Source organism: Tamandua tetradactyla, chromosome 14, assembly GCF_023851605.1.
Source record: "Tamandua tetradactyla isolate mTamTet1 chromosome 14, mTamTet1.pri, whole genome shotgun sequence".
Classification (NCBI taxonomy): domain Eukaryota; kingdom Metazoa; phylum Chordata; class Mammalia; order Pilosa; family Myrmecophagidae; genus Tamandua; species Tamandua tetradactyla.
In genome coordinates this window covers 53,694,479-53,765,106 of record NC_135340.1, presented here as the reverse complement: position 1 = coordinate 53,765,106, position 70,628 = coordinate 53,694,479, and the positions used below count along the sequence as shown (strand labels likewise).

General features: G+C 49.0%; 2 protein-coding genes across 6 annotated transcripts; both read right to left on the bottom strand.

Annotated features, from left to right (window-relative positions):
• Positions 1-36,212: 36,212 nt before the first annotated feature.
• On the bottom strand, positions 36,213-38,294 carry CHST14 (carbohydrate sulfotransferase 14). The gene has a single exon (XM_077126634.1). It carries the CDS (start codon positions 38,117-38,119, stop codon positions 36,989-36,991), a length of 1,131 nt encoding a protein of 376 aa, XP_076982749.1. The 5' UTR covers positions 38,120-38,294; the 3' UTR covers positions 36,213-36,988.
• Positions 38,295-42,320: 4,026 nt separating this feature from the next.
• Positions 42,321-68,199, bottom strand: BAHD1 (bromo adjacent homology domain containing 1). 5 transcript variants are annotated; one of them, XM_077127453.1, is made up of 8 exons: positions 68,062-68,199; positions 66,845-66,981; positions 49,598-51,039; positions 47,427-47,809; positions 46,379-46,538; positions 45,850-45,926; positions 45,008-45,108; positions 42,321-44,580 (listed from the first exon to the last, which is right to left on the bottom strand). In XM_077127453.1, the coding sequence occupies exons 3-8, from the start codon at positions 51,024-51,026 to the stop codon at positions 44,391-44,393; spliced, it is 2,340 nt and encodes a 779-aa protein (XP_076983568.1). In that variant the 5' UTR covers positions 51,027-51,039; positions 66,845-66,981; positions 68,062-68,199; the 3' UTR covers positions 42,321-44,390. The 5 variants fall into 5 exon arrangements, with proteins under 5 accessions (XP_076983568.1, XP_076983569.1, XP_076983567.1 ...); XM_077127454.1 differs by lacking the exon at positions 68,062-68,199 and having other exon boundaries at positions 66,845-67,051; XM_077127452.1 differs by lacking the exons at positions 66,845-66,981; positions 68,062-68,199 and adding an exon at positions 65,523-65,630.
• Between the last annotated feature and the right edge of the window lie 2,429 nt (positions 68,200-70,628).

Below are 70,628 nucleotides of genomic sequence, written 5' to 3'. Positions count from 1 at the left end.
CTGCCTCTAACTGAGTGATTTGACTCTCCTTACATCTCAACCCCTGACAGTGAATGGAGGTAGATGCTGGTCATCTTTCCACTATGCTTTTCATCCCCTTGTATGGAACTCCTTCCATCTTGCGAGCACAATTTTATAGCCATTGCCTTTGGTGCAACAGTATACTGTTCCTATAAGACATAAATGATTACAGTTTTTTAGTCTTCTTATTTAATGCAATGCATTTTAAGTGTTATATAATGTGTTTGGAGGCAATGATGATGGGTAGCCTTGGGTGAAGTCTGGAAATACATCTAGATTTTTATTTATTTATTACATTTTTTATTGTGAAAAATAACATATATACAAAAAAAGCAATAAATTTCAAAGCACACTGTAACAATTAGTTATAGAACAGATTTCGGGTCATAGTTCCATAATTTTAGGTTTTTCATTCTAGCTGTTCCAAGACACTGGAGATTAAAAGAAATATCAATATAATGATTTAGCAGTCATACTAATTTGTTAAATCCTAACTTCTCTGTTATAACTGTACTTTCTCCTAAGCTCTTGCTCTCAATTTTTAGGGGTATTTGGGCTATGCCTATTCTAACTTTTTCATGTTGGAAAGGATTGTCAATATATGGGTTGGGGGATGGAAATATTTGGTGTTCTGGAGAGTCGGACCCTAGGTTTCAGGACTTCTCTGGCGTATGAACTGACCTGGAGGTTGTAGGTTTCTGGAAAGTAGTCATAGTGCATGGAAACTTTGTGGAATCTCAGATAGAGCCCTAGGTGTTCTTTAGGGTTGGCAGGAATGGTTTTGGTTGAGGTTTGGCAAACCATGGTAAATAGCAATATCTAGCTGAAGCTTGCATAAAAGTAGCTCCGGAATAGCCTCTCTACTCTATTTGAGTTCTCTCAGCCACTGATACCTTTCTTTGTTACAGTTCTTTTCCCCTTTTTTGGCTAGGAAGGCATTGATCCCACGGTGCCAGGGCCAGGCTCATCTCTGGGAGTCACATCCCATATTTCCAGGGAGACTTTCACCCCTAAATGTCATGTCCCATGTAGGGAGTAGGGTAATGATTTTACTTGCAGAGTTTGACTTAGAGAGAGAGAGAGAGAGAGAGAGAGAGAGAGAGAGAGAGGGAGAGAGAGAGAGAGAGAGAGAGGCCACATCTGAGCAAGGAAAGAGTCCTCTGGAAGTAACTCTTAGGCATAACTATAGGTAGGCTTAGCTTCTCTGCTACATAAATATGCTTCACAAGAGTGAACCTCAAGATTGAGGGCTTGGCCTATTGACTTGGAAGTCCATAATGTTTGAAACAGTGTCAGGGGTTTCTCTGGTGGTAAAGTTTAATAGTTCCATATTTTTCCTCCCATCCCTCAGAGGACTTTGCCAATACTTTTTAATTATCTGGTCAACGTACTCTGGGATGTATTCAGTCATTACATTAAGCTACACAGAACTATAAACCCTCATTTGCATTCTGGGCTCCATGTGTTTGGGTTGTTTAAATGATCTACATCTAGATATTTTTTATTCATCTTTATGGAAATCATTTCTATTTCTAAGTTGTAGCAGAGACGGAGAACTGTCTACCAGACTTCATACTCTTCTTCCATGGTAGAGTGAATTGCTAGAAAGCGGCTGCCCATCCAAGAACTATATTTTCAGCCTTCCTTATGTCTAGGCTGGGCCGTATGATCAATTCTCATTGATGGAGTGTGGACAGAGGTTATGTGTACCACTTTCAGATCAGGTTCAAGAAATCTGGGTACCTCCCCCAAGTTCTTTTTTTGCTGATTGGTTACAGAGGATGAGAAGGCCCCAGAAGACAGCAGAGCCGTATGATGGAAGGAATCACCTGGACCTGAAACATCAGATAGAGGAAAGGTACACACTGACTAAGAATATTTGCACTGGGATGCTATGTGAGGGAGAAATAAACTTCTATTGCATATGCCTCTGAAATGTTGGAGTTTATTTGTTATAGTAGCTAATGTTCCTCAAACTAACACAAAAATCCTCTCATTATAAGTTGCATTTCCCTGGCATATAGTTTTAGTATGGAATTTTACATCAACCCTCTATTTCGGCTATGAGTTTGGTCCCTCTGTCTTTAAGATTATAATTTAGTTGAGTGTTCCGTCTTTGGCCATGTCTTATTTAGCATTTAGTAACCTGAATGAACAATAGAAGGTCTAAAATGAAATTTGTAGACCAGCATAAAGCTGAAACAGATACTTGGTGCTCAGTAGAGAATCAGGATCCAGTTATCTAGCTTGGAATGATGGGTCAAGCAACAAGATGTAATTTAGGCATGCATGAAAATAAATATGCTTTCATAGGCAGTGGTTTGAAACAATTTTAATGATTCAGACATTATCATGAATAGGGATATGCGACATTTGGAAAGCAATGGAAGAAGAAAGGGATTATTTCCATCACATGAAATGAAGAGATGATTCTTGTGTTCTGAGGAATTACATGAATAAAGAACCTGGATCAGAATGTTTTAAATTGCCATTTATATACTTTGAATAGGCTTGAATTCCCAGAGGGAAGCAATAGAGACTTCCCTCCACTTGGAAGATCCTGTTTATTTGAAAAACAGCAAAAACAAAACAAATAAAAACCCATACACACCGGAAAGAATGGATTCAAAAGATTAAACCCTACCTACAGCTCTTTTATTCATTAAAACTCACATTTATAGAAAAACGGGGACTCATTCTATGTCAGCCTCTGCATAGGTGCTGACCTCAGTGGTGAAATGGACTATAATTCTAAGTGAAATTACTATAACAATAATAAATCATATTTATAGTGCTCTAGAGCAGTCCTGTCCAGGAGAAATATGAGTCACATAAGTAATTTTTAATTTCTAGTAGCCACATTAAAAAAGTAAAAAGAAACAGGCAAAGTTAATTTTAATAATATGGTCTATTTAGCTCATTATATCCAAAATATTATCATTTCAACATATATTCAATATAAAAATTACTAACAAGCTATTTTATATTCTTTTTTTCATACTAAGCCTTCAAAATCCATATTTCACTCTTACAGCACATCTCCTCTCAGACTAAGCGCCTTCCACGTGCTCAGTAGTCCCGCGTGGCTGGTAGCTCCTCTGTCATCCACATCATTTCATTTAATCCTCACGGAAACCCTCTGCCATAGGTATTATTTGCATTTTACAAATAGTAAAATTTTTACAGAAGTGAAGTCATTACCCCAGGACACACAGCAATGGGAGAGCTGGCGCTCAAACCCAGCTCTCCTGCTCAGCAGCAGACGCATCCCAGGGCTCAGTGGTTTGATGTGGACTAAAACAGACCTGGGTCCAAATCCTGGATCTGACATTCACTACCTGCATTACCCCAGGCACACAGTGCTTTTTTTTTTTTTAAACTCTGACACTTGGTTTCATTATCTGAAAAACAATAATAATACTAACCTTCATAAGCGATTGTGGGATTAAATGAGATAATGCACGCAGGGTGCCCACTCAGCACAGCGCCTGCACATGGCAAGTGCTCCGTGAAAGTGAATGGTTCTTACTTTGATGAGAAGCCCAGGAATCTTCCCATCTTTCCACACTGTTCCACGCTTCCTCCAACATTTGACTTGGGTTTTTTTTCTGTTTTTTTCTTAAGAACTTGAATGTGCCTTTTATTAGCTATTTTCCCCTTTAAGTTCATAGCATCTTTTTAGTGCTAGAACAGCTAGAATCCCCCCTTACAAAACAAAAACAAAAACAAACAACCACAAAAACCATACATACAACACAACAAGTCATTGAGTCACTGAAGCATTTTTGAGAAAGGGGACTGGATGAGTTCCAGGGAGTCCAAGTACCCCCTAAAAATATGTGCAAATCATTATACATGCATTTTTTTAATGGGGAGAGAAAAAGTCTATAACTTTTATTAGATTCTCAAAGGGTGTCCTTGATCCATTCAAAATTAAATAAAGCCTTTCCAAGACCCCATAATTGGCTGCTTTTCAGGCCTTCTCTAAACAAAGATTTGAAATGGAAACTCTGAAATGACAATGAATTACAGTGTGGAAGATGGCTTTTGCCTGGTATTGATGCTGAGTCCACAGCTTCCTGCATAGTGAGAGGAAAGCCTGTGTGTGTGTGTGTGAAGATCATGGCCGTCTAAAACCCTGCTATCACTGGACTTTTGAGGCTATGCAAGTTTGCTGCCGTGCAGGTGAAAGCACCCCTGAGATAGCTGGGGTGATAGGGCAAGAAGTGTAAGCACAGGTGTTAATGCATGCTTCATTAATCCAGGTTGAGTACAGACCACAGAGGGCAGAGTCCCTCCTGCATTCAGTGTAATTCTATGCTCTGATTTGGGAAGCCTGTGAAAAGCAGTATCTCAGAGGGAGATAAATGTAGAGGTGGTGGTATTGTTTGTTTGTTTTAAGCAGTTTTATTGAGATATATTCACACACCATACAATCCATCCAAGGTGTACAATCAATGGCTTTTAGTATAATTCCAGAATTGTGCAGTCATCACCGTGATCAACTTTAGAACTTTTTCATTACTCCAAAAAGAAAACCCCCATACCCCTAAGTAGTCACCTCTCAATCCCTCTATCCATCCCCAGCCCTATATAACCAACAATCTAATTCTGTCTCTATAGATTTATTTATATTTAAAGAATACTAAAATATTGCCATTAATTATAGTCCATAGTTTGCATTAGGTGTATTTTCCCCCACATACCACCCTTTTATTAGTACCTTGTAATAGTGACGTACATTTGTTATAGTTCATGAAAGAATATCCTTATATTTGTACTATTCATTGGGTTCATTCTTGATGCGTTACTTTTACCAAAAAGCACTGAATTGGGTGACAGCTCTGACACCAAGTCCAGCCTCATGCCTCTGCATCACAGCAGGTTTGCTGTCATTTGTGTATTTGTGTACGTGTGTTTGTGTGTGTGTGAAACATGATTGTCATCTTCCAACAGTATAGGCATGGTGACTTGAAAAACCACAAAGCAAACCCAGAAATGTTTCTTCAAACAGAAATGTTTGAAGGCAAACCATGCAATCCCATTCTGAGACCTGTCCAAAGAGCCACCACATGACAGCAGGGATTATGGGAATCCCTGTCTCTCGGTTCTGGGACTGTCCATGCCCTTCTACAAGTCCTCTCCAATCTTCAAAGCAGAAGGGGAGGAAGTAGAATATCCCCAAGCAGGAGCTGGAGTGTCCTCGCAGCATCCTCCCTGCCTGGCACAGCTATCCTCACTTATCTCAGTGTCCTAACTTGACATCTTCCCCCAGAGTCAGACTTGACTGCCCGCATGCCAGTAACAGTGTTTTTTTTTTTATTACCCTGAAAGAAATGCTTTAATAAAATATGGGGTTGGAGTATCAAACTCAACAGAAGAAATATTGTTGCTCACACATGCAATGCCCGCTGGTTAATGGCTGCCCCCCAAAATGTTTTACTTTCCACCATAAAGATATGGGCTTATTGAAGAAGACAGGCTATCAAAAGATTGAAACGTAATGAAACGAATCATCGTTCATTCATTCATTCTACAAATATTTTCTGGGCCTTTATGGTGGACCAGGTGTTGTGCAGAGTGCTGGGGACACAGTGGTGGGCAAAAAGACAGAATCGCTGCCTTCAAAGACCTTACCTTCTAGAGGGGGATATAGATATGAATCAAATTTGGAATTACAAACTGCAGTAAGAGCTACAGAGGAGAGGAACCCAGTGACCAGGGAGCAAACCACAGGGAGATCTGATCTGGCTGTCTTGAGTCAAGGAGGCCTGGACCTCTTGATGGGGTGTGGGGGTTGGGGGTCTCTCAGCAGGCAGAGGGGCAAGGGCATCAAAGATTATGCTGAGGCCACCTCAAGCGCTAGGATCACAGAGCTGGCTATCAAGAAACTATTATATATGAAAGATGAAGGCCCATTGTGTGTCCTGGGGAAATAGCAGAGAGAATTTTGGGATTCAAGGTTGGGCTCTGGGGACTCCCAGGTCAACTCTCATAACTAAGAAAGGTAGAAAAATGTGACTCAAATTTCTGAGAGAAGCTAACTGGGTGGGTAGGAGCTCCTCGTAAGGTAGGAGAGGATCGGGTTACCCAGACACCCATTCTGGAGACCTAGATGGTATCCTGCTCACAAGGTCAGGATGTCCAGGGATTGACCCAGCCTTGAGAGCTGAGCCTGGTGACAAAGGAGTAACCATCTTTTCCTACACGTTGACCAGGATAGTGGCTGCTGCTGGATGTCACCAGGACTGTGATAGTGGCACAGTAAGAAAATGGCAGCTCCAGAGAGTGGTAGAAGTCAAAGAGGCAGGGCAGTGCGGGCAGCTACAGCTGATGGCAAGCTAGTGGAATCAACACAGTGGAGCTCATGTCCTGAGGTCCTGGGATCTTATCTAGTGGCTTCAGTGTGTTATGAGCTTGTCATTAGAAGCCACGACATTTTTTATCCCCTTCACTGACCTCCAGGTTATGAAAACATGATGATAAAACCTAGAACAAGTCCAAAACTGAGGGGTATGTGTGTGCACCTTGGCTCATGGTCCATTGAAAGAAGTGAAAGTATCTCCAGGGACATTTTCAGCAGCCCTGAAAAGTACAAGCATAGTAACTGCCTGGTACATTCAGGATTTAAATAAGATCCAGGTCATCAAAACCAGTATTTACTCTAGATTCTGACTTTTTGGGGGCCCACTACTTCCTCCCTTTGGTAGATCCACCCAAGACTAAAACATATACCAAAAGAGGTGAGAGTAGGGAAACTATACACTTATGGTCATTTAAGAAAAATATAAATACAAACTCATTAAAATACTTTAATAAAGTAAAATTTAAAAGTCACTTTTATGGTTAGATAATTCAATATTTTCAGTATCTTCAATTACTAAGACGCTATGACTAAGCTGGGGGAATAAAAGCAGCAGGCAGGGTTAGACACAGTCTGGGCCCCAAGAAGCTCAGTGGCTAGTGGAGGAGATAGCCACTGATTGAATCATAATCATTGCACTGATAGATATATAAGCACAAACAGACATGAGGGCCCTAAAGATGAGGTACATCTCACTGTGACAGCTTATGACAGGTCATCTGATCTACTGTAGGAAGTTAGGGGAGCTCCCCTGAGGAAAACAATTGAGAAGATCTGAAGGCTGCGTAGGAGTTAGCCAGGCAAAGTGGGGTGGAGGTGGGGAAGGAGAGCATTTCAGACCGAGGGAACAGTGCATTAAGAGGCCCTGTGACAGGCAAGGAGCAGGGGGCAGTTGAGGAACTGAAAGTTCTGTGAGTCTGGAGGAAGAGCGTTCTAGAGGAGACCGGTGAGGTGGACAGGACTGGACCATGCAGAGCCCTGTAGCTCTGCAGCAGATGTGGGTCTTGATCCTAAGAGTCGAGGGAAGCTTCAGAAGGATATGAGCCGAGTTACATTAGAATGGGCGCACTGGGTTTAGGGAGATAGGAAGGCGGCTACTGCCAAAGCTCAGGAACAAGATGTGAGCCATCACCTCACTTATGGCCCTAGGGAAATGGAGTAGAGAGGGTGAGAAGTGGACAGAAAGGAGAGGCAATTTTGGAGGTAAATAGACAGGATTGGTGACTGACTGGAATCCGGACTTAAGGGGGAAATAGATGTTGAACAAGACTCCCAAGTGTGTGGCCTGTGAACTGGCTGAATGGTGGTCATGTACATCGTGACAGGGATGGGCCTGGAAAGCAAGACTACTTGTTTGTTTTATTCTACCCTTCCCTTCCCTCCCCTCACCTTTCTTTCCCTCCCTTTTGTTTCCCCCTTTCCTTCCCTTCCTCTCCTCTTTTTTTTTTTTTTTCCCTTTGGGAAAGACCATGAGTTTTGAGCTTATTGAGATGGCATTACCTTTGAGATATCCAAATGGATATTAGCAGCTGGGTATATGAACCTATAACTTAGAAAGAGGGGCCTGAGTTAGAGCAATATATTTGAGATCATTGACATATGTGGTATTTGAATGAGGTGGCTGGGGAGAAAGCATAGAGTAAGAAGAGAAAGGGGCCCAGGAAAGGCCTTGATGAACCTAGCGTTTAATGCCTGAATGCAGGAGGTGAGCCCTCAGAGGGGCCAGCTGGTGAGATGGAACACCAGGAGAGGGGCTTGTCTGGAAGATGGTCCACAGGGTCAAATGCTACTGGGAAGTCAAGAACAAAACCTAAAGATATCCACTGGATCTGGTGAGTTGGAGGGCACTGGGGACCTTGGGGAGAGATGTTTCTATGAAGTAATAGTGCTCAGAGTTGAGGAATGAACAAGAGGTTAAGAAATGGAGTATAAACAGCTCTTTCTGGAAACTAGATTATTCTGTTAGAGCATGCAATTGTGATGCTGACACCTCTGCATTAGGATTCACTAGAGTGACAGAATAAGTACCATATCTCAGTGGAAAGAAAGCCATTCTTTGTCAGTGGGAAACCCATATATGTAAAGAATCGGTACCCCATCCCCAACCTTTGTGTTGTTACATATGTTATAGTAGCAACAAGACAAGTTTCTTCCTTTTGGGTGTGCACCTGTAAGCCTCCATTACAGCACCATCTGTACGTGTGCAGAGTCTGGTAGACAATTACTGGTATTGGTGCATTTTAGCCCAATGATGCACCACAACAGGAAGTGACAGGAGAAGAGCCTGATGGCAGTGATGGATGCGTGCATCAGAATGCAGCGGCACCAAGTCTCTCTACCCGGGCCCGGGGACACCACGTTGGAGAAACACAGGGCCACCTTAAAGCCAGAGGAAGGGTCTGCTATAGAGACACCGGCGGGGGCATTCAGGCAACGGGCAAATGAGAACCGTGAGGTGAACCGGGCGGTTTGGGGACTGAACCATACACTAAAACCCTGATACCCAATGTCAGAGGCAGGCGATTATTTGTCATTTTGGATCTGAATACTCCCAACATCTTGACCCATTTGAAGATATTGACAACATTCGCTTGATACTGAGAAGGAACCGGCCCATTCTTCTGACCTGTGCCCCCCAAATCTCCTAAGCTTGATTTCTGATATCCCGAGGCTCCATTTTAGGGGCTGACACCCCTCCTTCTGTTTGATCCTTTTTACCTGGAAAGAGGAAGATCCTGAAAAGTCGAACTACACCTCAGGAGAATAGACAGTGTTTCAAACTTTCAAACTGCTGCCCACGAAGGCGAGCCTTTCCAGGGCAGATCACGCGACAGGGACGCGCGGTGCAGGAGAGCGCAGTGCTCACCCACGCCCGCGGCCTCGGGCGCTCTCGGGGCGGCGTTGCTCCTGGGCCTTGCGCGTGTTAAAGGGAAGGGCTTCCCGGGCCAGTTATTTGACAGCGACAGTTATCTCTGTGCAGACATCTGGTTTTTCTCCCCATGCCTGAGCTCCTTGGTGGGTTTGGCTTAAAGAAAGACGCCAGAACTGCGGAAATACTTCGTTCCCGCCACGGATCCAGTTTAATAAATATCGACGTCTCCTGGAGGAGGAGGAGGAGGAGGAGGAGGCAGGACGCCGGTGAGAACCCGGGCCCCGAGACCTGGCGGTTTCCAGGCGGAACCACTGATTAGGAGGGGAAGGCAGCAGCTTCCTGCCCCGGGTGAATTTTGAGAGCTGTTAGGAGGGACCGTCTGGGAGAGAGGTGGGAATAATTACAAATCACAATCACAAAACTCCCCCGTGGCGGGGTGCAAGTCAGGAATCCCTCTAACAGGGCTTAGAAATAAAATGCAAATACCTATTGCCTGGTGAGAGGTAATTCCGAGATTTAAATTCACCGTCAGGTGTAAATGATGCTTTTTGAACCAGGTTGGGCCCGAAAGAGAGTAGGGAAGACCCTCCTGGGGGCGCTAGGGGAGCCTCTACAAGGAGGACGGAACCCACACGGTGGCTTTAGCTCAGAACTGAGCCCGAGAGCGCGAGGGGGAGGGGGGGTGTTGAGGTGTGGAGGGGGAGGGGAGAGGCTGGGTGAGAGATGAGAGTGCGTTCTGCTGAGTGTTGGGAGCCAGGCAGGGTGGCCGGCTTGCCTGGCTGGGGTGTGGCAGCGTGGGCACGTAGGATGGCTCCCCCGCTTTGGCTGCCCTCTCTGTAAGTTTCACACGCTTGCTTTCACAAAGCTGCCTCTAACATCTTTTCATCAATCTCCACAACTGCCCTCTCAACACAGGACCTTAAAATAAGTCCTTGCAACACACTCTTTCCCGAACCTATGCTCTCAAAAATCTATCCTAGCACCACCTCCACTTTCTGAAGGATTGCAAGTGGTAGATGGTTAGGGTCAAACCAGATTTAGGGGAAGGACCCCACTGAGCTTTTCTATTCCTAGTCTAATAATCATGGTTTTAGCATTACATACATCTTTTAAAATAGCAGTTGCGATCTTAAGAGCCTGTGTATGCTCACACTTACCAGTATTACTCTATGACTTTTATTTTTTTAAAAAAAGCATTTTAATGCTTTTGGCTTTTAAAAAAATACCTATTTTGAGTTTATTGGTTTTATGAGTGGCAATAAAACCTAGTGTTTAAGGAAGGAGATTGTGGTGCTAGATGGCCAGGGTTTGAATCTCAGCTCATCCATTTGCTAGGAGTATGACATTAGGCATGATACTAAACCCCTCTGTGCCTCGCTTTCCTCATCTATAAAATTAGGCATGACAATAGTACTTGCCTCTCTGGCTTGTTGTGATGATGAGGTGAGACCATGCATGACAAACTCTAAGGACAGCTCCCAGCATCCAGTAGCACTCGATGAGTGTTAGCTACTTCCCTTGGTGTTTTAGGGTTTTGCTCCCCATACTCTCCCAGGACCTTAACCCATAGTTCAAGGTGTTCCTCTGTTCTCTAGACTTCCTGCAGTTTGACAGCTGGTTTCAGACTACAGGTGGTGATGTGTCCTCTCATGAGAAGGAACATAAAATCTGCTTATCGCAGTTTATGTGGTGTTACCAGCTGCTGTTGCTACATGCCCAGATCAGTAATTCATGAGGGTTTGCAAAATGGTGATATTTATTCATTAGGGTATTTTATTAAAAAGTGCTTCCCCCTTATCTGCTATTCAGTTACGCAGAGGTAAAAGTTCATTTAGAGAGGCAAAATAAAGCTTTATTCTTTCTTTTATTTACTAGTTTTCAAGATAATGAATATTTTCTGAAGGTGGCTATTTTTAAAATAGTATGAACTCATAGATTTGACTATCTGGTAGTTTTTAATCAGGTAAAATTCTGATCCTTTTTAAAGTTAAAAGTGTCTCATCGTTGGTTGGCGGAAGCCTTGTTAAATTGGCTCCTGAGTCTTTTTTTTTTTTTTTTTTTTTGTATTGTCCTGTAAGTTTGAAATTATTTCAAAATGAAATGTGCCTTTTTTAAGAGATAGTTTAAATTGGTCTATTAGAATTCAAGTGAGGTTTCCTTTGTGGAAAGATTTTTAACTACTGGATTTCTTTAGCAGTTATAGTGCAATTCAAGTTTACCATTTCTTATTGAGTCAGCCTTGCCAAGACATTTTTTTTCAAGAATTTGTCCATTTCATCTAGTTGTTTAAATTAATCAGCATAAAATTTTTCATAGTAGTATCTTTTTTTTTTTACAAGCAATTTTTTTTTAATTAATTAACGGAAAAAAAGAAAAAAAAAGAAACTAACCCAACATTTAGAAATCATACTTTGACACAGCCCAAGTTGTCTGGTGAGCCCCTTAGTGTCCAGTAAAACAAGATGTCCAGGCACATCTTGTACAGTTCCTGGCCCAGACCTGGAGTCAGTCGTTTTCCCAAGAAACTCTGGTTTCTTTTAGTGGGAAATGGTATTTCAAGACTGCAGTCTGGTTGCTGAAGATACTCATTGCAACTGGGTTTGTCACTGTCTCTGGGCCTCTTCAGTTGACATAGCTGTAGGATGGAGAGCTAGATTAGATGGACAGATAGATATGGATGGATAGGTAGATAGATGGTGTAAAATGTTTCATGAATGCCTACCGATTCTTCTAATTCAAATTCAGGACCACAGGGTTTATTTTTTAAGTTTTTTTTTTAATTGTGAAATATAACATATATACAAAGAAAAGAAAGAACAAACAATAATTTTCAAAGTACATTTTAACAAGTAGTTACTGAGCAGATTTCAAAGTTTGTTATGGATTATCATTTCATTATTTCAGATTTTTTCCTTCTAGATGCTCCAAAACACTGGAGGCTAAAAGAAATATCACTCTAGTGATTCAGCAGTCATATTCATTTGTTAAATCCTGTTTTCTCTGTTATGATTCCTCCTTCTCCTTTGATCCTTCTCCCAGTCTATAGGGATCTTTGGGCAATGCCCGTTCTAACTTCTTCATGTTGATAAGAGGCGTTGTCCATAAGGGATAGGGGAATGTAATTAGTTGATAATCTTGGAGAGGCTGGTCCCTCTGGGTTTGAGGATTTATCTGGCCCAGAAACTGTCTGGAAGTTACAGTTTCAGGAAAATAAACTGAGCGCATGAAACTTTTATAGAGTCTCAGTGAGAGCCCTAGGTGTTCTCAAGAGTTAACAGTAACAATGTTGGTTGGGTTTGGCAAACCATAGGAATTAGCAATGTCTAGGTGAAGTTTGCATAAGAGTAACCTCCAGAAAAGCCTCTTGATTCTATTTCCACTCTCTTAACCACTGATGCCTTATTATGTTACACTTCTTTTCCCACTTTTGGTCAAGAAGGCGTGGTCGAGCCCATGGTATCAGGACCAGACTCAAGTATTCACTTGAACTTTTCTGTTTTACACGTGGTCTTTGCTTTCTTCCACCTCAAGAAGTCTGGTTCTTAAGGATATAGGGCATGATGAAATTAGAATATCAAATTATTAATCATCTATTTATCTCATGTCATATACTTAATAGTCTCAGAATAACAGCAGTACTACCACCATCAGTGTAACTGCTGAGAGCAGTTTACTGTTTTGTTTTCTTTTTCGCATATGCTTTCCCCATTGTCCATCCGCTTTCTATAGTTATGCTATAGTTACGTTGCTTGAGCATTTGGCCTTTGCGCTCTGTATTTTCTCTCTTTTCATTCCCGCTTGGTCTTAGTTCTACGAGTAAGTGTATATTTGTTGTTCACTACAAGTCCTTAGGTTGATGTTTCTCTAGTCATTTTTATTTTCTTGCGAACTTTTAAGACTCTATATCAAAGCAGGGGACAGAGAGACTTTATGATGCCCCTAAAATCACCAAGCAGTGATTCATTCTACCGGTTAGTTCACATGGCCAGACTTTATCATGGTGATGGTAAAAACTTTATACAATGGCTGTGATTATATATATAATGGCTGTGATTAATAGAACATTACCTATGTTGCTTCATCTAACTCTCTAAACAAACATCATTCTACAGATCCAGAACTGAGACTGAGAGAAGTGAAGCAATTTGCCCAATGTCGTACAGATGGTAATGAAGTAAGGATTTGAATACGTAATACATGTCTGCCTGACTCTCAACCCCGCGCTCTTAACCACTGTGTTACATGCCCTGGCAGGAACATAGGCATAGAAGGATAGAAGATGAAATTTTCTACCCTGTGGTATGCTGTTCAACCAAGTGATGTTCGTGGATGTTCCAAATCTCATCCAAACGTTTCTCCTCTGGTACACAGTTCAGCAGGGTTATATTTATAGGTGTTTCAAGCATCACAATTTCTTTATGAATACCTTGAAAAATATATAGAAATTAGAAGTAGATAGAAACTTTTAGTATATGTGTGATGTTTACTTGCAGGAGAGAGGTAAAAGAGCAAAGCTGGTTTAGAAGCTGGTTTGAGCCTCTTAGAAACTTATCTAGAGTAGACTCAGAGAAACCTCAGTTCTGTGATAAAGAGATTATGTTGTCAAATAAGTTTAGAAGAACAGTTCCTGTTCCCTTCCTTCTACCTTGCATTCTAGATTCACAAGACCTGGTAACATACCGGAATAAAACCTTGCAGTATTCTTTTAAATTCTGTTTAAAGTCTGAATTTCCCCACCATATTTGACCACTAAACCTTTTCACAAGGCTGTCACCACCTGAGTGCAACTTGTGGTCCTCTGGGAAATGCCAGCACAGGCCTGGCCCAAAGTCAGCACTCACTGATGACCATGGACCGCTCAGGTGCTTTCCTACCCAATGATGCTAGCTGACAGCACACTCTGAATGGTAAAAGATCTTTAGACCTCTGAGTAAACCAGAAGCTTGGGAAGGAGACTTCTGGGAATGGGGACAAAGTCATTAGCTGCTCCAAGCAAAGAGAGGGATGGGAGCAGGAACGGTCATAAGATGGACAAATTTACTTTGCTGGTCCTGGGAAACATTATTGTAAGCATTATGTTTACAATTCAGGTGGTGGTCTCCAGGAGGAAAGAGCTGCTTTGAATTATGGAAAGTTTTGACTTGTGTTATAATCAGTAACAGTCTCATGAACAACAATTACGTTAACAATTATTACAGACAAGTTTGTTGCCCTGATATGTTTAAGAACACAAGCTGCTGAGCAAAATTTGTGTCAACGTGTTGTGAAGCTGCTCCCCCACAAGCTCGGTCACCACCAACATGCATACTGACAACTTCACTACCAAACTCCCACACTTGACATGAGGATGGCAGAGATGATTAAAAATGACACCTATCCTGGCAGAGATGATGTGCCATCTAAGACCCAAGCTGAATAGTAGGACAGGTTCTGGAAAACACAGACTTCCATTTTAGGTCAAACCACTATTATAGGAAAATCAGTTCATGGAATGCTGTTCTCTATGTCATAAAGCCTTCAAAGGTACAGATTAAGAAAGCAATGTTTTCTCCAAAGTGTCAGTAAGTAGTAACTGAAAAATCCAACAGCAAAAATATAAAGCAACAATAAGGTCAAATTCATATTCATGCAATGCCTTTGGACTGTAAACTTATGTATGGTTCCCCCTTGCATATGACAGACCAACTGCCCATGGCCACCACTCTCAACATTTTCACAACCAGTGACCAGGAGCTCAATCTGCAGGAACAATCTGCAGGAATCTTCCAGGAACAAGGCTATCTGAGCAGAGACCAGACAAAAGTGCTCAGAGCAGACACATGCGGTTCCACAGGGGCGTTCCCAGCACCCTGAATACCATCCAGGGACCAAGTTAAGAACACTTGGTCTAGAAACTGTATTTGATGCTGCTCTGGATGATGGTCTTCAAGCAATATCTTATTTTTCAAATTCCTTCTAGAAAAAGAATGTGCAACTGAACTATTTGGGTCCTTCAAGAGCTGCAATTACTGAAGAGAAACCACTCCAGACTCAAGGAGTTGGGCATGATGATGGCACTAGGAGATATATTTCCAGAGACCCAGAGGCACAGGGGATAATGGTAGAGAAGAAAGCGCACAGCAGTGGGGTGGGGAAAAAAGCAGTGCTGGGAGGAGGCTACCCCCAAGAGAAGGCACAGCATGGGGCAAAAGCACAGTCCACGGCTGACCTTCACTCCTTGGGTAGGCTTTTGGGTAGCATGGAAACATAGAGTGAGGTTACCAGGACAACTGCAAAACAGCTCACAGATGTGGAAGAGGAATGTGAGCAGCTGGGTCTCTCAGAAAAAAAAAAGGGTTGGGGACAGGGGTTAAGGTGGGGGGTGAGGAGAACAGAGGAGGAGTCTCAAGTTCCGGGACATTGCTATATTCAGTGAGCTTGGGTTCAGCGAGGGCTGGGCACCATTTTGAAACACCAACATTGGTAAATTGCTTGCTATTTGATCCTCAAGGAGGTCAAAGTTAATATCACTTTTTAAAAATAGTTTTCATTTTGAAATACTTTCAAACTTACAGGAGAGTTACAAAAATAATACAAGCCCCCTAAACTGCAACATACCCCTATCTGCCCCCCCCACATACCCAAATCCAGCAATTTCAACATTTTGCCACATTTACCATATCTATCTTTCTTTTTTCTTCCTCCCTTCCTTCCTTTCTATTTATATTTCTATCTATCATCTATCTACCAATCCATTATCTGAACACTTGAGTGTAGGCTAGATACATCACAGTCCTTGAACATTTAATACTGCCATGTACAGTATCAAATCCTAAGAACAAGGACTATTCACTTATGCAACCCTCTTAGGTGCAGTTATCAAGTTCAAAAAATTTAACAGTGACGTAAAGCTTACAGTCTATATTCTAATTTTTCCCTATGTCCTAATAATGTCCTTTTGAGCCTTTTCTCCTTCCTTGCAGGATCCCACGTATTGAATTTAATTGCCGTTGTCTCTTTTGTTGCTCCTTTTATTTTTCAGCTGTAGAGTATATCCCAATAAAAACATTTCTATCTCAACCACTCCCAAGTGGATTCAATGGGATTAATCACATTTCACAACATTGCAAAACTTCCCCATGTCCTCGAGCAGAAACCCTACACTCATTGTATAGTAACTCCTGATTCCTCCATCCTCTGCCCCTAGCAAAGTGTGCTCTAGTTTCTGTCTCTATGTGCGTGCATGTTCTCCAGTACTTCCTTTTTAGTTACCATGGGACTTGAATTTCACATCCTAAATTTATAACTATCGCGTTTGCTTTGATATCAACTTAAACTTCAATAGTTCCTAGACCCCTCCATCCTCCTACTTTATGTTGTTCTTGTCACAAATTACATGTTTATAAGTTATGAGTCCTAAATTCACTGATCTATCATTATATTTATGCATTTTCCTTTTAGATCCTGTAGGACGCAAAATGTGGAGTTACAAACCAAAAATGTATACTACTAGATTTATATTTATCCATGTTACTTTCACGAGAGATCTTTATTTCTTCATGTGGCTTCTATCTATTTTCTATGGTCTTAGCCTTTCAACCTGTAGAACTCCCTTTAGCACTTCTTCCAGTCTAGTGGTGATCAACTCCCTCAGCTTTTGTTTATCTGGGAATGTCTCAATCTTTCCCTCATTTTTGAAAGACAGTATTAGTGGATATAGAATTCTTAGTTGTTAGTTGTTTGCTTTCAGCACTTTAAATGTCATCCCACTGCCTTTTTGCCTCCATGGTTTCTGGTGGGAAATTGGTACTTAATCTTATTGAGGCCCCTTGTATGTGACACATTTCTTCTCTCTTGTGGCCTTCGGAATTCTCTCTTTATTTTTGGCATTTGACAGTTTGATTGAAATTTGCTACAGTTTGGGTCTGTTTGGGTTTATCCTCTTTGGAGTTTGTTGAACAACTTCAATGTGTATATTCATGTCTTTTGTTAAATTTGGGAAGTTTGCAGCCACTATTTTTTTGAATGTTCTCTCTTTCTTCTCCTTCTGGGCCTTCCACAGTACATATATTGGTATCCTTGATGCTATCCTGAAGTTTCTTCAGGCTCTATTGACTTTTTTTCATTCTTCCTTCTGCTTCTCAGATTGGATGGCTTCAATTGTCTTATCTTCAATTTCACTGATTCTTTCTTCTGCCAGCTCCAGTCTGCTGTTGAGCTCCTCTCGGGAATTTTAAATTTATGTTACTGTGGTTTTCACAATTTTCACCTATTGATATTCTCTTTGTGTTCATCTGTCATTTTCCTGATTTCCTTTGATTCTTTGACCATGTTTTCCTTTAGCTCTTCGAGCATATATAGGACTGTTTTTGTGTGTGTTGTTGGTTTCTAATGCTTTAATCTTCTCCTTTGCCTGGGCCGTTGCTTCCTGTTTTTTTGTATATCTTGTGACCTTTTGTTGAATCCTGTACATTTTGATGTTTTAATGTGTTATCACTGGAATTTAGACCTTGAGGCATTTCTTCTTTAAGCTTGTAACCAGCTAGTGTTATGACAGAGCTTTCCTTGAAGGACAGGAGTTAAGGGACAAAAAAAAAGGAGAAGGAAAAGAAAATACCTTTCCTGGCTTTGCGGATTGACTTGTGCTAAGCTTTCCTTCAGGTGTTATCCATATAATCAGTTTAGAGAATAGCTCCGGGTCCAAGCATAGGGGCCTCCCTGATCCCTCCTGTACATACATCTTATCTTGGGCATGAACATGTGACCCTGGTATTTCCCTCATTTACACATTTCCAAGTGTCCCTTCTTCCCTAGGTAACAATTTCTCATAGTCTGGGCCCTGCAATGTATGTCCAACGGCCAGCAATCCCTTGCTCCTTGCTCCAGGCAGTATGACTTGACTATTCACCCAAAGTTCTGTAGGAAAGTTACATGAACCACCTTCTACATGCAGGACAAGTTCTGGGACAGGAAGTCCCTCAGGCCACCACCAGAGAGATTGGGCCAGACATACTGCTCTCTTGGTATGTGCATGAGTTACTCTGCTCCCTCCTGAACCTGGACCAGGGATCTGCCCTGGGAGCAGGGGTGGGCTTAGTGCAGAGCATGCAAGGGATGGGGACAGCCAGGGGGCCTCAAGTTCACACCACTTTTAAGGAGTCTTTTTCTTGATTCAGTGCTCACCCTGCACCTACAATCCTTTAACTGTTTTCTGGAGCTTTGAGAAAGATATCTCTGCCAGTCCCTGCTGGTTATAAAAACTTCTGTCGGGTTATGGGGCCCTGAAGGGTCGAGGGTCTCCCTCTCCCATACTGAGCCCCCAGTCACCACTTCTTTACTCTTCCTTTTCTTCTTTTTTGGCATGGGCAGGCTCCGGGAATCGAACCCTGAGTTTCTGGCATGGCAGGTAAGAACTCTTGTCACTGAGCCACCGTTGCCCACCTACTTCTTTACTCTTTGATACAGACTTTAAGGTTGAATTCTCTGACATTTTGTAGATTTTCTAATTTTCATGAGAACAATTACAGGTCCTGCTATGGATTAAAAACAAACAAAAAAAGTTACAGAACTATAGAAAAAGTGACTTACAAAACTTCCCAGAGGTAGATGAGGAAAGAATGAATATTTCATGTACACGACATGCAGCTAAGCCTGGGCCCAAGACTTCATACAGTATGCCCCTCTCCCCACCTCGTGATGAGCTATGATGTCACAGGGAAGCTGTCTCTGGAGAAACTGAAAAGGAGTTGTGCAAATTTCACCGTAATAAAACCACTGATACACTCCAGTCCTTTCGTGGCAGGAAAGTGACTTGAGACAAAACAGGGAATCACACACTTGGTATCTCCAGGAAGTACTAAGTAATTTGCTCTTCAAATTACTTATCTTATAAAAGTATCTTAGAAGCTTTTGACGTGGAGCCACTCCTAAATGAGACCCTAACTTATTCTTCAAAAAAAATTAAGGGGTATGGGTGGAGCTAAGGAAAAACATGTAGAGTTGTCAGTAAATCTCAGAGCCCGGCATTTCTCACATTTAAGTAATGTCCCCCTGTCAAAGGAAAAGAAAAATTCCTAGATCCCTAGTATGCAGTAGTGACTCAGGTAAGTAAAAACATAAAGCTAAGATGCATATGCTAATACTTATTGTAGCATTATGAAAACCAAACACACTTACAAAGTCAAACAAAATTACAACTAAAAACAATTCAAATTCACATCATTAATTCTATATGACAAATGATAACCGTTTTTGTTGCAACTGAATTCCTGCCCACGTGACAGGGCGCCGAATGCTAGAGGCAGGTTCTTTTGAGTTTAGCACATTTCATTTTAACAAGTGCTCAGTTTCTCCATCTCTCTCTCTCTCTTTTTTTTATCATTACCATTTGCATATTAGGTCTGTCTCTGTTCTTTTCTAATCAGAATGGGACAGCTCGGGTGGAGCTGCTTGGCACTGCCCCTGCTGCCAATGCAAACTCAGCAGCTGAACGGCGTGGCAGGACTTGATTATAAGGTAGTCGGTCAGACCATCAGGGATATTATATAGTAATTTGTTAAGATTACCATCAAAACTGAAAATTCAAAATTAGAGGACAAGAAGAATCCCCAAAATTCTTCTTCGTATCCTGGTTTGACAAAAACTTCCGCGGCCTAAACTTGGAACACAATGTTTATTGTGCCACAAACCCCTTTGGCAATCTGATGACACTGATGGGCTCCTTCTCAGAAGAATGTTTTGCATAAAAACATATATATAGGAAACCAAAATGTACTGAGATTTAGTATTCAAAATATTAAAAAAAACCAAAAATGTCATATGTGCTTCTTTATTAATGCATGAAAGAGCTAGCATCAGATCTAATAACTACCATAATTTCTAAGCACTGATGAGTATAATTGCTACTTTGTGATATCTTCAGCAACTGCAAAGTGACATAAAAATATCTGTGATTTCTATAGGTGGCAAATTCACAGATTTTACTAATATTTCATAAAACTTCATAAATTTCCGAAGGGATCAGTGAGAACGAAGATGTGACTTTCCCCGAAGTTTAACCAATCCCTGAATTCTATCCACAAACCTCCCAAACGGTCCCAAGGACCCCAGGTAAAAACCATTGGCTTAAACCTAACCCAAATGATTAAAGTTAGATGCACTTATTCGAGATCAGCTGTAGGCTTGGATGGTGAAGGAGCTACTTCTCTCTCCCTGTACAGACGTGCACGGTCAGGACGGAAATTCTCAGCAGATATCTGAACTTGGGGTGCCATACCATGAGGAGCTCAGTTCTCTTCCCGTGATGAAGTTCTCACCTGCATCTTCCCCTTTGACCCTTTTCTCTTGAAAGGTTCATTTGCAGACTCCTGTTCTTCCCTGCAGGGTGAGATGACGTGTCCTCCAGCAGCTTTGGCCACTCTTACCTGGGAGGAGACCCAGCTTGCCCAGTGCACTTGTGTGGCTCCCAGGCAGGAGGAAAGGCCCTAACTAGACTACACAGCTCATGGGGGGAGGGGAGGGGAACTCCCCAGAGTGTGAAGACCCTCCTTGGTTGTTAGGTGTCTGATCATAAGGAAGTGGGGCCAAGAGACCCCCAGAGCAAGAAAGACCCAGCCAGTCACGTGGTTGCCCCCTCCCACCACCCTGCGGCTGGGAAGGGCTGGACTGTCCCAGGGTTGCTAGGCAACGGGAAAGCATTCAGCAATGACGGTACCCAGAGGATTGTCACACCCTTGGTAGTGTGTGGTGTGTGGCGTGTGCAATGTGACACTTCACTTCCCCTGGAGGTCTGGAAGGGGGTGGAAAAAGTCCAATTTCTACAGCAGCTTAAGGGAGCTCCTGGGGGTTCCAGCAGGGCTGACACTGGGTGTTCACTGCAGACATAGGGTGTTGGAGGGCTCCCTCATCCTTCTCCCCACACTAGGCCTGTCAAAACCTGCTCTCTGTTCATGGTCAAGGTGTTCAAATGGGCTGATAAGTGAATCCATCAAAAGAAGAACCCAACTGATAAGACTTCATAACTGTACAGACTTGAGAAGGCCACCCCCCACCCCAGCCCCCTGCAGGGTGAGAGACCACCCTTCTTGCATGCAATTCCTGGTCAGCCTAGGATAGGGCTGTGTGACAGCCCTCCAGGAGCCTCAGTCTCCATTTCCCTAAAATGAAATAGAAAAACCCATTAGAGCATCATTATGAGGATTAAATCTGCACATCACCCTGAATCTAATCGTGAGGAAACCGTCAGACAAACCAAGCTGCAGGACATTCTGCAAAACAACTGATTGGGGCGCTTCAAAATGTCAATGGCATTCCCTGGCAACGTGGAATAGAAATCCCGGGATGAGCTGGGACCTGGTATCAAAGGATTTGAGAAAACCTTCTTGACCAAAGGGGGAAGAGAGAAATGAGACAAAATTAAGTGTCTGTGGCTGAGAGATTTCAAACAGAGTCGAGAGGTTATCCTGGAGGTTATTCTTATGCACTATGTAGATATCCCCTTTTTAGTTTATGGTGTATTGGAGTGGCGGGAGAGAAGTGCCTGAAATTGTAGAGCTATTTTCCAGTAGCCTTGATTTTTTAAGATGATTGTATGAATATTACAACATTTACAATGTCACTGTGTGATTGTGAAAATCTTGTGTCTGATGCTCCCTTTATCTAGGATTTGTACAGATGAGTAAAAAATATAGATTAAAAAATAAAATAAAAATAAATAAATAATAGGGAGAACATAGATTAAAATATATTGGGTAGACGGGAATACTAGTAGTCAATGAGAGGAAGGGGCAAGGGGTATGGTATGTATGAGTTTTTTCTTTTTTCTTTCTTTTTCTGGAGTGATGCAAATGTTCTAAAAAATGATCATGGTGATGAATATACTACTATGTGACAATATTGTGAGCCACTGATTGTACCCCATATATGGAATGGTTGTATGTTAAGAATGTCTCTATGTTGTTTATCAATAAATTTATTTTTTTAAATGCCAATGGCATGAAAGATAAAACAAAAACTAAAGCAAAAGACAAAAAGATGAGGGACTGTTCTAGATTAAAGGAGACTCAGAAGGCACGACAGCTAAATGTAGTACATGATCCTGGTTGAAAAAAAAAAAAAACAGCCATAAAGTACATTGTTGGGACAAATGGGGAAGTTTGAATGCGGTCTGTACCTGATACTCTCTTACTAATTTGAAGTGTCTTAGGGTGGATTATGGTATCGGGTTACATCCCAGAAACTCTTTACCTGAGCAGACACGCGCTGAGTGCTTTGGACATGAGGCATATGTTATCTGTAACCTACTCTCAAGTGGTTTAGCAAAAAATAAAAGTAAAAAAAATTAAGCGGTGAATCTCGGTCTATATGTGTTCATTTGTACTATTTTTATAACTTTTTCTGTAGCTTTGAAAAATTTCAAAGTAAAAAAGTAGGCGAAAAAGAGTACAAAAATCTCTTAGCACAGGGCCTGGCACAAAGCAGCAGCCGATAAATGGGGCCTCCTTTCTACGATGATTTGTACTGTCGCATTATGTGGGGGTGATTTCTTAAACCAAGCCAAGGCTGCCGCAGAAGAGTGAATGGCAGGCTTCTGGCACGGAATAGTGGCAGGATCTCGGGGTGTTGGAGACTGGCTGGAAGCTCCTCCACTCTACCTGGCCCCTTGAGGGGTGATGGGCCCAGCCAGTGGCTCTGGAGAGGGTGCCTTGGACCCAGCTGGCCTCGTTCACAGCCTGCCCGTCAGAAGTCTTCACGTGGAAGTTCAGCTTTTACAGCTGGAGATGACAGTTTGAACTCCAGGCCTGGTGGAGGGAGACCTGGAGAGCAGACGGCACCTTCACGAGAAGGAGACAGAGGGGCCCACCCTCTGGGTGTCCCCTGCCTGTGCCCAACTGCACACAGCAGCCCAGTTCATCCCTTCCAGGCAATATTAGTTTCCATTTATTCAACAATCAGGCCCTTTCTGTGACCTTATTTTGAAGCCTCACAACAATTCTTCAGGATAGATGGTATTTTGCCCGTTTTCCTCCTGGGGAAAGAGGTTCAGAAAGGTTTAGGGTCTTGTCCAGTGTTGACCCAGCTAGTAAGTGGCTGAGCAAGAGAATAGCAGTCTGAACCCAGGTCTTCCTGATGCAGAGCCCTCCTCCCACGCTGATCCTTCTGTCCTTCTGATGGGTGGTGTTGTTTGTTTGTTTGTTGTTGTTTTTTAACATTTTTTATTGTGAAATATATACATATACAAAAAAGCAACAAATTTCAAAGTACCTTTTAACATTTAGTTATAGAACAGATTTCAGAGTTTGGTATGGGTTACAGTTCTAACAATTTTAGGTTTTTCCTTCTAGCTGCTCCAAGACGCAGGAGACTAAAAAGAAATACCAACATAATGATTCAGCAGTCACACTCATTTGTTAAATCCGGTCTTCACTGTTATAACTCCTCATTCTCTCAATCTTTAGGAATATTTGGGTTATGCCCATTCTAACTTTTTTCGTGTTGAAAAGGGGTGTCGATAGTATGGGTTGGGGGATAGAACTAGTTGATGTTCTTGGAGAGAGTGGCACCTCTGGGTTTCAGGACTTCTCTGGCCTAGGAACCGTCTGAAGGTTTTAGGTTTCTGAAAGTAAACTTAGTGCATGCAACTTTTGTAGAAACTCAGATAGAGCCCTGGGTATTCTTTAGGGTTAACAGGAATGATGCTGGGTGGGGTTTGGAAAACCATGGCAATTAGCAATATCTAGCTGAAGCTTGCATAAGAATAGCCTCCAGAATAGTTTCTCCACTCTATTGAGCTCTTTTAGCCACCGATACCTTATTTTGTTATATTTCTTTTCCCTCTTTTGGTCAGGGAGGCATTGTCAATCCCATGGTGCCAGGGCCAGGCTTATCCCTGGTAGTCATGTCCAACATTGCCTGGGAGAGTCACGCCCCTGGATGTCATGCCCCATGTATAGGGGCGGGGAAAGTATGATTTTCCTTGCAGAACTGGGCTCAGAGAGAGAAAGAGAGCGAGCACATCTGAGCGACAAAAGAGGCCCTCTGGAAGTAACTCATAGGCATAACCATAGTCAGGCTTAGCTTCTCTTGCAAAAATAAGCTTCATAAAAGCAGGTTGCAAAATGAAGGGGTTGGCCTATTGACTTGGGAGTCCTTAATGTTTGAGAAAGTATCCAGGGTTTCCCAGATGGGGCAGTTTAATAGTTCCATATTTTTTATCCAGTCCCTCAAGAGACTTTGACAATACTTTTTTTTTTTTTTTAACTTTTTTTATTGTATAGTGTAACATGCATACAAAGCAAAAAACTACAAAAGCAATAGTTTTCTAAGCACTCTTCAATAAGTAGTTATAGGACAGATCCCAGAGTTTGTCATGGGCTACCATACGATCCCCTCATATTTTTCCTTCAGGCTGCTCCAGAATACAGGAGGCTAGAGGGCTTAAATATTTTTTGCCTTCATAGTACAATTTTTTCTTTCTTTTTTTTTAATGAAAAATAGCATATATACAAAAAAGCTATACATTTCAAAGCACAGCACCACAATTGTTGTGGAACATATTTCAGAGTGAGTATAACATAGGTTACAATTTCACAATTTTAGGTTTTTACTTCTAGCTGCTCTAAAGTTGTGGAACATATTTCAGAGTGTAACATAGGGTACAATTTCACAATTTTAGGTTTTTACCTCTAGCTGCTCTAAAATACTGGAGACTAAAAGAGTTATCAATTTAATGATTCAGCATTCATATTCATTTCTAAATCCTATTTTCTCTGTATAACTCCACCATCGCCTTTGATCTTTCCATCCCTCTCTTTGTAGCTGCTTGGGATATAGTGATTCTAAATTTTTCATATTGGAAGAGTCTGTCACTAATATGGGGTAAGGGAGATGGAACTATCTGATGTTCTGGAGAGGCTGGGCTAGGTTTCAGGACTTATCTGGACCAGGGACCCATCTGGAGGTTGTGGGTTTCTGGAACGTTACTCTGGTGCCTGGAATCCTTGTGGAATCTAATATATTGCCCTAGGTGTTCTTTAGGATTGGCTGGAATGGTCCTGGTTGGTGTTGGTAGGTTATGATAGGTCGCAAGGTCTAACTGGAAGCTTGTGTAACAGCAACCTCCAGAGTGGCGTTTCGACTCTATTTGAACTCTCTCTGCCACTGATACTTTATTAAACACATTTCTTTCCTCCCTTTTGGTCAGGATGGAATTGTTGATCCCATGGTGCCAGGTCTGGATTCATCCCTGGGAATCATCTCCCACATTGCCAGGGAGACTTTCACCCCTGGATGTCATGTCCCATGTAGTGGGGAGGGCAATGATTTCACTTGCAGAGTTGGACTTACAGAGAATGAGGCAACATCTGAGCAACTACAGAGGTCCTCCAGAAGTAACACTTAGGCATGCCTATAGGTAGTCTCAGCTTCTCTGCTACCTATATAAGTTTCACAAGAGTAAGCCTCTGGATCGAGGGCATGGCCTATTGATTTCAATGTCCCTAAAGTTTGACACAGTATCATGGGATTCCCTGATGGTAAGGTTTAATAGTTCCATATTTTTCTCTCATCCCTTAGGGGACATTGACAATACTTTTTGACTATCTGCTTAATATACTCTAGGATGTTTCCAGGCATAACAATAACCTATACAGGATTAAAGGACCTCTTTCTTATTCTGGCTCCCTGTATTTCAATTGTTCAAATGAGCTATACAGATGGGTTGAATTAGATTATGCACTACAGAAAATTTCAGTTCCTGAGCAAATAAACCTTTCTTCTATAGGTCTCAAAGAGTATGTGTGGTTCTAAAATATAGACACTGCCTTCCTTACCCCTATGTTGTGAATTACTTTAACCCCAACCTGTTTGGCTGTTCTTATCTCTAAATACCAGGTTATATATATATAACAGCCTCTCAAAATCCAGAAATAATAATCACCACTCCGGATTTAATGTGTCTGCTCTAAAAGCTTACAATCTAGGCCCCTGTTTTCTTATAAGCATTTTCTAAGGTGACCAAGCCATTCTTGTTCTTTTGTTTCTGACTTATTTTGTCTCATCAAATGTCCCACAAGTTCATTCACATCATTGCATGACTCATGACATTGTTCCTTTTTGTAGCAGCACAACCTTTGTTCATAAGTATACACCGTCGTTCACCAATCTACTTCTCCATCAGTGCATGCTTCAGCCACCTGCATTCATTGGGCATCACGTAGAGGGCCCAAAGTCCACAGTCCATCAGCATTCTCTATTTTAGATAATTTCATTTTTCCCAAGAGAAAGAAAACCAATAAACACACCCTCGCCAAATAGGAAATTGAAACCTCCTCTTAACTCTTGTCCCTCACCCCTTTATTTACCTCTGCTGTAGCTGTGGTAGTGCTGATGGTTTCCTTTTGAACATAGCTCATAGTATGCAATAGCAGTTTTCCCCCTGTACCCTGGACTTAAACAAGTCACATCTTTGAAGTAATCCTTGCAAGAACTAATTCATATTTCTAGTGTTAATCAGTGGGACATGTAGGTCTATACATGTCTTTTCAATCTTGTTCGTCTTCAATGTGGTAATATTACTTACAGACTCACAAGAGAATCATCTTCACTCCTATCTATTCCCTTACACTGAGGTTCAATCTCATTAGCTAGCAGTTTACCTATCTCTAGCTTCTATGTATCTCTAAGTCCCCTATATTCTGTATTACAAGCCTCTGATTATACCTTTATGCTGGTCATAAAAGTGGAATCATACAGTATCTATCCTTTCATGTCTGGCTAACTTCACTTAGCATTATGTCCTCAAGGCTCATCCATCTTGTCATATGCTTCAGGACATCATTTTGTCTTACTGTTGCATAATAATCCATCCATTTTGTTGATGCACTCATCTGTTGATGAGCATTTGATTTGTTTCCATCTTTTGGCGATTGTGAATAATGCTGCTATGAACATCGGTGTGCAAATGTCTGTTTGTGTCGTTGCTTTCAGCTCTTCTGGGTATATACTGAGTAGTGCTATTGCTGGGTCATAGGGCAACTCAATATTTAGTTTCTTGAGGAACCGCCAAACAGTCTTCTATAATGGCTGCACCATTATACATTCCCACCAGCAGTGCATAAGTGTCCCAGTTTCTCCACATCCTTTCCCACATTTATAGTTTACTGTTTGTTCACTAGCAGCCATTCTTATAGGTGTGAGGTGGTATCTCATTGTAGTCTTGAGCTGCATTTCCCTTATAGCCAAAGAAAATGATCACCTTTTCATGTGCTTTTGAGCCATCTGTATTTGCTGTTTTGCTTTTCAGAAAAATGCCTATTCAGATCTTTAGCCCATTTCATAATTGGGTTGTTTGTTCTTTTGCTGTTGAGTTGTGTGAGTTCTTTGTACATACAGGAAATCAAACCTTTGTCTGATATGTGATTTCCAAATGTTTTCTCCCATTAAGTTGGCTGCATCTTCACCTTTTTGACAAAGTCTTTTGAAGTGCAGAAGCATTTGATTTTGAGGAGTTCCCATTTATCTATTATTTCTTTTGTTGCTTGTGCTTTGGGTGTAAAGTTTAGGAAGCTACCTCCTATTACTAAGTCTTGAAGATGTTTCCCTACATTTCTTCTAGAAGCTTTATGGTGTTAGTTCTTTTATTTAGGTGTTTGATCCACTTTGGGTTAATTTTTGTGTAGGGTGTAAGATAGAGGTCCTCTTTCATTCTCCTGGCTATTGATATCCAATCCTTCCATGCCCAATTATTGAAAAAACTATTTTGTCCCAGTTCAGAGGATTTGGGGCCTTGTCAAAAATCAGTTGACCATAGATTTGGTGGTCTATTTCTGCACTCTCGATTTGATTCCATTAGTCAATGCTTCTATCTTTGTGTCAGTACCATGTGTTTTGACCACTGTGGCCTTATAATAGGTTTTTAAAGTAAGGAAGTGTGAATCCTCCCACTTCGTTCTTCTTTTGTAAGATACTTGTAGCTATTCGGGGTCTCTTTCCCTTCCAGATGACTTTGGTAGTTAGCGTTCCCAAATCTTCAAAGTAGGTTGTTGAAATTTTAATTGATACTGTGTTGAATCTGTAGATCAATTTGGGGAGAATTGTTACCTTAACTATATTTAGTCTTCCTATCCATGAGCAGGGAATGTCTTTCCACCTATTTAGACTCCTTTGATTTCTTTTAGCAATGCTATGTAGTTTTCTGTGTACAAGTCCTTTACATCCCTAGTTAAGTTCATTCCTAAGTACTTGATTCTTTCAGTTGCTATTTTGAATGTTATTTTTCCTTACCTGACTCCTCAGCTAAGTCATTGCTTGTGTATAAAAATGTTACTGATTTTTGCACATTAATTTTATATCCCACCACCTTGCTGAATTTGTTCATTAGCTCAAGTAACTTTGCTGTAGATTTCGTAGGATCTTCCAAGTATAGTATGACATCATCTGCAAATAATGAGAGTTTTACTTCTTCCTTTCCAGTTTGGGTCCCTTTTACTTCTTTGTACCACCTGATTGCTCTAGTTAAACTTCTAGCACAATGTTGAATAATACTGGTGACAGTGGGCATCCTTGTCTTGTTCCTGATCTTAGGGGGAAAGCTTTCAGTCTCTCTCCATTGAGTACGATGCTGGCTATCAGTTTTTCATATTTTCCCTTTACCATATTGAGGTAGTTACCTTTGATTTGTGTCTTTTGGAATGTTTTTATCAGAAAAGGATGCTGAATTTTGTCGAATGCTTTTTTAGCATCAATCAAGATGATCATGTGGTTTTTCCCTTTCGATTTGTTAATGTGCTATATCACATTAATTGATTTTCTTGTGTTGAACTATCCTTGCATTCCTGGTGTGAACGCCACTTAGTTGTGGTGTATAATTTTTAAAATGTATTGTTGAATTTGATTTGCTAATATTTTATTGAGAATTTTTTTTTTTTTTTTTTTTTTTTTTTTTTTTTAAGAGAGAGGGAGGAAAGGAAGGAAAGACAGAATGGAAGGAAGGAAGGGAGGAAGAAAGGGAAACATTTTTAAACATTTTCTTGTTTTATTATATTTTGTTTGTTTGTTTGTTTTTTACATGGGCTGGGGCCGGGAATCGAACCGGGGTCCTCCGGCACGGCAGGCAAGCACTCTTGCCCGCTGAGCCACCGTGGCCCGCCCTTTATTGAGAATTTTGGCATCTGTGTTCATTAGGAAGATTGGCCTGTAGTTTTCCTTTCTTATAGCATCTTTACCCAGTTTTGGTATTAAAATGATATTAGCTTCATAAAATGAGTTAGGATTGATGTTAGTTCTTTATGGAATGTTCGATAAAATTCTCCTGTGAAGCCATCTGGCCCTAGGCTTTTCTTTGTTGGCAGATTTTTGATGACTGATTGAATCTCTTTACTTGTGATTGATTTGTTGGGATCTTTTATTTCTTCCTGAGTCAGAATAGCTTGTTTGTGTGTCTCCAGGAATTTGTCCATTTCATCTAAGTTGTCTAGTTTGTTGGCATATAGTTGTTCATAGCATTCTCTTATGATTTCTTCAGGGTCTGTGGTAATGCACCCCTTCTCATTTCTGATTTTGTTTATGTGCATCCTCTTTCTTGTTTTCTTTGTCAGTCTTGCTAGTGGCCCATCAATTTTATTGATTTTCTCAAAGAAACAACTTTTAGTTTTATTGATTCTTTCTATCGTTCTTTTGTTCTCCCATTAATTTATCTTTGCTTTAATCTTTATTATTTCTCTTCTCTATTTGCTTTTGGGGTTAGTTTGCTGTTCTTTCTCAAGTTCCTCCAGGTGTGCTGTGAAGTCCTCAATTTTTGCTCCTTCTTATTTTTTTAAGATAGGCATTTAGGGCAATAAATTTCCATCTCAGCATGGCCTTTGCCACATCCCATAAGTTCTGATAAGTTGTATTCTCATTTTCATTCATCTCCAGATAGCTACTGATTTCTCTAGCAATTTCTTCTTTGACCCACTGATTGTTTAAGAGTGTGTTATTTAATCTCCATATATTTGTGAATGTTCTCGTTCTTTGCTGGTTATTGAGATCCAGCTTCATCCCATTTTGATCAGAGAAAGTGCTTTGGATAATTTCAATGTTTTAAAATTTATAAAGACCTATTTTGTGCCCCAGCATATGATCTACCCTAGAGAATGTTCCATGAGCACTAGAGAAGAATGTATATCCTTGTGCTTTGGAGTGCAATAACCAGTATATGTCTGTTAGGTCTAATTCATCTATCAAGTTATTTAACTTCTCTATTTCCTTGTTGATCTTCTGTCTGGTTGTTCTATCTATAGAGGAGAGTGGTGTATTGAAGTCTCCTGCTATTATTGTTGAAACATCTATCACTCCCTTCAGTTTTGCCAATGTCTGTCTCATGTACTTTGGAGCTCCTTTATTGGGAGCACAAACATTTATGGTTGTTACATCTTCTTGGTGAATTGACGCTTTAATTAGTTTATAATGTCCTTCTTTGTCTCTTATAATGTTTTTACATTTAAAGTCTATTTTGTCCTATATTAGTATAGCTATTCCTGCTTTCTTTTGGTTACAATTTGTGTGGGACACCTTTTTCCATCCTTTCACTTTCAATCTATTTGTATCCTTGTGTCTAAAATGAGCGTCTTGTAAGCAGCATATAGCTGGATTATGTTTCTTAATCCATTCTGCCAGTCTGTATCTTTTAATTAGTAAGTTTAGTCTATTAACATTCAAAATTATTACTGAAAATGCATTTCTTGATTCCACCATCTTATCTTTTTAATTTTATTTGTCAGTTCTATATATTCTTTTCCCTTTTTCTCTTTGTATTCTTTAAATTACCCTTAATGGTACTCTTCAATTTGGTGTTCTCCTTCAGACCTTCCTCTTCTGCCTTTTTTTTTTCAGCCAGCAGAACTCCTTTTAATATTTCTTGTAGGGCCATTGTCTTGTTGACAAATTCTTTCAGGACTTCTTTGTGAAAACTTTAATCTCTCCCTCAGTTTTGAAGGACAATTTGGCTGGGTACAGAATTCTTGGCTGGAAGTCTTTCTCTTTCAGGATCTTGAATATATCATACCACTGCCTTCTCACCTCCAGGGTGCTAGTAACTTTCCAAGGCAGAGACAGATATATTCCTCTGGGAAACCTGAATGGGTTGGGAACAAATGAACACAGCCCTTTCTACCTCTGCTTTAGGGAAGTCATCTGATTGTTAGAAGTCTCTCCCTTTTGGGAAATCCTGTGGTCATCCTTTGGCTCCTAGGCTCCTCTCTTGGTTTTACCTTTCATGATGTCTATTTCTCGCCTGGCTATGTTCCTACCAGCACAGGTGGCACCCCTTCCTTCCTATGTGTTTCAGCAAGCCAGGACCCAGTTGCTTCCTCTATCTAGGACCCTATCTCTGCTACTTCTTCTTTAGTGGGGACTCTCTCCTTCCAGTTGCCTCCTTTTAAGAGGCAATACACCAACTGCCAGATGTCTATTATGAGTCCTCATTTCTCTTCCTAGAGAAATTCCTTCCTCCATTGCTCTTGCTGCCATCCATCTAAATATTTATTCATCCATCTAGCACTGTGCCGGTTTGAAACTGTCATTTACCCCAGAAAAGCCAAGGTCTTTGATTCTCCTTTCAATGTTGTTGGGTGGGATCTTTTTTATTGTTTCCATGGGGATGTGACCCACCCAATTGTGGGTGGTGACTTTTGATTGGATGGTTTCCATGGACATGGGTCTTCACCTATTCAAAGTGGAGTTACTTGCTGGAGCCTTTTAAGAGGGAACCATTTTAGGAAAAGCTTTAGAGCCAACAGAGCCCACACAGCCAGAGACCTTTGGAGTAGAAGGAAAACGCTCCCAAGGGAGCCTTATGAAATGAGGAGAGAAAGCTAGCAGTCACCATGTGCCCTCCCAGCTGAGAAAAAAAAAACCCCGAATGGCATTGGCTCTTTCTTTGGAATTAAGAAACTCCAAAGAGTTTCTCTGCACACCTTAATTTGGACATTTTCATGGTCTTAGAACTCTAAACTTGCAACTTAATAAATTCCCTTTTTAAAGCTATTTGGTTTCTGGTATGTTGCATTCCAGCAGCTTACAAAGTAAAACAGTATGCATACACACACACACACACACAAACACACACCTATCCATCCCTCCATGTGTTCATCAATTCAACAATCTGGTCTTTATTTAGCACCTAAATGTACCAAATACAAGGAGGAACAAGGTCCAGCCTTGGACTTGGGAAACTCCCAAGGAGCCATAGGAGGGGGCAGGGTAGGGTGGGATGGAAGGAGGGGGACAGGCAAGCCATACCTTAGGCTGCAAACTCTCCTAGAAGTAGGTATTAGGGACCATAGACCTTCAGAGGAGGGAAGGGCTAGCCAGCTGGCAACTGAGAAAGGCCTTTGGGAGGGCCAGGCAGCTGATCTGTGACTCTTAAGTCCTCTTTCTTCTTGTTTTCCTGCTCGGTGGCCATCAGTCCTCCCAGTCCTTCAACCCTATTCACTTTTTTCTCGATGGGTGGTTGGGGGGGTGGACAAAAATCAAAGATCCCTTCTCAAAAGTTGTGCAGGGTCTGGCTTTTCCCTACTGGATTTCCTGCCTTAGTTAGGCTAGATCTCCCTCTTTCATCTGCCAGAACTTCTCGGTTACTGGATACTTGCTCCACAGCTGCAGGAGACCCCCCCTTCCAGAGGACTGGCCTGTCTCTGTGTCCGGCAGCTTCTGGGGTAGAGGCTTATTACAGCTTCTCATCACCAGTTGGGGAAGAAGATATGCCTGTGCTGTTAGAGAACAGCTGACACTCCAGTTAGACTTCCAGGCTTAGCCAGAAAGCCCTCCCCGGCACTACCCAGCCAAACCCTACTGTTCTTGGCTCTGCCTCAAGTGCCTTCCTCCAAGCATCCTGCAGGCCCTTCGCAGAAGCACGTTCAGAGACCAGCATGATCTCCTGCTCCCCTGGAGATACTGCTTTCCTGCTCACTCTGGCCACAGTGCTTGGACTCTTGGGATTCTGCTCTCCCTGAGGATCTGGCAAGACTCCTGGGGCAGCTTAACCTCTTCATAGGCCTGAACCAAGAACAGAAAAATTACCAGGTAGATGCTTGATGGGCTCCTGACCCCTAGTCTGCAGATCTGGGAACAGTGCCAGGCCAGTGGAAAGGGTGGCACCACAGGCTCGTCCTTTCCAAACTTCTGAAACCCCTTACCTCTTTCTGTCCCCCCAAAGCTCCACCCCAAAGCTTTTCTGCTGGGCATTGAGGGACAGGGAATGACCTAGACTGTCCTTGGTTCTTCTCATCTCTCACAATGGCACAATCAGGATGTATCTGCGATTTGCTATGCCTCTGTGGGGGCCCCTCAGTGGCGGCCAGGACCAGGCAGTAACGAGCTGAAGAACTCGGTAGAGGGGTGCTACAGGAGACCCGGCATTCATAGGCATGTGGGCTCCTGGGATGCCACTCTGGGGGTCCCTCCCTTTCCCCCAGGCTGCCCCTGGAGTTTAAGTCCAGTTGGATGGCCATGTTGGGAGAGAGCCTGGACACATCCCTGGGCAAATCTGCTCTCCCCACCCCAGAGGAAGGAATGTGAGCCTGGAAGAAGGGATGCTGGGTGAAGGTGATCCCCACCGTTAACATCCACCAATTAATGACAGACACACAAACCAAAGACAATTGGAACTTGCAGTGAGTTGGGTAAATGTTGAGAAAATATCCAGGATATTATAGCATGGAAATTTGGGCACAGTGATGGCACATGCATTCCAATGTCCGAATGAAGGGCTGGGACAGTGGTCCTGCTATAAGGCAGGGGATGGCCATGGGGAAGAGTTTAGTACAGAATCTCCCAGACAGTTGAGGCGCTCACTAAGCCAGCAGCTGTTTCCTGTTGTTCAAAAGGTCTCTATGGGGTGCATGGGTAGTTCAGTGGTAAAATGCTTGACTGCCATGCGGGAAACCGGGGTTTGATTTCCGGCCTGTGTACCTGCCCCCCAAATAAAAAAGGTCATTATGTCAACAGAATCCTTGGAGCCAAGGCCAGTAAGTCAGAGGGGCCAAGTGTGGTGACCATGGAGGTGCTCCCCTCAGATCTCCCTTTTCAAGTACTGGCAATTGGCTGCCAGCCCCTAGCTGCAGCACTCTGGGTCTGCCTCAGTGCTTATTCCTGTCCCCACCCCACCCCCCAACGCCCCAGGCTAATGACTGAGTATGACCAAGTACTAAAGTTGGGCTATTTCTGTCCTATGGAAGACTCCTTTAATAGGTCATCTTTGCCTGGGTTTCCCCATTGGCCTGGCTGAGACTTTGTTAGAGCTGCACTGAAATCCGAGAGAATCTTCCTTTCACAGAAGTCAGACCTGCACTAGTCTGAGGGCTCTTCCTGCCTACTCCTGCTCCCTACCCCGTTATCCTCAGGCAATTCCCCCAATAAGTCTCTGGCACATCCAGTTCTGTCTTGCCATTCGCTTATCGGAAGACCTGAACTGACAGGGTCTACTACATTCATGGTCTGGGCTCAGCACGACTGGAAAAGTGATTCTCTGGGTGGGCAAAGCTGGAGAATTTTATAAAAGCTGGAAAGGCCTGTGGACAGAATCACTTGTGGAGTGCTGGGAGGGAAGGCTGCGGGAGGGTGCAGAAATCGGAGACAAGAATGCAGCGCTCATTTTAGAAGGAGAAAATGTTAAACGGACTTGGGTTTTAATCCCAACCCTTCATCTCTTGGGGTAAGTGGAGCAGGCCAATCCTCATCTATAAAATGGGAATAATTATGCTTACCTTGCTGGGTTGCTGTAAGAATGAATGGGGACAATGAGTATAACACACTTATCACAGTGCCCGCCACAGTGTACATGCTCACTTTAGAGTACCTATTGTTAATTGTTAGCATTTTCCTTCAGGAAGAGAAAGAATGCCTTCCTCTTGCTTGAGGCCGGCTGTGACTGGCTCAGAAAGAAAGGCATTGGGTTCACTCCTGGAGATGTCTGGGGCCTGGCTCCCTCTGGGGATGGGCCCCTGGGAAAGGTGAGGGGTCCTGTTCACTTAGGGTAGGTGGGTGAGGAGTCTGCAGAGCTCTACCCAGGGGCAGCTCGGGTCTCCTGCACTGGCCTGGACAGTGCCCTGGCTCCTCCCCTGTCCCTCCATGCCACGGAGGGATTAGGTGCTCAACCCAGCATCGACATTGCAAAAAACATCCATTCAGTCAGGTGCTGAGATGGGCCCCATTTGCTCATTTCTTCTTCATTAATCCTCACTGTGATCTATATAAGGTAGGGGTTACTATTCCCAGGATAGAGAGGAGAAAACTGAAGCTTGGTTTAGAGAGGTGGTCTGACAGCTGGTGAAAGGTAGAATTGGGATGTGGTTGGTCTGGGTGACGCCAAGTGCAGTGCTCTCTGTGCTGCGGTGAGGGGCACACCTGGAGCCTGCCTGGCCATCCATGTGCCTCCTGTGTGCCGGGCCTCGAGCCACGTGCTGGGAATGTCAAATAAACAAGACAGACACGGTTCCAACTCCACAGAACTCGCCGTCTCAGTGGGGGAGACTGAAAAGCACCAGATCTGCTACAACAAGCAAATGGTAAGTGCTACCTGAGGCGAAGTCCCCAGAGTCAAGGGGACCCTGAAGAGGGGCATCTGACCCAGACAGGGCTGGGGAAGCAGGGAAGGCCTCCCGGAGGCGATGTGACCTGTAACCAATGGCAGAGAACCTGGAGTACCCACAGAAGCCTCCAATACCCCGACTTGGGGAACGGGGTTAATTTTCCTCTCCAAAGTCAGACCAATAGCAAGGGGGCGGTACGAGGGGGCTCTACATCTACCTCCTTCCCTCCTCCCTCCCACTGGGGTTGTGTGAAACAGGACGACCAGGGAAGAACAAACTCTGGCTTTGCATCTCTACCTGCAAGCTGGCAGAGTCTCTACCCGCAAGCTGCCTCTCCAGACCTGGGAGACAGACCTCTGGGAGACTGGCTGGATCCACAGGAGCTCAGCGGGGAGAATCACAGAACTGCTGACTTTGTATACAAAACAGCTTTATTAAAAATTCAGATTTAAGGAAAACAAAGCCCTCACACGGTTCTACCAAAAAGTACAAATTTTAAATAAAAGCATCAGAAAAGTGGCTGGCAGGTGCAACCAGCCACAGTCACAACCTGGAAGGTCTTGGTGGGGGAAGAGGCGTGCTTAGAAAGGAGGTTCCCAAAGCCCTGGGAAGAGGCTGGGCACAGAGGACTTTGGATGCCTGTCGGAGCTACTAGCCAGGACCCTGTCTCAGTTTTCCTTTCCTTGGAAAAATGGAAAGAACTTGGCAAGTGTAGGAAATTCTCAGTCTGGAGCAAAAAGGCACAAAGGCATTTATAAGGCACCACTGCTTATCCCAGCCCGAAGGCAAATGGGGTGGACGAATGTACCCTGGATCTGGTCACGCTCCTAACTGGTGCCACCTCTGGATTTGGTCAGGTGATCCGAGTGGACTACACAAGCCCTACCGCCAGAAAGGGGCCTGATGCCCGTCAGTTCAGATGGACTGCTTCACTGGCAAACTGGATCTCACTGGGCCCCCCATCCCGAGATATCACCAATGGGAAGCACTAGCCTTCCTATGTAATCCTGTGTGGCCTGAGCCACTCTGAGTACCCACCCTAGGCAAGGAACTTCCGGGGCCAGTCCCTGCCGTCTGGCCATCAGGAGAGGCCCCAAGTCCCAGACCCGAAGTGTCTGAACAGATGCACAAGAAGCTGGCATTGTCCAAGGCAGCCCCCAACAGCTGATGGTCCTGTGCCCATGGTCACTGGTGACAGGCCTCCCTGGTGACATTAGGTAGGGGATAGGCAAAGAGAGAGAAGTCCAGGATGTACTTAGGCAGCACATCCTGCAGCAGGGCCCGCGGGGTACTGCACAGGTGGTAGTGCAGGCTCTCAGGGCTGGCCGGCCGGTACCAGGCCTGGCGAGCAGGAAACCGGACATGGGCTGGTGCCTGCACCCAGTCCAGCACCTGGTTGGCATCGGCCTCCAGCCTCTCATAGAAGCCCACAAAGTCGTAGCGCACTGCACAAGGCTGGCACAGGTGGTACACGGGCATCCAGTGCTCGTTCATGCGCTCAGGGTCCTCTTCCCCTAGGTACCGCAGGAACTCGGGGAAGGTGACATCGTCGCCTGCAGGGCTGGGCCCAGCTCCGACCCTGTACCGCCTCACAATCTCGGCTCCGTAGCGTTGCTGGTACTCTCGGATTTCACCAAACTTGTTGCGGTAAGCAGAGAGGAGGCGTTCCAAGGGGTCCCGCACAAACAGGAACTTGAAGTAGTGCTCCAAGCGGTAGCGGATCTCCTCGGGCCGCAGGTCTGCCAGGAATACCAGGTCACTGCGGTGGTCCATCTTGAGGCGGACGTCCACGCTGTCCAGGACGCCCGCCAGCACCTTCAGCACCCGCTTCCAGTTAGAGCAGGCCACCTTGGGGACGTAGCAGTAGAGGAAGCGGTAGCGGTCACTCACGAGGATGTGGCGCAGCAGGGTGCGCCGCTGCCCCACTGGCAAGTCCCAGGGATCGCGGGGCATTCCCGGCTGTCCACACACGGCCCGCAAGGTCCGATTCCGGACATCCTGCCGCACCTGCAAGTCTGAGTCCCCGGCGTCCAGGGACAACCCCCCAAGCTTGGAGGCCGTCCCGTGCCAGGCCGCGCCCTCGCGCCTGGGAGGGTGCAGGGGAAGGGGCTTCATCTCGGCCAGGATGCCCCGCTCAATCATGAGCAGCAGCCCGCTGGAGGCCACGATCACCGCGAACATCAGCATGGACGGCAGCAGCAAGGGCGGTCCCCCCAGCCCAGCCCGGGCCCTGCCCAGAGGAGTGCGCCTGAGTGCCCGGCCCAGGGGCTCGGCGCCATTTGGGGCCGCCAACGGGGTCAGCGGGCGGGGGAACATGGTGTTCCCGGCGTGGGGGCCTGCGTCGGCCCGCCGGATCCGAGAGCTGCCTGGGAGGCGGGCTCGTGCTGGCGGCGGGAGCTGAGGGTCCGGATCCCGAGAACCCGGAGCGGCCCTGCGAGAGGAGGGCCGGGGGGCCGGGGGGCGGGGGGCGGCCCCGGCGCGCGCTAGGTAGCCGGCTCCGGGGCTGCGGCGCGGGAGAGGGCGGCGGGAGGGCGCGGCGAGGGACCAGAGCCGGATGTCCTGCCCGGCCACTCTCCGCCCCCAGCCCCGCCGTGACACAGGCGCGAGGGCGGGTCCAGGTCGGGGGCGGGGAGAGGGGCGGGCGGCCCCGCGGGGAGCGCGCTGGGGAGGGCGCGCGCAGACCCCCACCCGGGAGAGGGCGCCGGAGCCTGGGCCGCCCCGGGCTGCGGGGTTTCAGGGACAAAAGCTGCCGAGGACTCGAAGGCGGAGAAGACCCGGACCGCGGCTCCTTGTTGTCCTCAGGGAGCTGGACGGAAAGGACCCGCACCCACCACCTGCCACACACACTCAGGCCTGGTGGAGCCCTTCCTTCGACAGTGGGTCTGGAGGCAGAAGGACCGCGATTCCAACTACGCGGGAAGCCAGGCTTTCTAGCTGGAAGCACTCGGCCCAGTGGGCTCCCCCCCTCCCACCCACGCCACCCCCAGCGCTGCAGGTCCTGGCCATTCTTTGAGAAGGGCCCTGTAAGAACAAGACTGTCTGGCACTGACCAATGGCTCGTTTCCAATAGTGACCCCAGGGTTTAACAGTACCAGGTGGACTACAGTGCTTATCAAATGGGTAATGCTGAAATGTTTATAAATGGAAACTTCTACCCTCCTCTGCCTTCCCTTGCCCCCTCCCTCCCACCTGAAGTGGTGGCTACTACTGGTGACATGCCAAACGACGAGCTGGTGGTTCCCCACCACTGTAGGGTCAGGACACGTTTTGCAGAGTGCAGGAGCTGGAGGCCCAGGGCAGCACTGACAATGGCCAGCAGCCCCTTTGCCTGGAGTCACACGTGTTTAACCGTCCCAGGCTGGCCATGTGGACTAGAATAACAGATATGGAAGCACCCCGGATGTCAGTACGAGAGTTTAATGATCTGAATTGGGCACCTAGCTAAGTATCCAGGCTTCTTCCTTCATGTTTAAGGAGCCGGTGAGGCTCTGCAGGGCGGAGTAGTGATATTAGTGCCCACATTTATGCAAGGGGGCGCTTGCTAAGTGTTTTATATTCATTACCTCCCTTAGTCCTTGCAGCCACCCTGGGAGGCAGGTACTACGGGCATTCATCCCTTCTGCAGTTTAACAAACAGAAGCTAAGACTTCTCAAGCGAAGAGTCAGGCCGGCCTAACTCTAAACCTGAAATCCTAAATCATAATCATTCACAGATTAATAGAGCACAAACATGGAATGGAGGAGTGGGGGTTGGGGACAGCTGACCCCAGGACAGGCTATACAGAAGGGGTTACAGAAAAGTAGAGCATGCCAGAGACTGAGTTTATGGGAGAACTGAATTGTCATTGAGTGGATTAATTCAGAAAGATGAGGGGGTTAGCAGTTCTGAGGAGTGAAACCAGGCTGGAAGGCTCATGGAAGAGCCCCTCCCCAATCCTAGCAAGACGAGGATATAGAGAATTGGAGCTAGGGGAAGGAATGGGAAGACTGGCAGCTTTCCAGCTCCTCAGAGCAGGCTCCCCACATCTCACCGTCTGAATGTTGAATGTCGGGGTGCATCCTCAGACACTGCATGCAGGAGCCGATTCACAGCTTCAGAAATTTGCATCAAAGTTTAGCCTTCACCGGAAAGGGGGAAAATTCAACTTTCCCAAGTGGAGAGTTCTTGATATTCTCACAAGCAGTGGGGAGAACCAAAGCAATAGGCTGAGCCCCCAATCTTGGGGTTTGTTCATATGAAACTTAACTCTGCAAAGGATAGGTTAAGCCTACTTAAAATAAGGCCTAGGAGTCACCCCCAAGAGAACCTCTTTTGTGCTCAGATGTGACCTCTCTCTCTCTCTCAGCCAACATGACAAGCAAACTCACTGCCCTCCCCCTGCTACGTGGGACATGTACGTGGGACACTCCCAGGGATGTAAACCTCCCTGGCAACGTGGGACAGAAATCCTAGAATGAGCTGGGACTCAGCACCAAGGGATTGAGAAAACCTTCTCCAGCGAAAGGGGTACAAGAGAAATGAGACAAAGTGTCAATGGCTGAGAGATTCCAGAGTCAAGAGGGGTTATCCTGGAGGTTATTCTTAGGCATGAAACAGGTATCATCTTTTTAGTTAAGGCATAACAGAGAGGCTGGAGGGAACTGCCTGAAACTGTAGAGCTGTGTTCCAGTAGCCATGTTTCTTGAAGATGATTGTATAATGATATAGCTTTCGCAACGTGACTGTGTGATTGTGAAAACCTTGTGTCTGATGCTTTTATCTACTTTATGGACAGATGAATGAAACACATGATTAAAAATAAATAAATAATAGGGGGAACAAATGTTAAACTTAGTAGATTGAAATGCTAGTGATCAACGAAAGGGAGGGGTAAGGGGTATGGTATGTATGAATTGTTTTTTTTTTTTCCTTTTGCTGAATGATGCAAATGTTCAAAGAAATTATCATGATGAATATTCAACTATGTGATGGAAAAAAAAAGAATGTTCATCTTGTATGTTGATTGGTTTTATTAATAAAAAAAAAAGTTTAGCCTTCACTGGCAATGCTCCTTGCTTACAATAGCACTAAAGGGGGCAGGCCATGGTGGCTCAGCAGGTAAGAGTGCTTGCCTGTCATGCCCAAGGACCCGGGTTTGATTCCCGGTGCCTGCCCATGTTTAAAAAAAAAAAAAAAAAAAAAGATAGCACTGAAGGTAAATTTCCAGTGATGGGCTGATTTTCTACTTAAATCCTTCTTTTTTAAAACAATAAGTACATCTTATTTTTGTATAGAAGTAAAAGAGCCCTTTATGAAAGTTTTTGACCACATGTACTCATTTCTCTGTTAAGAGGGTGGTTTTGTGTGTTAGGAGTCAGTCAGTCTGTTGAGTGCAAGAACAGGCACTTATGGGGAATCCCTGTGCAAGGTACTTATCGCCACACCAGTTTCCTGCCTGTAAAATGAGGATAGGATACCACCCATCTCATGGAACTCATGGGTACCTCACTGATGGCAGTGCTGTAACAACCTCACTGGTGCTATCTATGCCACTAACAGCCTCTATGGAAATGGCACCTGTCCCCACGCCCAGGAGTCCTTAGCAGAGAGGGAAGAGGGCTGGGCTGCTATGCTCTGCCTGCCAGGAAACTCCAGGGCCTTAGAGCTGCCCCACCTCGAGTGCTTGACAAAGGTTGCAGAAACAGGCACCAACCAACCACAAGCCTTTGGCCACATAACATGGGCTTCATCCGCTCAGCAAGGGGCACCAGGTCCAAGACACTGCTTACAGGTTCCCCAAGGCATGACCCAAGGTGATGAAATGGCATCTTCACCATGCACCTACTCAGGGACCAGCTACCAGGTCATCAGCCAGGTGAAGGATGGCAACCCCAGGAAATTTAAGAGACCTAGGCAGATGGCCCTGGCCATCCCGATGCCAAGAGGTCAACTCCAAGTTCACGTTCCTACTCCTCTCCCTACTCTGCTTTCCTGCCTGCTCTTCTGCATTTGCTTACTAGCCTGTATGATGGTTAGGTTCAGGTGTGAACTTGGCCAGGTGAGGGTGCCCAGTTGTCTGGTCAGACAAGCACTGCCTTGATACTGCAAGGACATCCCGTGGACTTAAACTGTCAGTTGACATCTATGCTGATTACATCTATCAACTGAGGGGAGTGCCTCCCACAATAAGAGATATTTAACTCAATCAGCCGAAGGCTTTTAAAGGAGAAGTGATGATTTCAGCAGTCAGAAGAGAGAACTTCCATCTCTACTACAGCCAGCCAGTCTCTCCTTGAGAATTCATTGAAAACCTTCATCAGAGTTGCCAGCTTGCAGCCTGCCCTAAGGAATTTGGACTCCTGAGACACTTTTATAAAATCTCGTATTTACAGAGATCTCCTGTTGGTTCTGTTTCCCTACAGAATCCTAATATACCTGTTTGAGCCCCTGCACGTAAAGGGTAAGGGGAATCTTCAAAATAAGAATAGTGAGCCCCTCCGCACTCACACACCGAAAGATGACAGGACACACAGGGAATGATCCTTTTCTAAATCAATACAATTTCTCAAATTTATTTTTTTCTTAAAGAAGTACTTCTAATCTCTGTCAAAAGGAAGGTGAGGAAAGGTCCTCCCTCCCTTGTAAACACTGAAATACAGATCTGGGAAACCAGGGTCAACACACACAAAAAGTGCATCTTACAAAATATCAACTAAAATATATTTTACATGGATTATGCTTCCATTGAAATTCTACCAGCTGCATTTTCAGGTTCGAAAAAATATTTCCACATCTAAGATTTCAAAAGCACGTAAGTACTGGGCAGCAGACCCTGCCTCCTGGGGGAGGGGAGGGGCGGGGCCGCGACCTCTCCTGCTGCATCACGCTGCGCTCCTCGGCATCAAGGACCCGGCACCCGGGGAATGAGCAGGCACCAAGGCTGGCTCTCCAGAGCCTCCACTGCCACTCTGCCAGCTTCTCAAAACAGCTTATTTCATATGAGGGGACTCAAGCCCCTTCCCTTCAGATTTGGGATTGGGCTTCCCAAGCATAAATTCACCTCTGAAGCCTCCAGGCCCGTCAAGCCCAGTGCACCAATCACGAGCGGTTGTTTTACGTGGACAGCACAGCGCCTGGGGGTGACCAGGGGCTACTGGGGGCGCTCTCAGGATTCACTTCCACCTCCCTTTCCAGCCCCCACCCGGCTGTCTATCCTCACCCACTGCTACCCCCTCAGCTCGCTGGGCCTGCGCCTGCCTCTCCCCAGGGGAGGACGACCCCGTGCAGTCTTCCTCGGCTCCTGCTCCCAGGGGTGTGTGTGCTTGTAGAGGTGCTCGGCTGGCAGGGTCTCAGCAGCAGGCCCAAGTCACACTGCACCCACCTCCCTCTCTCCACCGCGCTCCTCTTTGGTACACACAGGAAATAACCAGGCTTCTCCTGCCCCCTCACAAGGAGCACCGGGGCCAGGCAAGGATGACAGGGAGCTGAGCCTCCTAATCTACTCTGGGGGGCAGCAGGTGAGAACAGGGCCCCCGGGCAGCAGGAACAAACTGAAAATGCAGGTCCTTAGTTCCTAGAGTGGGTGGCTGCAGCTCAGCAGGTCTGTGGACTGATACAGTGTTGATTCTTGCTGGGACGTAAATTAGTGCAATCTACAAAAGACTAGATAAGGGGTGGCAGGGCTAGGGGAGCCACACTCCTTTGGTTTGATTTCAGGTGGGTGTGGCTTTGAAGGGTCACGTGTGAAGTTTTGCAAGAGGCTTCCTAGAACCTCCAAGTGTAAGGCAAGAGGAAAAGTCTTCAACAGATCAGGTAGCAATTTTCCTTGCCCCCTGCCCCCCACCCCCTCCCAGCACCCATCTGCCCTCCCAGACATGACAAACCCCATGTTGACCAGTTAACTTCTGGGAAGCCAGACCTGTGGGGTGGTCCTTGCCAGGGAGTGGACAGGAGGCTGACTCCCACAAGCGGGCCACACCCACGGCTGCGAGGGCCAGGTCAAGTCGTCCCAGCACCAGGGGCTGCTGCAGCGGCTAAGGGAGGAAAGCCAGGGAACAGCCCCAAGTCCAGGGAGAGGAAATCAATGCTCTGGAAGTCACACTGGCTCCCCATGCCTCAAAGGAATAAGCTCAGAGCTGTGCTAGACTCTGGGAGGGCCTGGTCCCAGGCTGACGGAGGAAGCAGCGGGTCACAGTGGGTGAGGTAAAGCTGGCCCCCACCGCCCTGGAGGGGCCCAGGGCAGGCTGCGGAAGGACCTGTTGGGTCTGGCTCCTGCAGGGCCTTGCCCCTGCCCTAAGGCCCCGTGCCCCTCAGGCTTGGGCCAGCCTGGGGAAGACAGTTTCTTCAGGGGGTCTCTTCCCAGGGGACCACAGAGAGGTATCCTGGGTAGCTGAGGACCCTGATGCTTTTCTTATACCCTGGCCTCCCCTTCCCTCCCCATGGGGCCCAGAATCCAAAGGGGCCCCTGCCCTCCCCCCACCCCCAAGAGAACCACAGGCTGGCAACCTTAGGCCCCTGTGGCCCCTTAACCAAGTGCTGTGCTTCAAGCAGTGCCCCCTGCCCTGAGCCCCACAAGCCCATGGCAGCCCCAGACTGGGCACGAGGAGGCTACTGGGGATTCTTGAGGATGCGACCATGGCGGAAGTCATAGACATGGCGGCAGAGAAACACCAGCTCAGGGTCCGTGTCCTCAGGCACCGTGCGGTGCGGGGGTGTGGAGTAGTCTGCGGAGGGGGGCACCAGTGCTGTCTTTCGGCTGGGGAGGCCCTCGCCTCGGCGCTTGGCCATGGCACAGAATCTGCAGGAACATACCGTTCATGGTCTTCACCACAGACGCCTGGTGGGAAGACCAATCCTCCACCCTGCCCGCGGAGCTGGGACATCGCCTGCACACCCCTCAGAAGTGGTGCTGTCTCCATCCCTGTCTCAGGCGCTGGACTGGCTCTGCCAACTGCCAGTCCTCTGCTCTGTCACCAGGCTACCGTACTTGCCGGGCCCTCCTGCCAAATACCTGACAATCCTCCTAGACATACCTGACAGCTGTACTATCAACACCCCCAGCTCTGCCTCACTCACTCTCATAGAAAAATCAAATGGCGGAGGCAGGCTGTGAACAAGAAAGTTCTTGGAGATCAGGCCCAGTGAGTGCTAGAGCAGAGCGAGATCCCCGGCAGAGCCCGGGGAGTTGGAGGGGAGGGGCCGGAGGAGAGGGAGGCCCCACACACCTGCAGTACTCAGCGAAGGTCAGTACATAGCACTTCTCCTCAATGCAGGCCACACTGTTCTGGTCCTGGTGTCGAGATGCAAAGACTTCATTCTGCAAAGGCTCAGGGGAGACATGAGGAGGTCAGTGACCAGGGCTGGGAGGCCCATAACCCCAGGAACAAGGCAGGTGTTAACCCCTGTGCTGGGATTCTTGACCTGAGAAAACTCCAGAGAAGTCAAGGAACAAGTTCTCAGGAAAGAAATTCAGCACCATTCACCCATAGCCCCAGGGGATTCCTCCTAGGTGCTGAGCTACTCAGGAGTAGCCAGGTACCTACTCCAGCCCCTGACCCTTGTCCCCCTCCCCCTCTTTCCACCAGGGTAAGGTGAAAAGCCTCAGCAAGGAGCAAAGACATAAAAGCCCATATCAGGAATCAAAGATCACGATAGGAACTGCAGTCACCTCTCCTAGCACACAACTTGTGGAGAGCCTAGGAGGTGCTAGGATTCTTTTCTCCCCTCTCCCTCACACTGCAGACAACAACAAAGACGGCTAGGCATGCAGCTCCACTTCCCCTTCTGTGTCACCAGTAGGGTGCACCCATTTACTCCCATCCTGGCACCTCCTGCCTTCAAGATCTCCCTTTCTGCCTCCTTTTAAAACAAAGGTGATAGTTCTCTTTGAAATATGAATTGGGGCAACCTGGGGGAAAACGCTAGACCCAGGCCCTTTGCCAGGTCTTCAATCTCTGGAGTCTACAGCGCGAAGCTCAGGGACTGGACTGCCCACTGCTGCCCACACCCCATGCTACCTTCTAAGTGCCACCCCAGTCTTCCCAGACCCATTTGCCAGGCAGCTCACCTCATGCATGCTGGGACTGCGACCTCCCTGTAAGTGCTCTGGTCTGTAATACCACAGAAGGCTCATCATCAGCTCCCCTGGGGGGATGACAACAAAAGTGGTCATGGCTTGAGCTGGCAGCCCCGGAGTTACTTAGGCAGCCAGGAAGGCTGGCCACCAGCTGTGGAGGCTCATCCAACCTCCATGCCTGAGTCGATCCTGCAGGCTTCAGCCGCCCATATCCCCACGCCAGGCCAAACCCGCATTCAGGGGCCTGGAATTGCTGTTGGCTCAGAGGGAGTGGGGTAGAAGGGGTACTGACAGGTGAGGCTGGGGGACAGGTGTCCAGGCCAGAAAGGTTGAGCTGCTCCAACCCATGCCACAAGGTCACCCGCAGCCCTCGGCAGAGACAGACCGGCTGAGTGGAAGGCAGATCGTGAGCCAGGAACATGGGGAGTCCTGCCAGGCCAGACTCCAGGGAGGGGGAGATCTGGGCCTGGAGCCCTGGAGCAGGTGGCCACCCTTAAAGCCCCAGCCTGAGGGAGGGTACCTGATTCAGGGTTCTCCCAGAGGGCTGAGATCTTGGCCACGTAAGGTGTGGATGTCTTCCGCGGGCCTGACTTGAGTAGAACAGTGTCCCGGACTCGGATCGTCTCTCCATGCCGCTCCACCGCCTGGTAACTCTTACGGATGGCTGGTTCCGGCTCATCCTGGGCACGCACCACCAATGGCACAAACAGATTTGAGGGGACACACTTGGACCAAGAAGGGAGCAGGAAGGGAATGACAGCCTCTCTACACTTTCCTCAGGGTAGTCAAATCACCAAGGACAGGAAACTGCAGAAGCAGTTTGCACGCTGGATCTCCCTATGCCTGGCTTCCAGGGACAGGATGGGGATGGGGATTCCCATAGTTAGAGAAAAATTTCTGGGGCTGAGCTGACGGTCATATCTCTGGCAACCTCTAGGGAGGGAGAGTCTAGGTTCAGACCCTTAAACCACCATTATAAATGGTGTAGCCTTGGGCAAATTACGTAATCTACTGCTGAGCCTCAGTTTCCTTCTCTGTAAAATGGGGGCAGATGAGAGGAATCTAGGATATCTACCTTCTAGGGTAATTAAAGGGGATAATGTGTGCAAAGTGCTTTGGCTTAGTTTTGGTACCTATGTGCTTATTAAATGTTAGCTGGCATTCCCTTTCTCATCCCAGGAACTCCTGCACCACTAATTCTCTGCCCACCCGTCTTCCCCTATACACACTCAGAAAGCCTCCAGGAAAGTCCTTCATTTTATGGAAGGGACAGAATGAACAGGGATGAGAGCTGAAGACTCTTCAGATGGCTGCCCTAACCGTGAGTCAGTAACAGAAATGACAGCTACTAACCGTGACTGTGTGTTCCCTGACCTCCCCAGGCCACACTGGTACAGAATCCGTCAGGGCTAGGGGACAAGCTGGGCCAGTATAATCGGTTCCTGGGATACAAGCGAACTGGAGCCCCGTCACCTCCCAGAGCAACCTGAGCTAGGTTCCTGGGACCCACTTCATTGCAGGTCCTGTGTCCACTGTCACTCCCCCACTTCCCACCAGCTGGCACTCACCAAAACATAGACGGCCTTCTCACAGGCAGCCCCCACGGGCACCCAGCCGTTGGTGCGGCGGCGGCGACGGCGGCGTGGACGTGGGCGCTGGACACGTGGCTGTTTGGGGTGGCTAGGCCTGCGGGCAGCCTTGCTCCTCGCGGTGTGCCTGCAGGCAGAGCCTGTGCGCAGACCTGACTTGGAACCGCTGGGAGGCTTGGCGCTCTGAGGGCAGGCGCGGGCTACTGTCTGGGGCTCCGAGGTGGGTGTCTGAAGATGGGGGACGGGCTCTGCTGCAGGTGGCACACTGGGCACAGGGCATCCCAAGAGGGGGTGGGCGGGTGAGGCTGGGTGGTCAGCTTCTGGGAGAGGAAATTCCAGCTGGCCCAGGGACCTGCAGCCTTCTGGGAAAGGAGATTGCAGGTGAGGGCAGGAAAGGACAAGCAGTACGCCCACCTGCCCACCCGCTTCCAGAGCCTGCTCCTATCTCAACTCTAAGTGTGAACTCAAAGGCCCCTGAGATGGCAGGTGGAGTCCTTTAAGGAAGATTTTCCAAATGACTGCCCAAGGGGGTCAGGGTATTTCTTGACCTTGGTGATGGGCCTGCCGATATTTCCATCTCCCCTTCCAGCCTAAAAGATGGGGAGGTAGTGAAAACAGCTTCTGTAACTCTTATATAAACTTCTCTAAGGCTTCCACAGTGCCTAGGAACAGGGATTCTGGAGTCAGAAGGTACAGTATATGAATACCCGACCTGCTACCTACTAGCTGTGTGACCTTGGACAAGTCACTTTACCTCTCAGGTGCCTTGCAACACATGCAGTAGTTACAAATATCATTGGTGCTCACTAGTTATTTTTGCTATCAATACATTAACTCATTTCATCTTTGCTACAATCCTATGAGACAGGTACCATTATTATCCCCATTTTACAATTAAGGAAACAGAAACAGAGTTGTTACATGACTTGTCCCAGGGTCTCAAAGTGGAGCAGCTGAGATTTCATTCCAGGCCACCTGGCTCAGAGTCTGGGCAATTACTTTTCACAATGCCTCTGAAATGTAAAGTGCTCAGAACAGTGCCTGAGACAAGGTGTTTTCCAGTGTCTTTATTTTTAGGATGAAGGAGTAAGGTCTTGGAACCCACAGGTTAGGTGTCCAGATTTCAGTACGAAAGAGACAGAAAAACCCAATTAAGCAGCCTATTTTCCTTTTTAGAGCCCCGACTCACACCAGAACCTGAAACAACCAGTCTAGCCAGAGCCAGCTGGTCTATAAAGCTGTTTTATAGACCCCTACAAGAAGGGGTGGGGGTGGAAGGAGAGCCCTGGGAAGGCCCCGCCCCTCACCCTCCAGCCCCCAGCAGCAGGGCTGAGTTGTTGGCCAGGACTGTTCTGGTCACCACCATGTTGCAGCCAGGGGAGTAGCCCGGAGAGCCAGGTGAGGATACTTCTGCCCTCCACCAGTCTGAGGGGAGAGATGACTATGGAACATGAGCCCCACCACCACCACCTCAGAGGTTTCTGGGTCTCACTAAGGAGGGTAGACACTAAAGCAGCGGGACCTGTTACCATCCAGTCTGTGCCAGGCAACTCTGCTTGTCTGTTTTCAGGGTGTGCCCACCTTGTCCGCTCCTACTAAGGTGATGCTAAATATGGACACTACTTTTTCAAAACCTGTTTGGCCAGGGTGAAGTTGCCCTACTGCAGCTGGAACCGCCTACTGGACCTGGTACCTGCCATCCTTCCAGTGAATGCTTAGCTGGCATGCAGATGGTCTGAACTCCTGGAAAGTAAGGAACCTGAGCTTTCCTTGAGGGCAGAGAGGACACAGAAACAACTTGGCTAAAGCCCTAATTTCAACATCTAACTTGCTATTCAGAGTCTAAGAAAGGGTATTCCAATGGGGAGGAAGGAGAGACCCTCCTGGCCCCTGCCATGACCACAATGTACCTAACTGCAGGGCCCAATAATCTCCACAGACAACTGGGCAGAGCAGGGCTGGTAAATGGCAAACAGAGGGTTCCTTTCCCAGGGGGACCTCCTAGGCTTGGGGCACAGACTACTCCCTTCTCAGAACCCCTATACCTCCCATGTAGCAGCTTGACCTCAAGGGCCCCCGCTCCTGCCACCCCTCCTGGGACACCATGTCTCAGGGACTCCCTGGAATATCCCACCCCCAGGAAAGCTTACCTGCTGCAAAAGGCATTTTGTAGGTGCAGCCGCCACAGGTAGTGCCAATGTGGGACAGGGACAGGGGCAAAACTCCACAGAGGCTGTAACCATTCACTCCAGTGTCCTCATTGGAGCAATAACGAGAGGAGCCCCAGGGAGGGTGCTGGAAAGGAGTTCCTGCAGACACTGAGCTGGGAGCCAAGAGGAGCCCCTCATTAGGTGCAGCCACTGGGGACAGCTTGCCCTCGGGAAGCATGGGGCAAGGGGAGTAGCCCCCACACTGCAGCCCGTCTTGGCTGCAATACAGGTAGAAGCTGCCTAGTGCAGTGAGCTCAGGCCCACCACACAGGCCCGTGTAGTCGGCGGGGTTGCCAGGCATCGGCAGTGGGGACAGCTGGGGGGTGGGGAAAGAGGGTTGGTGCAGTTCCTGCTTGGGGGCAGGTGACTCTTCACCTGGACGCCCAGGCTCTGGCTTCAGAGCTGCCTGCCCACCCATCAGCAGGGGCAGGCGGGAGCGCAGGCCCAAGGGGCTCTCCAGGGCCCCACTCAGGGGCTGGTAAGGTGGCTGAACGGATGGTCCACGAGGGGTGGCAGATGGCCATGGCCCCTCGGGGTGCCCTTGCCAGCTGGGTGGGCCTCCAGCCTCCCCAGAGCCAGACCCCTGCCGGGCCTTAGGAAAGCTCTTGCCATTGACCTTGGCCCACTTTGGCCTCAGGGCCTTGGGTGCCGGTGGCTCAGTGGAGCGCCCATCTGCTTCAGCATGGGCACGGGCCGGTCGCAGGGGTAGCTCCCGCTCCTGGCTCAGCTTCAGGAAGGCAGCTGCATTCAAGCTGGCCAGTCTCTTGGGAGCTGGGTCACCATCCCGGCGGGCACCTTCGTCTGGCGCTGGCTCTGGGGACAGGTCACGACTTCCTCCTCCGAGGTCCTCCAGCCTAGGCCGCTTCTTAGAGGAGGACCAGCTGCCAGTGGCCCGGTCACGATCCCGGCTGCGATGAGGGTCTCCCCCTCGACTGCGGCGGGGGCCCACCAGGCTGCTGGTGTCTTCCCGCTCCAGCAGCAGGTTATTGAGGGCCTCGGCATTGAGGGAGGCCAGACGCCGCTTGCGGGGCTGGGTAAGGCCAGGGTCCTCGCTGGGTGGGGCTGGGCTAGGGGGCTTGGGCAGGTCAGGGGGCAGTTCATCAGCCTCATCTGCACTTCGTGGTCCAGCCACATTCTCCAGGCGGGTCAGCAGCACTTTACAAGCCTTGGGCTTCTCGGGAACTAGTGGGCGCTTACGCAGTGGGTAGTTCTTGCGGCGTCCTGTGAGATGTCCCGGGCTCTCAGGCATGCCTGGCTCCACGCCCTTCACCTCTTGCTCCATACTGCTGCCTTCCATCTGCAGGGGCTCCCTGTGGCCGGTGGGGCCCGAACTCAGCATGGGAAGGGACTTCCTCCGAGTGTGTGTCATGGAGTAACCCAACCTGCAGGACAGAAGGCAGGCAATGAGAGGAGCCTTCCCTGGCCTACTTTCCCTTCCACTGTGGTCCACCTGGCTCTGCAGTAGCTCTGACCTGCCCCCAATACCAGCTTCAGCCTGGATTTTCCCTAGACCCCTACTCCAATGTGCAAGGGTCCTGCAGGGTGAGGTTACCAGCAGCTGTGCGTGGCCTGGTTCCTCTACTTTCCTTTTAGCCTGGAGTTCTGCTTTGGAGTCCCTGAGAGCCAACAGAATAATGCAGATCCCAGAGTCATGGGGGGCAAAGCTCTCTGTTCTCACTACTCTTTTCTTTTCCCAATAGACACCCATAGCAGTACAAGAGGCAGCTCTGGAGATACAGAGCCAGGATGGGAGCTTGGTATGGGGGGTGGGGGTGGGGGTGGGGGGGCATCTATTCCTCTAAAAGCACTGCCAATGCCCTCATCTTGGGGCTCTGAGATTGGCCACAGAAGGATGAGTAGGTGGGACAGTGAGATGAGATGGGGAACCTGCCTGCTGGAATGCAGAGGGGGCAAAGTCCAGCTGGGAGCTCCATGCCTGACACAAAACTCAGAACAGCCATAATCTGGGTCTTGCTGGAAGAGTCCCATGGAAGGTATGGGCCTGGTTTCAAGGAGCCCATGGGTCAGGGAGGTCTCAGCCAGCCACGGGAGCCAGACCACCCTTAGTTCTGGGGAAGAGCAGCCCAAACCGTGCCCAGTGAAGGGGGGTCAGTAAGGCTGGACCAGCATACTCCTAGGGTGCAGAAAACCTGAGGGACTGTGCCCCTGGACCCGGGGGAGAGCTTTAAACTCCACTACCTACAAAGAGCCAGGAAACAAAGTAACAAGGAGAACTAAAGTAGGGGACAAAGCAGGGCTACCTTGTGAGTCCAGCCCTGTTCCTCAGGTCTCTCTCCGGGTAAGCAAAGATGCCAGGAAGGGTGAGGATAGAGGAAGGTGGAGAGTCTGAGGAAGACTAGAGCCTGGAGCTCTTGAGAGAAAATGCCCACGGCCAGGTGTCACCCCCCAACTCTCCTTGGCTAAACACTCCCAATACATGCCAGGGAGGCCAGGGCTGGCTATGCATTAGAAGCTAACAGGGCCAAGGAAAAGAGGGACTGTGAGGGCCAAAGGACTCAGTGCTCAGAGATACTGGGCTGTTAACTCACCCCTTCCCCAACCCAAAGCACAGGCTCTGCCAAGTAAGGTGCCAGACACCCCTCTACCCCTCACCAGGCACCCCTGCGAGCCCCCTCCCCACCCTGCAGGCCCAGGCTTTTCAGTTAATTTACCCACTGATTTTGTTATTCATACTCACTCTCCTGGAGATACAGAGAACAGTCCCCACCGGCCAGGGTTAATCCTGGATTTAACCCAGAAAGTCCCAAGCCTGAGGGCTCCCAGGGAATCCTGTGCCCTTCCCAACCAGCTCCTGTGGCCTTGGGCCAGTGGCTGGGGTCACCAGGCACCTTATCTCCTGGGACACGCAGCAGTGATTGAGAAAGAGTGCTTGAAAAACCAGCTGAGGGCAGCGTGGGCGATCCTTAACCCCTCAGAAAGGATTCAGAAAACTGGAAAGGGGAGGAAGCATGCCAGATGTTGCTCAGGCCACATGTGGGGACCTGCCACTGCCCAGAGATGAGGCCCCAGGCTAGATACAGTCACAGAAGGCAAATCCATTCATTCCTGAAGTGTATACAGAGAGCTCCGAAAAAACTCCAAGCATTCTGCCAGGCTCCATAAGACCCTTTTCTGTCTGCTCAGCGTGCCGATTAGCAACGTCTTTCACTCTCAAAAGCATCACAATTTCTGATAACCCACAGGCCCTTTCCTCAGACACAGGGTATCCCTGTGCTAGATGGGGGGGGGGGGGGGGGAAGCAGACAACAAGGAAGAGCAGAAGCACATTCGTACTTTCTAGGAAACCTGGGTCCAGCCTTCCCACACTCCCAAAGAGCCTGGGGATGGGAGAATGAGGACGACGACGAGGACACAGACCACACAGCTGAGCTGGGGCCAAAGCCCCTCCACAGCCCCCAAGCTACCCGAGGGGCTGGATGTGGAAATGACCAGAGGCCCAGGCTGAGATCACCTGGGTTGTGGCCTGTAAGGACACAGACACCAAGTGCAGAGCAAGGAGGGACACGAGCAGGAAAGAGAGAAAGCACAGGGAAGTGCCTTCAGGCCTGGCATGTGAAGAGCTTTTAGCAGGAGGGGGCTGGCCTGCCTCTTCCCTCCCCCCACAGTTCAGAATTTGCTGGTGGACTGGCTGCAGAGGCAGACAGTTCCAGAATCCTGGGACACCTGCATCCCCATTCTCACCCCACAGTCTTTCCCTCTCAACCCAGAAAAGGACCTAAGCAGGGAGAGAGAGGTCAAGGTGCCAAGCAGGCACCTTGAATGCATGTCTTTCACTTTCAGGAGACTGTACCCAGAAACTGACAATATAATTCCCTTAGAGAATCCTGCTCTTTAACCTCCCATTCAGACCTCCAGTCCCTCAGGACCATGCAGTGTCCCGGGGTGGACGATCGTGGGAAGCCTCTTCCAAACAGAGCCAGAAGAACCTCTTGCTAGCCTCACCTGAATCTGCCAAAAAAAAATCCAGGGCCGTCAAAAACACATTGCAAAACAGCTCCCTGCTTTCATATGGTGCCTAAGGCAGGAGCAATATCACGGACCATTCTTGAGGAGAGGCTGGGGTCTCTGCTGCCTGCCTCTCACTCCACTCCAGACTGAAGCCCGGGTGTGAGTCACACTTTGAAGCTGGACCTGTGAGAACCTCGGCTGCAGCTCTTTCCTGGGGTGGGGCTGGGCAGAGGGGGCTCCCAGCCTGCCAGGCCCCTGCAGGGGGGGCCCAGCCAGGTTGGGGGAAGAAGATTCCAACAAAGCAGCAGGCCTGGTTCCCATTCTAGCCCTGCCAATCCTGCTGTCCCTCCCACTTACACATGAGCCCAGCCAGGAACCTTCTATACTGCCTAGGGACAAGACTGTCTGGGCTCCCTCAGAAGCTCCCATCTCCTCTCTGGGAAGCACTGTCCTCCAGAACAGGTAGTCCAGACCACATGCCCGGAAGGCTCCTAGGAGGGACCTTCCAGGGCATCCTACTGCTCGCCGAGACCTTGTCAAGCAAGTCCTCGCTGGCGAAAGCCAATCTGATTGTCCACAGCTCTGAGCAGCAACCAGCTGGAATTATATTGTCAGTTTCTGGGGACAGTGGCTGTGGTGGGCCACCAGACCAAAAACTTCACACTACAGGCTCAGCCCCAAATCCCCACAAAGGTACTCAAAAGACAGCAAAAAAGGCCTTCACAGGCCCTAGACACACTGGGGTCTCAAAACCAAAGATGAGTGAAAAGATCCAGGCCTAGTTGCTGTGTCACAGCAGGCTCTGGGCCTCCAGGCCACCCCCAACCTGCCCAGGGCTGGGAGAAGCTGTTTCCATAGAGGCAGAACAGGAAAGCTGGCCTCTCTTGCCCCCAAGCTGCTAGGAGCACCATGCACCAACCAGCCCCATTAACAGGTGAGCGAAGCACAACCAAGGTGCTCTGTGGGTAGCTGAAGGTTTGAGGAGAGAGGGAGGGTCAAAACATTGGAGAAGCGTGGGCCGCAGACACTGCTGAGGGGAGAGCGAGGGTGGGGACCCACAGCAGAAGCTGCACAGAGGCAGGAAGAAGTGCTACTACCCTCCCCTATGGAGCTCAGGCCATACCCCCACTCCTGTCCCAGGGCTCCTGCCCACTGCCTTTCTTTGCTTTTTGGATTTTTTGGTTTTAATGAAAGCAGAGTATTCAGGGAAGTCTTAGGTAGAGGCTGACCGGGTGTCATCTGGGTGAGAGCCAAGAAACCACCTCCTCCCAATTATAGCTAAAGCCATATAATTGGCACTGAGCTAAGCACAGTCCTTCTCGGCAACCTCTCTGGGCAATAACCTCCCCACCCCACCCTGGAAGGGAAAAATAACACTCTCCATGAGTACTGAGTTTCTTCTATCTTTCACCAAAGAAGACAAATGGCAAGAGCACAATGGTGGGCTCCCTTTCATTTCAATTTAGTTGCTGTGATTTCACAGTGAAACAGAGAGATGAAGCCACTGTGATTCTTATGGTAAAGCCAGGTAAAGACACGGCTGGTATCTCTTGAATCCCTAAGACCCAGTAACAGAAAAGAACAAAAGCTTTTAGTCAGACAGACCTGGATTTAAATGCCAGTTCTGCCCCTTACTAACAACTTACTCAACTTCTCTGAATTTCAGATTCTTCATCTAAAATTGATACACCCAAATTAACCTTACCTATGAGTGGCTGTGAGGGTTACACGAGCCACTGTGGGACAGTCTAGCAGAGAGCCTAGCTGGGAGCAGGAAACCGGCAGGCAAACGCCCCCCCCACCCCCTTCAGGCTCAGGGAGGGAGGAGGGCAGCCTGCCCCGGCCTGGGCCTGGGTGTTTCCTCACAGCAGGCAGTGGCTGGGAAGCCAGCTTCCTTCTCCCCGCCTCCCCACCTCGCCAAGAGAAAAGTGAAAACCCAGCCTGCACCTGAACTCTGCTCTGCTACTGTTCCACTGAAACAGCCCAGTGTCGACCCTGGGAAAAGATGGCGGCACTGCTCCTTCCCTCTTGGAGAACCCAGGGTGGGGTGAGCTGTGGGAGGCTGGGTCTGCAACAGCGAGAGGGCAGAGGCAAAAACTGCATCCCAAAAGACTTTGAGCAGCAACAGCTCCACACCTCGGAGAAACACTTGACTCTACAGTGAAAGGCAAGTTCTTTGCATGCTAAGAGCAGGGCTAGATCCAGGGGATAGGGTCAGGGGTCACGTGTTTTGCCTCTTCCGGCCATCTGACAGCTCTGTCAGTGTGGACCCCAGAGAGGGAGAGGGTCTCCACTCCCACGGCAGGGAGCTGGAGCCACAGGGTGCTTTGCCCAAAGAGACAGCACTGGCCGCAGCCACCAGCCCCACCTCACTAGTGTCCATTCAGCCTCATCCATCTGGAGACAGGCTTGTTTTACAGACTACCCTCAGGTTCGGCAGCCATCTGAGGAGCCAGCCCCACCTCCCAGAGGCCTGTTTCTGGCCTGCCAGACCACCTGCTCCTCACATTTCACACTGGGGACTCTGGGAGGCCAGCGGCAGGAGCAGCCATGCAGGGAAGGTCCACTCCAGCCCCACACAGGGTATGGTGTATCAGCCAGCCCAGCCCACCCCAAGGTCCCACCTTTTGGCTACTCCTGTCCACTCTGACCCATCTCAGCAGGAGAGCTCAAGAAACATAGGTCAGGGCTTTACCCTGTGTCCTGAACCTTGCTTACTTCCAGCTTGATAGGCAACGCCAGACACCCCACCTCCTGGGACTGTAAAGAAGTACAAATCTCAGTGGAGAGGAAGGAGAGTTTTAACTTAGACTATAAAATAAAACCCCTGCCCCATTTTATATTAGAAATTCAGTAAAGGACACGAAAATGCCAGCAGAGCTAGTGGAATCATCTTCCTATGTGGTTAGAAACTACCAGTACCCAACCTATTCTCAGGGGAAGGCCCTTCCTACAAGTGGGAGGCTGGGAGTGAGGGCGATGAAGCTGGTACACACACACACACACACACACACACACACACACACACGGGCCTTTGAGCTAGGACAGTGGGCAGAGCACAATGTATTTAGTCACACCAGAGTGCTCGGCTTTAAGAAACTCTAATCTCACAAATTAGAAGGGAGGCACATGCCATACAAAACTGGTCTTTAAAGGCTTTCTTAAAGGCACATGTCTCTACTTTAGGAGATCTGCCTCCCCTAGCTTCTTTCCACGGCACAGGTAGACCTAGATCAGGAGATGCCAGCCCAGCTAAGCTAGAACACCTGCTGCTCTTCAGAGCATTCCCAGGCACTGCACCTCTTGTAACCTTTGCCCATTCAGCCATCATTTGCTGGCGCCCGCTGTGGCCCCGTACAGCAGAGGCAAGGGCCCACATAGGGCTGGAGTTGTTGCTAACCATAAGCGTGTTGGAGTAAATGGTTTGAACTTCTGAGCCTTGGTTTCCTTGTCTACATAGTGAGGTTGTGAGGATTAAATTAGGTAAGAATGCATGTAATGTACCTAGCAGAAAAAATGATATACAGTAGGTGCTCAATGCAAGCCCGTTCCTTTTCTCTTTCCCATACATGCCAAGTACTAGGCTAAACTCTAAAGAAAAATGCAAAAAAGACTAAGAAATTGGAGCTTGGGCTGGGAGGAAAACAAAAAGAAGGACAGACAGGACAGGTGGTGTGGCAAGGACATCGTTCCGGGAGCTCGGCTGAGAGCCCCCTGCCCAAGGCAACTTCACAGAAGGGACCTTTGGGCTGGGTGTTCACTCAAACACTTATACTGAGTGCCTACCTCATGCCAGGTGTACTGTGGGAACAGGAACCCAACAGAGTGGGCAGCATAAACATTTGGATGCAGGAAGTGGTGACAGAGAAAAGCTGCAGTATTGGAAGCAGGAGACAAATGTAACTTTTTCCAGACTGATGCCGCTGGGTCCACGTTGGGAGGATGGCCTTACAGTTACTCTAGGCTGGGTGGCAAAGGGGCTCCAGGCTAAGGCTCCCTCAGATCCTGCCACCCAGACTCTATACTGCCCATGCTGGGACAGGAGCAAATCTACTCCTGGGAGCAGGACCATTTGCTCCCAGCAGTTAACAATATTGGAGACTCGAAGGGAATAGGAACAGGGCACCCTAAAGCTCAGCCAAGACCGAGAGCTATGTCTCAGCAGAAAAAGGGGGGCGGGGGGGGGGAACCTCCTGAATCTACTGCGGAATTCTTCAATAAAGATGAAAGAGCAGCTCACCAGCCTGCTCCAGGCACCTGCCCAGGAGTGATAAAAGATACGTGTTGGTCCCAACACCAGGATATTCCAGAAATCAACTTAGGTTTCTAAAATGGCTCGCCAAGACTGGAGGTGCTAACTCGAGTCCTGAACAGAAGAAACTGACCAGGGAGGCCAGGACGGGAGCTCTGTCTTCAGCCTCCCCAGCAGAACACTAACCTCCTCCTGAGTGAACCAGCCACAAGGGACAGGACACGAGGCCAGGCCTTCCAGCATTCTGCGAGCAGGAACAGAAGTGCAAGGCTGACCCCACCAGAGTTACGGATACCCAACCCACATTATCTCACACCTAATTAACTGAGCCATTACTGCTACCCCCACTAGGATGGAAACTCTATAGGGACAGGCATTCTGCCCTCCTTGCCACTAAATCCTATCCATAGGGCTTAATAAGGAGCTCGCTGAATTAACAAAGATCTGGTTGCCCACCTGCTCCACTCCAAATAGCATTTCTACCCTAGGTGAGTGTTTTACCTGTAGCACAGGACAAGACATGCTCTGATCTCCAAACTTTCCCCCCTTCCCTGGGAGTCCACCATGCCCCTTCAATTTAATCCACAGTTCAAGAGGATTACTCCAGGGAAGCTCTCACATTATACAGCACAAACCTCTTTCACTGTCAGCCTCTATTTCTTCTCTTTCCCAACTTGCCTGGCTTCCTCGGGAAAATATTCCTCTCATTCCATTTGTTACCTCCAACCCGTTAAGCAAGAGGCAGGCTCATATCAAGATAAAGAATGTCTCCGACAGAAGGGTGAAATCGGCAGCAAAGAACCAGCACAAGCACTCTCAACCCCCAAATCCCCGAAGCGTGCAGGGAGGGAATTCTCAAATCACTGCTGTGGCTTCTATGATAACAGGAGGGCTAATGCTTGTGGAGCGCTCACCACGCACCCCGCACCACCACCCTAGGCACGGCCTGCTCACTGCTCACAGCCCTATGAGGTCACTGTTGTCATCTTGTTCTTAGGAGGGAGAGGATAGAGGGACAGAGAGGTAGGAGAACAAGCCCAGAACCCTGCAGTCAGTGAGGGTAGAGGCAGGGGCGTCCAGGTGTCTGTCCCAAAGCCCCCCCACCCCCCCACCGCAATGCACTGCCCCCATCCAGGGCCTCACGGGACAGCTGCCGGGTCACCCACAGACTTCAAGATCAACTTTCAAGTTCGATTTTGTTCTCCGGTGTTGCTTTAATTTCTGGCATTACAACACATTATTGGTCTTCCTTACATTTTTCACCACAGAGCAATTGAAAATGTACTCCAATAAAATGACAGGTGAAAGGCATCCGCAGGGAACATCAACATAATTTGAAAAAGTGTTTCTATAGAAAAGTTTGCTCGAAGTTCCTTATAAACTTACATGCACTTTTGAAACAAACCGTTTAATATCCTGCAAAGGGATGAGGAAATAGCACTTTAAAGATAGGCTGCCATGATTTGAAAGTAAAGCCCAAAAAAGAGTCTATACACTTTCCCAGATGTCGAACCACACCTCCTGCCTCAGGTGCAACCCCCTTCTTCCAGCCCAGATGCAAAGAAAACTAAAAACCAGTCATTACTCTCCAAACAACCATCTTAATAGGCAAAGACAAATTAAGTGCCCCTTAGCTACCTCTTCTCGGACTAAGTAAGTCCAAATCCTTTCAATCTGCTCTGACGATCATCTCTTATAATCATCCATCATTTTTATAATTCTCTTCTGTATCCTATCCAACCTGGGTGGGCCCCTCCAAGCACGAAATAGGGGACACACCTCACTTCCGAGAGGGGCCCGACTGTAGTGGAAAGGTGACTCCATCTCCCCTTCTGGCATACTGGTCAGCATATCCTGGCATCAAACAGTACCCTAACACCGTTCCCATGTTTCCTACAAAGACCTTAGAAAAGTTAGGATTTCACCTCTAAACCACCTGGCCAGATGAGAATGTGATTAGCCTTCAAAGTGCCACAAAACTGAATGTTTCCCAAACCTTTTAGACAGGTAGCTGCACTTGGAGAAAAACCTAAATGTGGGACATCCCTCTCCTCTGTGGGGAGGAATCTGAAAAAGTTGCGTCCATCACACCAAGTGAGATTCCTGTGGGCACAAGAAGCAGAAAGATGCCTCCCTCACTGAGGATGGGGATGGCCAAAGCATCTCTTAACCCCAAACCCACTGGAAAAGGAACTGACACACACAAAACAGGATTTAGACCCAAGTTCCTACCAGCATTGATCCTGTAAACTAAGAAAAGTGTCATTTTCTTTCATTCAGGTAACTTGATCACTGTGTACTGAAAATAAGTTTCCAATCAAATCACAGTGAGGCTGAGAGACAAACCCGTCCTTTTTCCCCTGGTGGATAGGGCTTGCAGAAGATCTCAAGGACACTACAGTTTTCTTTGTGGGACTCTGAGTCAGGTGAATAACCATCTTCGCAGGTGCTTCCCACCGGGAAAATGAAACCCGGATGAAAACCCTCCCCAGGACACAGCACAAAGTCCTGGCCGTAACCCCACCCCTGGGGCCTGCTCGCCAAACCCACAGTCCTCTGGTCCCCTGCCTTCCGGATCCAGCTGCCCAGGCCCATGACACCACCAGCCCCATCAGAGCCCGAGACCGGGCTGGTGCTTAGGGATCACTGGAGCCCAGGGCGCCTGTCAGACCCGATTGGCCCGAGCAGCCCGGCAGCAGCCTCACTGCCGCTGCAGCTTTCCCTCCTCCCTTTTAGCCATTTTACTGCTCATTAGCGGCCGGCCGTACCAGGAGGTGGGCAGGGGAACGTAAAGGAGCTGAAATTCAAACCAGTCCATTTTACTCTAGTTCGGTGCTTCTCATAAAACCAGGCAGGTTTTCTTCACCCAGAACCTCCCTGTCCCCTGATCTGGGGAGGTCTGAGCAGCCCTAGGGGTCAGGCGCTGCAGAACCCCAGGACCTCAGGCAGGAGCTTATGCTTCCAATCCCCACAAGCTCTGGACTACAGGCTGGGTTTTGTGACTTTTCAGGGGTCACAGGCACTTCCGGCCATGGGCTGGGCTGTCAAGGCCGGGGGACCTGCAGAGCGGGAGTGGGGCTGCACACTCTCCTCATACCTCCGAAGGCCTTGAGACCCCAGCACAATGGCAAGTTCACAAAGGAAGTGAGCCTTTCCAGACTGTGCTAGTGAATTCCCATAAATACTTGGGTCAGGGTAGTACTGCTTATGTAAAATGCTTCCCCATTGAGAGATGCTGCTTTATTTACATTCTTCACAACCCATTCATAAAAAGGAGGCCCTTTAATGTCGGGGCTGTTCGCCTAATGCTCCATAAACCCAGCAGCTTCAGCTGGCAGCCTTAGTTCAACACAGGCTACTTCTCAACTCCAGGGACTTTTTTCCTTAAGATTTTTTTTTCTTCCTTAATGACTCACCTTGCGACAGGGCGCTGAGGCCAGATGTTGCCAGAGCAAGGCCAAGAGGAACAAGAACAGATAAAATGAAAACACACAAATCCTCCTGGATGCTGGACAGAGGGGTGGAGAGGAATGAAAAGAAATAAATTGAAAATCTTCACAGAAGTCCAATCTAAAGTTTGTATATTGGAAGGGAGGGGGAATTCCTGCCAGGTTCACTAAAACTTTCTTTAAGGATGTCAACTGCTCCCCAATTTACACCAGAGTAAGTGTGGAGGGGAGTTGTTTTTGTTTTCAATCCAATGGAAAAGGTAGAGGAGAGTTCTCTCTGGTTTTTAATTTGCACTGCGAACGGATAAATGAACAGGAATTTACTCTGCTTCTTGACCGAAGCATCTGCGAGGGCACGGGCACCACATGGGGTACAAGTTTGCTCGGGGTGCAGAAAGTGAGGCAAGCCCCTGAAAGGGAGGAGGCGCTTTGCTCTGGGACACACAGCAAACACAGCCTGAGCAGCTGAGGAGAGAGCCCAGGAGATGCATTCTGAGGTGGCTTTTCTCCTGCTACAGTAGTGGCAAAGCGCAGAGAAGTAGTAGGGATTTTTTTTTTTTTTAATTGACGGGGGAGCGGTCTGCATTGCCATGGCAACTGTGAGGGGTGGCCTTCCAGCTTGGAAGGGAAATGCTGGTCCATTAATCATCAAACTGGGGCACAAAAGGGAGGTTTGGGGGAAACGGGATGGATGCAGAATTTATTTTTTCACTGTCTAGACTCAAATCAGTCACCAGTCCTCTTTCCCATTTCCCCCATGGTCCAGGGTCGATGGGAAACAAAAATGGAAGTTCCGAGACAGATGGGATCCTAGCTTTCCTTTCTGATGGGTCCAACATGGGCTGATCACCACTTCCTATGTCAGCACTGCCCCACAGATACTCTCCTCCAACACCAGCCCCAAAAAGTCCTGTCCACGAGGCCAGACCCAGGAGACTTTTTCTTTTTCATTTTCAGAACCATGTTTTCTCCCTCATTTACACCCAGGATTGAGAAGAGATAAAACATATGGATTCATTTAGCATGGACAACAAGGAAAATTGCATAAGAGCAGCAAAGCAGGGTGGAGAGAACAGCCTGCTGGGGTAGGAGGAAAACAGGATTACAACCCTTTTACAATTCATGTCTATATGGTGTCATGTGGGCAGTCCACAGGGCAGACTCTCACCAGCTGGAATATCAGCTAAACTTCATTTGTTCCCCATGCTAAAGCACCCCAAACATGCCCTTTCCATCTGCCTTTTATAGAAAAGGGCAGAATTACCCAAGGACTCCATACATTGCCAAGGACACTGAAGAGAAGGCTTCCCCTCACTTCCCCCTCCAACTCAGCAGCCAACTGCATTTAATCACTGGACACGAACTACATTCACTGTACTCCACAAGGTGTGCCTTGCAATATCCACACAAAAAAGCCTTCACACTCACACCATCGCTGTTCTTAAGAAACTCCCAACCTGGGCAGGCAACGGCGGCTCAGTGGTAGAGTTCTTGCCTGCCATGCCAGAGTCGTGGGTTCAGTTCCCAGTGCCTGCCCATGTAAGAAAAAAAAGAAACTTCCAACCTACAAGACCACTCAAGACACCGTGTTGCAAAAGCCAGGGTCACAGGCTCAGAGCCAGATGATTACCTTGGCCTGGAGAGGCCTGAGCAACAAACAGTGGGACCCAAGCCTGGGCCTAGAAGGATGAGTGGGATTCAGGCCAGAGGAGAAGAAGGCAACGGACACTTCACATGAGCAACGTGGTCAGAGCAAAGATGCAGGGAGAGAAATGTATGTGGCATGGCTTGGAGAGAGCCTTAGGAGACATTGTTTAGGGTCAGACTCTGACAGTAGTACTGCAGGCCTGATACAGTGAGCAGGAGAGCAACAGAAAGGAAGAAAGGGTGGGAGATAGAAAACCTTATCATTGGCTAAACACCCCTAGAAAATCTTCCTGAACATTTGACCTGACTGACCCAAGTCTCCTGCCAGGCAAGAGCCTGTCAAAGGGAAGAACACTATTTTGGCGACTCCCCTCTATATTCCAGTGGCCAGACCAAGTCACCCCTTCCTTATTGCCATGAAAAGAAGCCATTGCTCTGAAATCCCATACCTGGTAGCCCTACCAAAGGCTCCAGGGCCTTGGGATTCTTCATCATTCTCTGAACCTTAGACATGCAATTAAGTTCTCTCAGAATAAACCTTAGTCTCCTGCCTGAGGTGACACCTCCCTTCCCACAATCTCAACTCCATCCAGAAGACCCTCTTGGGGGCTATGAATTAACTCCATGCCTGCACTGCTCCTCTGGGAAGGTTGACAGACAGCTTTCCCAAGGGGGTGGGGGTTTACATCCAATCACAGCAGGAAACTGCTTGAAACCTGCCCCACCTGAGGTGGGATTCAAACCCCAGCTAGGAGTCTCCTTATCTCTGTGGTCCCAATTCTTCTGTTAGGTGTGGGGTCACATGAGGAAATACAGTAGCTCTGAGTGGGTTTTCGCAAACGGAAAAACAGCATCCAGCTTAGAGTAATCACTGGTGGGGTTAAGAGGCATGTACAGCTTAAGGTAGTGGTTCCCAAGTGTTCTCCAGCTGGCCAAGGACAGTGATGTCCTTCCAGGACATGTACTCTTTATGGTGCCCCTTTCTCCTTTTTGTGGAAGACAAGGTGGTGGGGGTGGGGGAGAGAGACTCTCAGGCAACACAAAGGAAAAGGACTAGAAACCATTTTTGTTTAATTATTAAATTCTTCCTTGGATTTATAAATTCAGTTCCTAATTTCCCTAGGTGAGAACCTTCTTTGGCTAAAGAAAAGTGCTGTTGCAGAGGGATGGCTGAAGCATATTGGGGGGGGGGGGGTCTCCTATTCCCCAACCCAACTGGTCTTCTGCACTCTTAAGACGGTCGACAATGGAAGACTAAGAGATGTCCCAAGTGGGGCTAAACCTCTGACAGTGGGCAGATTCTGCTCGCTGAAAACCCCTCATTCCTGGAAGGCTCTGGAGCAGTTCACCTGACAGTCGTCCGGGCCAGTCAAGCAGCCCCGTGGGCACTAGCCAGGGCCCACCGTGCACACTCTCACACCAGACCCTGTGCCCTGACCGGGATCGCCCGGTAGGCGAGGAGATTAGTGGCTGAAGCAGTGAGCCAGTGCCACAGCTCCTCTCGGCAGGCTCCCCGGCCCCCATAGTCCCCGAGGCAGAGTCCGGCCCCGTCGCCCACCCCTCCGGGTGGGTGGCTCAGACCCGCTCCCCTCCTCGACGCTACCACCTGCGCCCGCTCCGGCGTCGCCTTTGTCCGGCTCTTCACCGCGGAGCGGGACCCTATGGCCCGACCTGACCCGGCCCCCGGCCCCGGAGAAGCCACAGAGGAGCAAGCAGGGCCGGACCAGGCCGGGCTGCGAGCACGGGGTCCTGCTGTCACTTGGAGGCGGTCTGACAACTTCGATCCCCCCGCCCTACCTCGGACTCGGCCGCCGCCCCGCACGGTCCCCGCCGGGCCTCCCGCGGCCCTCACTCCGCTTCTCGAACCGGTCCCCTTCCGTCTTCGGCGCCTCCCTTCCTCCCAGCCCGATCAGGTCGGGTCTACACCACCCCCCGCCCCAGCGCGGCCCCCGTCCCCTGCCCCCCACCCAGCAACAACCGGCCAGCTCTCAGCGCGGTAGGGCGCCCCCCACCCGGAGCCGGCGATCCCGCGGCGCCGCCCCCGGCCGCGGCCCCTTGCCTCGGGGACCGCGATGGGGGAGGGGGCGCGGCGGGGCCGAGGGAGCCTCGCCGCCCGCGCACTCGCAGGCGATCTGGCTCAAAGGCGGCGGGGAAACGACCGGCGTCCTCCCGCCCTCCGCCGCCCCGGACGCCCGCGCCGCCGCCGCCCGGCCGAGCTGCCACCCTGCGGCCGCCACCCACCCCGCCCCCGGCCTGCGAGGCGCGCGGCCCCCGGGGGCTGTCACCTCGAGGCACGCAGTGGTCCCCGATGGCGGGACCGCGGCGCCGGACCCAGGGGAGAGAGGCTGCGCGAGCCCGCGGGCGGCCGCACCTGCTTCGCGTCGTCCGTCCGTCCGTCCCTTCCCGGGCTGGCGGCGGCGCGGCGCGCTCGGTGGGGAGCGCTGACGGGCGGCCGGTCCTCTCCCCCTTCGCTCGTCTGCTTCCCTCGCTCGCTCCCTCCCGCCCGCTCGCCCTTTTCGCCTCCCCGCGACCCCGGCCCCTAGCTCACCAGGATGGGCGGCGCGGACGGCGCGGCTCTGGGCGTCCGCAGGCCCCGGCCGGGTTGGAATCCGGCGGCTGGAACCCCCCGGGGGCGCTCAATTCCCGGGCTCCACGCTGCTGCGTCAGCGCCTCCTCCTGGGGGCCGGGGCCGGGCGGGCGGAGCGGGGGCCGCGGCCGGGCGGGGCCGTCGAGGGGGGGGCGGGCGCGCCTGGCCGGGGCGGGCGGACGGCGGGGTCCGGACGGGCGGGGCAGGCGGCCGGACGGGCGGGCGGCGGGGGCCGGGCTCCGGGATCCGCTACGCCGCTCGCGGTTCCCCCACAAACTCCCCGAGAGCGGAGCCTCCGCCGCCCTCCTTCCTGCTTCCTCGTCCGTAGCCAATCAGCGGCGCCCCTCTCGGCCAGCTCCGCCAATCAGCCGCCCCGCCCTGCGCTGGCCCCGCCAGCCAATCCGGCCCTCGGCTCCCCCTCCCCGTCTCCGACCAATCAGAACCGTAGGTCGGTCGTCCCAACGCAGGGGGCAGCACGAGGCGGCCGGGGGAGGCGGTGCGGGGAGTGGTGGGGCCTGGGGGGAGGGGTACGGTGCCAAGGGTGGTGGGGGTGATTTTCTTTGCCGGCTTCTTGGATTTTCTCTTCGTCTCCAGAGCCTGAGCTCGTATCCCATGGTGACCCGACCCTGGAGCCCCAATCCCCCAGCTGCTACCCCACATTCCCCCGCCCCCCAAGAAATCTTATCTCGCCCTCTCCCTGACCGTCACCCCTCGACATCCCTCTTCCCCCGTACCCTCCTCCCCAGCATCCACTGGAGAATACGGCGGACCGAGGAACACCCTACCCGCGCCAGCCGCTGCTGCCCCCAGGGAAAAGCTTCGGGAAGACTAGCCGAAAATCAAGCAAGGACTACCCCTCTTTCCTGCAGAAAGGGCCCCAGACTCCAGCGTAAGGGCCCCGACTGCTGAGAAGCCCCTCCCGCCCTTGCCTCATCTTTCCGACTTCCCTGCCTGCCACGTCTCCTTTCCTTTTCAAGCAAGGTCGGTCCTGGCTCGGTAACCCCTCACCCGCATCTCTTTTTCCTGGCTTTCCTTCACCTACCACCTCCCACCCAGCTTCTAATTCACCCTCCTCAAAAGCAGAGCGTGGAACCCTCATCTATTCCCAGCTGACAGCAGAGCCTGGTCTGTGAGTCCTTGACACCCACACACCCTCTTCCACCACCGCGGGGAACATCAGAGCTCTCCGGGGGAGGGGGGAGGGGGCGGGCAGCCTGACAGCCGCGGCTGGACTCCCTCCCTCGCGTCCCCAAGCCAGGCTGGGACCAAGTGGCGACTCTTACCTGGCTTACCCCTCGTCACCGAATGCTGTGGCTCCGTCTCACACACCCACAGACGTGCCTTTCCAAGCCCGAGCACGCCTGTGTGGTCAGCGGGGTGGGTGGGCACATAAGGCTGAGGTCACACCAGGGGAAGGTCCCTGTGAGGTACGGAAGGGGCTGTGTCGACTCTGAGACCTTTGCAGCACCAGAGCCCGCATAGGGCTTCCCTTCAGCAAGCAGTGTTTGCGCACGTAGTAGGTTCTTGAGAAATGCTAAATCCACCCCTGAACAAAGCCTCATTCCTAATTCAGGCGGGGGAGGGGAGCTTTGGAGGTAAAAGGAGCAGCAGCAGAAAGGGTAGTGTCAAGTCACCGGGAGCTGGGAGCAGCCCAGGGAGGGGCCAGGCCCAGGAACGCCTAGGGCAAAGGAGAATCACTCTGGAGTGCAGAGCCCTTCCAGGTGGTCGCTAGGTGAGCAGGAGAAACCCAGCCTTGGAGTAGTGGCTGAGAGGCCCCTCCATGAAGGTCTCCTTCTGCTCTACATGTAGTACCCAGCCTTTCTTAGACCTTGAGTCTCATGCACTCAGCCAGGCAGCCTTGAAGGGAATCAGGAATTCTGGCCACCATGGATGGGAAATAAAATCCAAAAACAGTTCACCATTTGCCTCCAGACCTGTCAAGGGGATCCAGACAGTTTTAACTGTATTGGGGGACACTTTTAAAAAAGGGGTCCACCCAGCAGGGAAGTGTGTGTATGGTAGCAAAGACTGTGAGAGAAATTTCTCAAGGGGCCAGGTTCTCCTAGGGCAACTGTCCCTTACTTCTCCCACCTCCCACCTTCAGGGAAGGCAAAATCCCCAAACCTATAAAAGGACACTAAGGAATTTCTACCCTCCCTGAGCCTCCCAGGGTAAAGATTCCCAGCAACTGCCCCTCCCACCAGGCCAACCCTACTCCCCCACCTCACAAGAGCCCCCCTCTCTCTGCCCCAGTCTGTTCCTTGGGCTGATTAACCTCGGGAGCCCCCCACTCTCCAGGGGACATTAGTTATAGAGGGTAACAGCAGTGGTGGCCTCTGGAGCAGAGCCCTCCCCTCCTGGCAGTCTAGAGCCAAGTCCAGGCTGACAGATGAGGGGACAGGGCTCCCGTCGGCGGCCCAGCATGAGATGACCTTGGTAGCTACTTTATGCCCGCTAACAGGCAAGGACTGAGGACAAGAGGGTCACAGGAGAAATGTACCTGGTCACAGGAAAGGAGACCCCGGGCATCAGGAAGCCCACACTTGGCCCAGGAGGTGGTGGCAAGATGTGGTTGGGGGGCTGGACTTTTCTGGGGCAGAGGTGAAGAGCCAAAGGGTCTTCCCGCTGCAGTTGAAGAAGAAGAGCTGTCTTTCACCTAGAGCCTGGTGGGAAGGAAAAGAGGGGCCGCTGACTGGAGGGGAGGCAGGGGTCAGTCACGTGGGCTCACTCCAGGCTCCCAGGCTGTCCAGCCTGAGTCTCCCCCATGTGGGTGGCTTTCTCCTTTGCCCCAGGAAGCCCTGACTGAGTGGGCTATGGTTTGGAGCCAGAGGCTGGCTAAAGGCACTTGGTGTTCCTCCTGTGCCAGCCTACTGATCTACCCCTGACCACTGACTACCCTGTCCTTCCCTCCCCTACCCCAGTGCTGCTTGTTGAAGCTGGCCAACAAGCCAGCAGAAAGGCCAGAGGCCGCACAACTTAGCTGTCCCCAAAAGGGATCTGTCTGCCTCTCCTCTTCTCCTCCCGCCAGTTCCAGGGACGTTTGCCACGGGGCCTCCTTCCTTCCCAATCCAGAGCTCTTCCACACCTGGAAAGGGCTCCACCCCTTCCTCCTTCCTTCAGCTCCTCTAACCTTTCCTGAGTGAGTGCTGACCCCACCCCACCCCACCTGAGCAGCCAATACCTGGGACACATCACCGTTCCTCACCCTGGCACACCCAGCAGCCCAGACTCCCCCACTGCAAAGGTTTAGCGCTTGGTCTGGGGGTTAGAATAGATCCGGCAGATCGCCACAGCCACCCCCTCCCTGTTGCCGGGTCGGGGGCTCTTTCTCTACTCTGGCATTTCCAGATCCATCTGGAAGGGTTAACTGGCTCAGAGCTGGAGAGCAGGGAGAGAGATGCAGAGAGGAAAACATGCAGGGCAGAGAGAATATGCTGCACACCCATCCCCCACCGCATACAACCAGACTGACAGCCGGGACAGACTGGCTGCTCCGTCATCTCCAGTCCAGCCGCCAGGCACCTCCCCCCACTGCCCGCCGCAGTCCCTGCAGACCGCCTGCCCTTGGTTCCAGCCACCTGGCACCCAGGCAGGGTGTCCCAGCGGGCAGCGCTGTCTCTGTGGTGGCAGGAATGACTACTACCCCCCGCTTTGTTCCACACCCAGGTCCCACGTCCTTTCCAAGAGTGCCTGAACTCTAGGTCCCCAGGAACAGTCACTGAGCCACCCTGCCCCTTACCACTGGATCAACTGAAGGGCATAGCTCCCTGGAGGAGGGACACCACAGCACCAATTAAATGAGGCTGCAGCACTCACCCCCCCCCCCCGCACCCAACATAGGAAGCCCCCGGAGGTGGAGGAATAAAGAAAGCTGGACTTTTATAGTCCTTTTGCTCTGACCCACACCCTTTTAAAGGGATTGGAAACCCCCTCCTTAAAGGGATCTCCAGAAATTATTTGCCCCCAGGCAAATCCAAGTGCAGTAGGCGGTTTGGTTATGGCCTGCTGGGGCCTCCTTCCCTAAGGTTGTGAAAGGCAGAAGTGCTCCCCCTGTGATTCGGAGCTGGAGGGGCAAGGCCCCCTCCTACGGCCAAACAGCCAGCTGTTGAGTGCCCAGCAAAGAACAGGACCTCTTCCTCCCCTGACTGCAACCCACTGCCACAACTTAGGGAGGGAGGCTGCTTGAGACCCAGTCTCCACATGCAGAGAGAACAAGGGGGCCTCCATGCGCTCAGACTTTGGGGAACACATGTCCATAGTGCGGTGTCCAAAACCCCCATCTGTCCAGCGCTAGCCTCCAGATTGCTGGCCAGGGGAAGTCTTTGCAGGCTGCCTCTTTCTACAAAAACTGCTCCTGCATTCTCCTTCCCTCCCTCCCAGCTCAGAACTCTTACCTTTTTGGGGGGTCCAGGGCTTCCCCTTGGTGTACTTACTGCCTCTCACCCAAGATGCCCCCACCGCAGCCCCAAAGCTGCTGACCCCACCCCATTTCAGGCTTTTCCCAGTCTTAGTCATCTTGCCCACGGTGCCCCGGTCTCACATGCCCCCCACCCCCAGCAAGAGGTGGGGGATGGGCACCCCACAGCTCCCAGGAGCCCAAATGGAGTCGCATCCTCTCCCTCCTGCTTACTCCGCACCTAGTCTCGCCCTGCCCTTGGGGCTTCAGGGTGCCAGGAGGGGTGGGTGTGAATGCAAGGGGGGCGGGGGTTTGTCCAAGGGCCACTCCACCTTGAGCGAGGGAGAGTCGGAGGCAGGCACTCACTAAAGCCACCCCCTTCTGCCTCTCTTCCCTGCGCCCACGGAGGGTCGAGGCTGCGGGGGGAGGGTTTTCCCGGGCTCTTGGGAGCTTGCCAAGGCCCCCACCCCGGCCAGGGAGAAGCGCCCCCAAGGACTGGAGCGCCGAGCCCGCTCCCCGCCTCCCTCCCCCACCGCCCGCACCCGGGGCAGCTGCGGCAGCCTCCGCCTGAGGTCAGGCTCCACCTCCTCTCTCTGGAGGGAGAGCGCGGAGGGTTGTTTGTTGTTGGGGTGTGAGAGGGAGAAGGTTCGAGATCACCTGGCCCGATGGGC

Coding starts and splice junctions, on each gene's coding strand:
- CHST14 (XM_077126634.1), bottom strand. CDS start 38,119: ATGTTCCCCCGCCCGCTGACCCCGTTGGCGGCCCCAAATGGCGCCGAG.
- BAHD1 (XM_077127453.1), bottom strand. CDS start 51,026: ATGACACACACTCGGAGGAAGTCCCTTCCCATGCTGAGTTCGGGCCCC. Junction 47,810..49,597: donor CAAAATGCCTTTTGCAGCAG/GTAAGCTTTCCT, acceptor CTCCTTTCCCAG/AAGGCTGCAGGTCCCTGGGC. Junction 44,581..45,007: donor ACCTTCGCTGAGTACTGCAG/GTGTGTGGGGCC, acceptor ATGTTCCTGCAG/ATTCTGTGCCATGGCCAAGC.